Here is a 72,089-nt window from a genome sequence, read left to right as displayed (position 1 = left end):
TTCATATGTCATGTGCATATACACGTTGAGCCTATACCTTGTTATACCTGATTATAGAGCCGCTCAGCTCTATACTTGATAGTCTGTTACTGAGAGTACCGCAACAGCGGGGACATGTATGTCTGACTACTCTGGTGTACTAGATGAGTGTGGTTGCACCCAGAGGTTGATCCGTGCGGTGGCAGCACTCATGTGGCGTCGGTACTGAGCATGACTTTTCAGATGACCCTTTACCAGTCATCATGTTGCATGCATCATATATATACGTTTACTCATGTTTATGTAATGGGCGTTAGCTCTCACGTCCTAGTTGTTATCTTGGACACCCTATTCCACGGGGCAAGTCGCAGGATGGATGGAGCCGGTATTTCGAGGCAGGACTAGGGAGCCGAAGCTTTTCAGGAATATTTTATACAACAGGATTCGATATAGCTATATAATGTTTACTTTTAGTTATTTCGATATGGTTGTATCACTACAGTATTAAGTCTGAACATGTTATACTAAGCTGATATGTAAATTATGGATTATGTTTCCGCTCATTTTACTCTGTTAAGAATTTTTTCTTTCTTAAGTTTAATGCATGTTATTAGTTGCCAGTTAGTAGGTGATTAAATGTAGGGTCACTACATTTTTGGTATCAGAGCATGCATAGATTTTGGGAATTATTACTTGGGATTTAGTTTAGTCTTGAGTAATTATTGCGCATTTGGGATTTTAATGTGCAACTCTTTTCAGATAATGGTTGATGGACGTAACGAGAGTCATGGTAGTATTGGCCAGGGAGGTGGTCATCAGCATTGTCACCATCGCCATCATCATGAGTATCGACATCGTCCTCATGAGGGTAGACGTCGCTACTCTATTAATAAGTTCATGCAAGTAGGACTGAAACCCTTGGTGGGAGGCAAGAATCCTGAACAAGCAAGAGGTTGGATGTCCAAAATCGAGAGTTCTTTTCGAGCTTTTGATTGCACTGAAGAGAAGAAACTGGAAGTTCTAGAATTTGTTCTAGAGGATCGAGCATGCTTATGGTGGGATGCCAAGGCTACTCAAGCACGTACGGAGAGAGGACGGGTGACTTGGGGGGATTTCTTTCAGTAGTTTCAGAAACTATATTTTCCTCCAGCAGTTCGCCAGGCACGATCTAGGGAGTTGCTGACTCTGAGGCAAGGATCAATGACTATTGATCAATATCAGCAACGATTTCTTGATCTACTACCTTTCAGTTCTCATATCAATGACAATGATGCGTCCAATTATGATATCTTTCTGCAAGGCTTGAATCAAGATATCTATTCACAATTTGTTGTCTGTGATGATTCGACATCGTATGAGACTCTGGTTAATCGATGTCGTCAAGTGGAGAACAACAATAGGCTGGCACAGTTGATGATGCCAGGATAGCCTAGTGGATCTCTTGGGCCTAGGGCTCAATCTGTTGTGCAATCTGGACCTATGTTTTCTTCTAATACTATTTCGTCTGGTTTTCGTGGTTCACAAGGTACATTCCGTTTTGGGAAGAAGAAGAAGAAGGAGGAGTTTTGCAGTCACTGTGGTGGGAAGCATCCTGCAGCTTCGTGTTGGAAGGCTACTGGTGCTTGTTATATTTGTGCTGAACAGGGACATCTGCGTAGAGATTGTCCTCAGCGTATGAGTTCTGCTAGTGAAACGGGATCACAGGTTGGATCTCAGGCTTCTACTTTTCCACGTCAGCAGCTAGCACCACAGAGTTCTTCTGGTTACCGTCCACAGACATAGGGGCATGTGTTTGCTCTGTCTCAGGAACAGGCTACTGAGGGAAGAGATTGCATGTTGACAGGTACCTTTTTTGAAAGAGTGGGTGCCCGGTGAGCCAACTTGTGGCTAAGGGCTTTGATGACTCTTTGTATAAACAATCTTTTGTTTAATATAATTTACACTTTTATAATGGCATTTACTTTATCTTTTATCATATTATTATGTTGTGACATACTATAAGATGTTTAGATGAAGACCTTGAATATACTATAGTGTATGTAAGATGTGGTGGCACATGGGGATGGCTATCATGAAACACATCTTATAGTCACTGTATATTCTAAACAGTTCCTAGTCGATTGAGCCATCCGTTAATAAGGATAAGGATCGCTCGAGATTGAGACTAGCATTTGCGATGCCGAGTGCCACGTTTCATTGGTATGGAACATAGAGATGTTCAAAGCATGCAAATGGATATTCATACGATGAATGATCGAACTACCCTATCCAGACTTTCCAAGTGGTTGTCACTTATCGAGTGGATAAAGTCCGTGGTTTTGGTTGTACACCATTAGTCCTTACTACTTGAAACATCATTGAGACTCTATATGCTAGTACTGTACTTTGACTCGTTTACCGACTCTATTGGGGTCATCAGGTGTCGGGATTGGGTGCAGTTATGACACATATAGGAGTCGATGCTTTGTTGTCAAGGATTCACCACATACTTACTAGTATGGATATCCTATGCAATCTGAGAAGATATTAGTGTGACGAATCTATGGCCAGAGTACATGATGTGTTTTAAGAAATGGTTTCTTAGTAGCAAATGCGATGTCACTATTTGATCTTCAAGATGTATTGCATAGTTATCGAATCTCGAACGACTCTCGATTTACCAATGGTTGTTGATTCGATCGGGATATATGGATGAAGGGACCGTACTGTACGCTAACCAAAATCTATTGGTTCTTGCAGGCACTATCAGTGATACCTAGGGAATCATGGGGCGATGTTGCTAGGCGCTCTTACCTTGATTCGATGGGCAAGTCGGAAATTGTTGTTCCGAGTCACAAGGAGTTGTGAGCCCACGACTAGCTATATCCCTGAACCATTGAGGGTCACACAAGTAATGGATTTTTAATTCCCGTTGAGATAGTTAAATTTAAAGAGTTAAATTTAATGAACAAAGAAGTGGGACTTCTTATTTAAGAGTAGAGGAGAAAGATTTCCTAAAATGACATAGGGATGGGCATTTTTGGAAACCACTGAATTCGGATTCAGAAAATTTATCTTGACTTTAAAAGATGCAGAAATGGTTTCTGTGCACATTGATGAAATTGGTTTATCAATCTGAGTCACGATGAATTTTATATTAATTTCTGAACATGCGGGCTTTGCTTGTCAGGCTTGAACTTATGACTAATGGGCCCTAAGCTGTTAGCAGCCCACATTATAAATAAGTTATTGCAGTACAGAAATTACACAACAGAGGTCACAATTTTCGAAAACCCTAGTTTTTCTCTCTAAAGTGGCCGCCCCCCTCCCTCTCTGCTCAGGAAAATCCAGCCTGTGAATTTTGAATTTGCAGTCTGGTTTAACGGATCAAATTCGTTAATTCTCTTCGTAGAAACTTCTGATAGATTTTCTAGTGCAATCTATCAGAGGGATTAAATCTCTGTTCGTAGACCTGATTGAAGAATTGTTCGTCCATCAGTTCCTGGGATATACAACAAGAGCAGAGTAATCTATTAGTGTCCATAATCTCGATTCGAGATTGAAGGTAAAAATTTAATTGTTATTTAATTTTTACATGCACAATTTAATCGTAAAGTTTTGATACCTATTATGGAATCGTTCCATATACAAATTTTAAACTTCCGCTGCACCGGGTATCAATTCTGATTGATCTGATCACCGTTCTCCAACAGTGGTATCAGAGACAGGTTTCTCAGATCAAGCGATTAAATAAATCGATTGTACAAAAAAATTTTAAGCCTCGGTTTTTGAATCAAAATAAATTTTTTTTAAATTTTTTTTTTTTTTCGGGCAAAACACGGGCAGCAATTGGATCGCTGCCCGGGGGGCAGCGATGGTCGCTGCCCAGCGCTGCGACGGGCGCTGCGCAGGGCAGCGCACGGCGCTGCCCATGGGCAGCGACGTGATCGCTTCCCAAGGGGCAGCGACGGGCTGCCCGGCCCGAGCCCCTTTTGGGGCGCGGGCCGCCCGGGATCGTCCCGGGCGGCCCAGGAAAAATTAATTTTTTATTTTAAATTAAAATTTTAATATGTTAAAATTCTATTTTTGGTCCGATCGAAAATTGTTTTTGATTGGTCCACGTGGCGTCGGATCGAATTGTTCGAGTCCGAAAATTTTAAAATTGATTTTTGGATAAATTTGAATTTTTGGAAAATTTATAGATTTTATCCGTTAAATCAGATTTTATGAATTAATTATTTTTGTTACAATTGATGATAAGATATGATCTTATGGAAATATTGAGTAAAATATGATTTTATGTATAAAATTGGATTTTATATGTAAAATATGATTTTATTTGATAGAAAGATAAAATATGATTTTATATGTAAAATAAGATTTTATATATGGAATATGATTTTATCCTTTTAAATTTAATTGTCATTGCATGTTATCCAATAAATTAATTTTGAATTAAATATTATTGGATAAGGATGATCGATTGCCATGACCAATTTTGTAGGTGTATGTTAGAAATTTACATTTGTTTTTATTGTTGTTGGATTTATTAATGGGCCAGGTTTATGGCCCAATATGAATTGTCATATGTTATAAAAGTGGGCCTGGTTTATGGCCCGTTCCCACCCCTTAAAATGTATCCCCTACTTGTCATGGTTATTTATTGTAAATACATTAGACTTAGTGGGAGATGAAGATTTGAAGACGGAGGTGGGCCCAGCAGACAATAAAGACTGAAAAAATGTAAATTGGAAGCTCAATGTAATAGGATTGCATTGCATACCTGCATATTACCTAGGATTGGACTTAGACTCGTGATTGGAAACCACGGGTCGATTAGAAATGGAATCGATCATCCTATATAATATATGATATTATCGTTGTATGCATGTTTTAGACAAAATTGTATGAATCCCGCAAGCATACAAATTTTAAATGATGAGACAAATTTTCAAAATTAAAATCCCTCATTTTAAATATGATTTAAAATTGATATCAAGATAAATAAAGGAAATTTAAATATTATTTAAATGTTCCTACCTTCCATCAACGATCAATGTATGAGATGCTACCCGCGGATACGGTCCGGCTCATATTATTGGGGGGGCCCGTTCGTCGGAAAGCTGTACATTGGATCGACACATGTTGTTAGTTGGGTGGAACTCCCATGGGATCGGCTCATATTATTGGGGGATCCACATGGCGACCGTCCATCACAACTTAATATTGATGGGTCATCTTGACATGTCACAATAAACGGCGTCATATTATTGGACCCTTATTGGACATGAGGTAAAAACGTGGAGGTTGCTTTGAAAGAAATTGGGCTCTACCTTTTGAAAATTATGGTTGGCTGATATTATTCGGGACCATAGTTTGTCAATTGGACTCCATGTTCTCACTAAGGAAAATAGTTTCCCGTTTTCAGTAGAGGGTAGTGAAATCGTTAAAATAGTGGGAGTGAGATTCATAAAATAAATTTCTCCTATTTTATGTCTTAGTAAATTAATTAAACAATCACTGATTATTGTCTGTTTCTTTTCAGTATTTCATTAAGATGAATTCGCGCAATCCACTATTCTCTATCCTCGAACAAAATAAACTGACTGGCGCAAACTATACGGAATGGTTCCGTAAGTTGAAGATTGTCTTGACTTCGGAGAAGATGCTCTACGTGTTGGAAAAATCTCCTCCGAAGGAAGCACCAGCTGATATAAGTCCGGAAGAGTTGGCCAAACTTGATACATGGTGGGACCATAATATCAAGGCCAAATGCTATATGCAAGCCTCGATGTCTGATGAAATCCAGAGGCGATTTGAGGATACCGTGAATGCTGCTGACATTCACGTACAACTCAAGGAACTTTTTGGGGCTCAATCGAGAGCTGAAAGGTTCGCTACTGTAAAAGAGCTAATGACGTGTCGCATGCGTGAAGGGACTTCGGTCCGTGATCATGGGGTACGAGTGATTTGGCTCATACAGAAGTTGGTAACGCTTGATTTGGTGTTGGAGCATGAACTCAACGTGGACTTATTACTTCTCTCTCTTCCTTCTTCGTTTGACGGATTTGTGGTGAATTTCAATATGAACAAGATAGAGGCCTCCCTTGAAGAGATGGTCAATATGCTTGTAACATATGAAGCCACTTTAAAGAAGGATAAACCGGCTTTTTTGGTGGGCTCCTCTTCTTCTGCTAAGAAGGGGCCAAGTACAAAGGGTAAGAAACGTTCTGCCCCACCCAAGAAAACCGGACCCGATAAGAAGAACAAGACAAAGGCTTCAAACATGGAAAAGTCCAAGGATGTTTGTCATCACTGCAAGAAACCCGGTCATTGGAAACGTAACTGCAAGGAATATCTAGAGCAGTTGCGAACTGCTAAGGGTATGTTCTATATTGAAATAAATGTTTCACTTAATACTACTTCTTGGGTATTGGATACCGGATGTGGATCTCACATTTGCAATGATTTGCAGGTGATGACACGAAGTCGCAAGCTTAGAATGGGTGAGACCCAGCTGAGGCTCGAAAATGGTTCTAGAGTTGAAGCTAAAGCTGTAGGAGACGTTTATTTTATTTTGCAGAACGATTTTAAGTTACTTTTGAGAGATGTTTTATTTGTTCCAGATTTGATTAAAAACATTATTTCTGTTTCTATGCTTGATAGAGATGGTTTTTTTTGCAATTTTGTAAATGGGATTTTCAATATTTACAAGAATGAATGTTTGATTGGAAATGGACAACTTGAAAACGATCTATATAACTTAAAATTAAAAGACGTTCCAATAAATTATGTTGATAAACCGGTAACAACGAACAAAAGGAAAATCGATAGTCAAAACACGGCAAACCTTTGGCATGCTAGGCTAGGTCATATTTCCTCAAGGAGGATGAACAAGCTAGTGGGAGATGGCATGTTTGATATGTCTGATATTAACTCTCTATCTACTTGTGAGTCCTGCCTAAAAGGAAAAATGACTAAATCTCCTTTTAAGGGGAAACCTGAGCGTAGTCAGAATCTGTTGGATTTGATCCATACAGATGTTTGTGGTCCATTTAGAATTGGTACTCAATTTGGCCACACCTACTTCATTACCTTTACTGATGATTATTCTAGGTATGGGTATTTATATTTAATGAAATATAAGTCTGAAGCATTTGAAAAGTTCAAAGAATTCAAGGCTGAAGTAGAAAACAAGCTAGGTAAAAGTATTAAAGCACTTTGATCGGATCGAGGTGGAGAATACTTAAGTACCGAGTTTTTGGACTATCTGAAAGAGAATGGGATTCTCTCTCAGTGGACTCCTCCTATGACACCTCAGCTGAATGGTGTATCGGAGCGTCGTAATCAAACTTTGTTGGACATGGTTCGATCCATGATGAGCTTCACTGAGCTTCCACCTTCGTTTTGGGGCTACTCGCTTGAAACAGCGGTATTGTTGTTGAACAAAGTCCACACCAAAGCAATGGATAAAACACCATACGAGTTATGGAATGGCAAAGCTCCTAAGTATTCGTACTTGAGGATTTGGGGATGTCCTGCTTACGTGAAGCAGACAGTGGGAGATAAGTTGGATAGTCGATCCACCTTATGTTATTTTGTAGGGTATCCGAAGAATTCAATCGGATATTATTTCTATCATCCTACTGAAACAAAAGTGTTTGTTTCAAGAAATGCCACCTTCTTGGAGAAAGAGTTCTTATTGGATAAGAAAGGCGAGATGATGGAACTCGAAGAAATTCGAGAAGAACCCGAAATAAAAAATAATGATCCTACACCTCAGGAACCAATGATGGACACGCCTATACCTAGAAGATCCGAGAGGACTTCTAGACCTCCTATTCGATATGGTCTTCTTCTTGAAGGGGATCAAGATGAACCCGACATTGGATGTGATCCAAGAAACTTCAAGGAAGTAATTTCTGATGCGGATTCAAATTTATGGCTTGAAGCTATGCAATTGGAAATAGATTCGATGCATACAAATCAAGTTTGGTCTTTAGTAGATCCTCCCGATGGAATTGTTCCAATAGGGTGTAAATGGATCTACAAGAGAAAGCTTGGGCCTGATGGTAAGGTATTGACCTACAAGGCACGATTGGTGGCGAAAGGTTATACTCAAAGACAAGGATTTGACTATGATGAAACCTTTTCACCAGTTGCAATGTTCAAGTCCATAAGAATCCTTATTGCCATAGCTGCTTGGTATGACTATGAGATATGACAAATGGATGTGAAGACTGCATTTCTTAATGGAAACATTAAGGAAGAGATCTATATGACGCAGCCTGAGGGATACACATCCATGGGAAGCGAGCATAAGGTATGCAAGCTTCAGAGATCGATCTATGGTCTCAAACAAGCATCAAGAAGTTGGAACCAGAAATTTGATGAAACAATAAAGGATTTTGGTTTCATCAAGAACCCGGAGGAACCATGCGTGTACAAGAAAGTAGTTAAGGATGCTGTGACATTCTTTGTACTTTATGTTGATGACATCCTACTCATTTGGAATGATGTAGGGATGTTGCAGTCAACAAAGATATGATTATCAGGTAGATTCTCGATGAAGGATTTAGGTGAGGCATCCTATATTCTAGGGATACAGATCTATAGAGATAGATCTAAGAGAATGATAGGACTCACTCAAGCAGCCTACATCGACACCATATTGAAAAGGTTTTCAATGGATGGGTCCAAGAGAGGACATCTACCTATGTGTCATGGAGTTTCTCTATCCAAGTCTATGTGTCCCAAGACTGATGAAGAGATAGAGAAAATGACACATGTACCATATGCGTCAGCCATAGGTAGTATCATATATGGGATGATATCTACCAGACCGGATGTAGCATTTGCTCTGAGTGTCACGAGCAGATATCAAGCTAATCCCGGTCAAATGCATTGGAAGGTCGTGAAGGACATTCTTAAGTACTTACGAAGGACTAAGAATATATTCATGGTATATGGAGGAAGAGAACTGAAATTGGAAGGCTATACCGACTCTAGCTTCCAAAGTGACGTGGATGACTCGAAGTCAACCTCTGGATTTGTGTTCATGCTCAATGGCAGTGCTGTCTCTTGGAAGAGTTCCAAGCAGGACACCACAGCGGATTCCACCACTGAGGCAGAATACATTGCGGCATCAGCTGCTGCTAAAGAGGCCGTTTGGATGAGGAATTTCGTCCAAGAGTTGGGCGTTATTCCTGAAGTTGTTGGTCCAGTCCCGATGTATTGTGACAACACGGGTGCCGTTGCTCAGGCAAAGGAACCAAGGTCTCATCAAAGATCCAAACACGTACTGAGGAAATACCACATCATCCGGGAGATCGTGGAAAGAGGAGACATCACTGTCGAGAGAGTGGCCTCTGCAGACAATATCGTTGATCCACTTAATAAGCCCTTGCCAGGACCGTTATTTGACAAACATCGCGAAGCAATGGGACTGGGTAGTATGACTAGTTGGCTTTAGGGCAAGTGGGAGATTGAAAGAGTGGGTGCCCGGTGATCCAACTTGTGGCTAAGAGCTTTGATGACTCTTTGTATAAACAATCTTTTGTTTAATATAATTTACACTTTTATAATGGCATTTACTTTATCTTTTATCATATTATTATGTTGTGACATACTATAAGATGTTTAGATGAAGACCTTGAATATACTATAGTGTATGTAAGATGTGGTGGCACATGGGGATGGCTGTCATGAAACACATCTTATAGTCACTGTATATTCTAAACAGTTCCTAGTCGATTGAGCCGTCCGTTAATAAGGATAAGGATCGCTCGAGATTGAGACTAGCATTTGCGATGCCGAGTACCACGTTTCATTGGTATGGAACATAGAGATGTTCAAAGCATGCAAATGGATATTCATACGATGAATGATCGAACTACCCTATCCAGACTTTCCAAGTGGTTATCACTTATCGAGTGGATAAAGTCCGTGGTTTTGGTTGTACACCATTAGTCCTTACTACTTGAAACATCATTGAGACTCTATATGCTAGTACTATACTTTGACTCGTTTACCGACTCTATTGGGGTCATCAGGTGTCGGGATTGGGTGCAGTTATGACACATATAGGAGTCGATGCTTTGTTGTCAAGGATTCACCACATACTTACTAGTGTGGATATCCTATGCAATCTGAGGAGATATTAGTGTGACGAATCTCTGGCCAGAGTACATGATGTGTTTTATGAAATGGTTTCTTAGTAGCACATGCGATGTCACTATTTGATCTTCAAGATGTATTGCATAGTTATCGAATCTCGAACGACTCTCGATTTACCAATGGTTGTTGATTCGATCGGGATATATGGATGAAGGGACCGTACTGTATGCTAACCAAAATCTATTGGTTCTTGCAGGCACTATCAGTGATACCTAGGGAATCATGGGGCGATGTTGCTAGGCGCTCTTACCTTGATTCGATGGGCAAGTCAGAAATTGTTGTTCCGAGTCACAAGGAGTTGTGAGCCCACGGCTAGCTGTATCCCTGAACCATTGAGGGTCACACAAGTAATGGATTTTTAATTCCTGTTGAGATAGTTAAATTTAAAGAGTTAAATTTAATGAACAAAGAAGTGAGACTTCTTATTTAAGAGTAGAGGAGTAAGATTTCCTAAAATGACATAGGGATGGACATTTTTGGAAACCACTGAATTCGGATTCAGAAAATTTATCTTGACTTTAAAAGATGCAGAAATGGTTTCTGTGCACATTTGTGAAATTGGTTTATCAATCTGAGTCACGATGAATTTTATATTAATTTCTGAACATGCGGGCTTTGCTTGTCAAGCTTGAACTTATGACTAATGGGCCCTAAGCTGTTAGCAGCCCACATTATAAATAAGTTATTGCAGTACATAAATTACACAACAGAGGTCACAATTTTCGAAAACCCTAGTTTTTCTCTCTAAAGTGGTTGCCCCCCTCCCTCTCTGCTCAGGAAAATCCAGCCTGTGAATTTTGAATTTGCAGTCTAGTTTAACGGATCAAATTTGTTAATTCTCTTCATAGAAACTTCTGATAGATTTTCTAGTGCAATCTATCAGAGGGATTAAATCTCTGTTCGTGGACCTGATTGAATAATTGTTCGTCCATCAGTTCCTGGGATATACAACAAGAGCAGAGTAATCTGTTGGTGTCCATAATCTCGATTCGAGATTGGAGGTAAAAATTTAATTGTTATTTAATTTTTACATGCACAATTTAATCGTAAAGTTTTGATACCTATTATGGAATCGTTCCATATAAAAATTTTAAACTTCCACTGCACCGGGTATCAATTCTGATTGATCTGATCACCGTTCTCCAACATTTTTGTTATGTGGTATTCCTAAACTTGTTTTAATTGACACTAGAGCATCGCATTCTTTTATTTCTAGTCGTTTTGTTAAGAACCATAGATTGTTATTTGTATCATTAGACCTGGATTTAGTTGTATCTACTCCGCTGGAGCAGGAGTTAGTAACTAAGAGTTTAGTGATGGGTTGTTTTCTAGAGTTTGAGGGCCATGTGTTATTGGCTAATTTGATGATCTTAGCTATGAAAGATTTTGAATTTATTTTGGGAATAGATATGCTGACTTTGTATCACGCTACTGTGGATTTTTATCAGCGTTTGGTATAGTTTCATTCGGATGAGGGTGATAGATGGTACTTCTATGGTGAGGGAGCATGGCCTCCGATGCCACTTGTATTGTCTCTAAAGGCATGTCATGTATTAGTGTCAGGTGGGGAGGGCTACATCATTTATTCAGTTGATATGTCCACGAGTAGTCTGGGTATTGATCAGTTATCAGTTGTCGGCGAGTTTCCTGATGTATTCCCTGATGAGATTCCTGGTTTTTCTCCGGTTCATGAGGTTGAATTTGGTATTGATCTGGAGCCGTCATAGATGAGGGAATTAAAACAGTAGTTGCATGATCTGCTTGATAAGGGATATATTCATCCTAGTGTTTCTCCGTGGGGAGCACCTGTTTTGTTCGTCAAGAAGAATGATGGATCGATGCGATTATGTATTGATTACAGACAGCTGAATCATGTCACCATCAAGAATAAGTATCCTTTGTCGCAAATTGATGATCTGTTTGATCAATTACAGGGTAATTCTATCTACTCCAAAATAGATATGTGGTCTGGATACCACCAGATGAGGGTACGAGACTCAGATATTTCTAAGACTGCTTTTAGGACCAGATACGGGCATTACGAATTTCTGGTAATGCCATTCGGTTTGACTAATGCACCAACAATATTTATGAATCTGATGAATCAATTGTTTCAAGAATATCTGGATAGATTTGTCATCGTCTTCATTGATGATATTTTTGTCTATTCTCATGACAAGAATGAACATGCACAACATCTGAGGATTGTATTGCAAACGTTACGAGAGAAGCAGTTGTATGAAAAATTAAGCAAATGTGAGTTTTGGCTTGATCGGGTAGTATTTCTCGGTCATGTGATTTCTAGTGAGGGAATATCTGTTGATCCAATTGAGATAGAGGCAGTGCTGAACTGATCTTTTCCAACGACGGTTGCTGGGATTCGAAGTTTTTTGGGTCTAGCGGGTTATTACCTTCAGTTCATCGAGAATTTTGCACAGTTGGTCAGGCCTTTGACTCAGCTTATACAGAAAGATGTTGCCTTAATTTGGTCCTCGGATTGTGAGGAATCATTTCACGAGCTGCATAGACGTCTTACTACTGCACTTGTGCTAGCTCTACCTTCTGGATCAGGAGGTTATGAGCCTATTTGGCTGAGCTTATAAACTCTCCAAAACAGCTTATAAGCTGTTTTGAGGCTTATGAGCTTCAAAAATTTGTTTGGCAAAAAAAATTTAAAACAACTTATAAGCTGTCAAAATAAGCTGTTTGACAGCTTATAAGCTGTTTTTAAAAAAGTACCTGGGAGGGTACTTTTTTCAAAAAGACCTTATTTTAATAATTTTGTTCTCCAAAATATCCCTAGTTATTTTTATTAATTCCTTTTTTATCCTGCACAAATTTTTACGACCTAACAATCTCTATACGCCTCTTCCTTTCCCAGCCCCCTCTGCGATCTTCTCTTCCCAGCGCTGAAGTCTTCGGTACTCCAGTCCAGTTCTTCTCTCCCGGCGCACAAATTCTCCCACTCAGTTAGTGTAACGCCCCGTTTTTATCTTAAATGAGTTTATTTGAGTTAATCGGAGATTTCAGAGTTCAAGAGCCGACTTAATTTTGATCAGGGTCCTTTTTGCAAATTTTGGATTTTTCAGGGACTAAAACGCAATTATCGGTTTTAATAGATATTTATAAGGCTTTTGGACCCATTCTCTTCTCCATCACCTCCATTGCATCGCCTCCCTCCATTGAAGACGATTCTTTGAGCCTCCAAGCTTTCAAAATCCAGTCCGAGCTCGATCCGGCCGTTGGAATTTATTTCTGAAGGCAGATTATCGATCACTGCAGTGATAGCTCTGTTATATTGTAAGTTCTTATACGATCAGATACATTCTAGTTTGTGGATGTTGTTAGAATCGTTTGAGATTCGAGTATGTTGTTTTTGACAGAGTTCTGATCATTTATTATCTGTCGGTTTTGAATTAGAGCGACATTCGGAATTGTTATGATTTTTTGAAGCTATTTTCGAAAATCATGGTTTTGAGATTTGTTGGGTTTGTCTTGTTGTTGTTGTATTAGCATTGAATTGAGTTGATATCGGTATTGAACTGCTGTCTGCATTGCCGGTTTGTTCAGTTATAGCCGTTATGCCGTCGGTTTGAGTTTTGGAGTTTCGAACCGTTTTGAGTTATGTACTTGGCTTGTAAGTTGATCGCGGTTATTGATCAATCATCTCTTGTATTCGTACAGATTCGTTGAAGTTGTCGAGCCCTGTGATAGCAGCATTTGATCGTCGAGAGTTGGACGAAGAACGATAAAGAGATTTTCATGAATCGTTGATTGTTGTTTAGGTTGAATAGTTGTTGATACAATCTTTTGTTGTAACTTTCCAGAAGTTGGAACTACTGCCTTGAAAGGTAAAAGCAGTCATCGTAGCGGGATAGCATACTCGAGACAGCTTAGTTCTTGAGTTTCCCTTTTTAAATCACATACTTGTTTGTACACTTGTTCTAGCATGAAGAACTTGTGTCTTGTTGATTTCTTGGACTTTTGTTATATGGCTTATGTTTATGCTTCTGTTATGCATTCATCTTGAGCCAATCTTGCTTTCAGGCGGCAGAACTGCCCTTTTTGTTTAGACATTTGGGAACAATGATTGAGTGGCCTGGGTCGTAGTCGTTTCTCCTGGTTCTAGCATACTCATTATAGTTGCTCAAAGTCTAGAGGAGTGGGATAAGTGGCACCACCTCGATTGGGAGAGTCGGTGAGTCGTTACGTGATATCATCCTCGGAAACCCAAAAGCACAGCAGAAATCCTTCGTTTATCAGATTTGATATCCCGATTTAAAGACATGCATTTCATTACGTTATTAATTTTGTTGTTGTCTTGAAAGCATGTTTATTGTTGTATTACTTGATATGTTGCTTTTACTCGGATTATCATTCTCACCGGTTTATCCGGCTATTGCTTTGTTTTGTATGTGTACTTGGCAACAGGAAGGGAAGGATCAAGTCAGCATAGACCTGGTTAGCGTCAAGAGCAAGAGATAGAAGTGAGACTCATTTAGAATTCGAATCAGCATGTCAATCTAGTTATGTTTTGCGAACATGTTTAGTCATTCGAACTTCTCGTATTTGTTTTGTAAGAAAGAATCGATGTAGGTACTACCGAATTGTATGTTTCTCTTCCCTAAACCTTTCTTGTATTGTTATTGGCTTGTCAAATACTTTTAATGCAAGTGTTTAGGTTTTGTTGAGTTTATTTCGGTGCCATAATATTTCTAGGTAAGAGAACGGCGCGGGAGCGCGGCCTCTTTACGAGGAAAGGACGCGGCGCTCTTCCTTAGAGCACGGGCGCATTGGTTTTTTTGCGAAGCATTGGCGCGGGAGCGCTGGTTTTAGCGAAGCTTCGGCGCGGGCGCGCTGACTTCAGCGCGGGCGCGCGAGCCTTCTTTAAAAAAAAAATCATTGGTTGCTTCTAATCTTGGTTTCTCGTTTACTTATCGGTTGTTTTGTCCGAGATTAGTTGATTAGAAACGAGGTCTCACATTAAGTGGTATCAGAAAGATAAGGTTCTTGGTTGAACTAGAGTGAGCGGGGTAGATCGAGTCTGCGTGTATTGGCTCCTCGCATGTGTTTGAATTATTTTAGTTGTATAATTAATTCCGTGCGAGCATGCTTTATTATTGAGAATTATTTGAATTACATGGTTATGTGATTTACTTTTATAAAGCATGATCTACTTGAGATATAACTGCTTATGTTATTGACTGGTATCCGGTTTTCTGAGCGGTTGTAAGGGCACTGATTGTATCGATTGAGATATCTCGTGTCCTAACCTTTGATTATTAGATGGGTCCTCGTCGAGTGATAAACAGAAACACACCGCCAGTTATCCCTGCAACGGAGCAAGCTAGCGCTGAAGTTGATCAGTTGGATACTTCAGCAACGCCTATGGAAACCTTGCTGAAGAGGTTTCAGTCTTTCAATCCGCCGTTGTTGTTAGGTTCAGAAAATCCAGTTGACTGTGAAAGTTGGTTGGATGATATTGATCAGCTGTTTGATTCCATTGATTACACAGATGACCGCAGAATCAGGTTAATCATTCATCAGCTATGTGGGGTTGCTAAGAGCTGGTGGATCATGACAAAGAAAGCAATAGAGAATAGAGGTACGGAAGTTACTTGGACTCTTTTTAAATCTGAATTCTATAAGCGGTTTTTCCCTATCTCGTACCGTAAGGACAAGGGAGCAAAATTTGCCAATTTGAGACAAGGGAATCTGAACATCAAAGAGTACGTTGCCAAGTTTGATAGTCTGTTGCGTTTTGCACCACTAATTGCCAGAGATGAAGAATCTAAGGCCGACCACTTCATAAATGGCTTGAATCCTGACATCTTCACTTTGGTGAACACTGCTAGGCCAGACAACTTTGCGGACGCCAGGAATCACGCAAAGGGAGCAGAAGCAGGCTTGTGGAGGCAAAGAGGTAATCAGGTAGCACCTCAGCAGCAGAGGCAGTATCAGAATCAACCATCTCAGTATCAGAATCCGCCACCTCAACATCAGAACCAGCAGCAAAGGTATGAAGGTGGAAACATTTGGGGAAACAGAAAGGATCAGTACAAAGCAAGAGGTAAACAGTTGAAGAGGCAGGGGAACAGTTCTTCTAGTTCCAGTGGTTCCAAGAAATTCGGTTCAAGACAGAGTTCTGGATCTTCAGCCATGTACTGCAGCAAGTGTGGGGGAAGACACTCACCGGATCAGTGTGTGGGAGTATTTGGTAATTGTAACACTTGTCCACAACCGGGACACTTCTCTAAGGTGTGCCCTCAGCGTAACAGAGATAGAGCTCAGAGTGTAAGTTCATCTCGACCTGTAGCTCAACCCGAGAGGCAGTCTTCTGCAGTGCACTCCTTCCAACCCCAGCCACAGAACAGACAGGGAGGTAACTCTAGTGCGAACTAGCCACCGAGACAGTAGGCACGAGTCTTTGCTTTGAAAGAGGATCAGGCTCAGGCAGCACTTGACGATGTTATAGCAGGTAACTGTTCAATTTTCGGTTATTCTGCTCATGTTTTGATAGATACAGGTGCTTCCCATTCCTTTATCTCTGAGAAATTTGTGTTATTGCATGTCTTGCCTACTGAGTTGTTCCCTACTATAGTAGCTGTTACTTCACCGTTGGGTGGAGGAATTGTTTTTGTCAAACTAGTCAGGAACTGTGAACTTTGTTTTGAGGGGAATTTGTTAGAATTCGACTGTATTGTTCTTGGACTGTCAGATTTTGATTGTATTGTTGGTATAGATGCTTTGACCAAGTACATGGCAACAGTTGATTGTTTTCTGAAGGTTGTCAGGTTCAGACCTGAAATGGCAGACGAGTGGAAATTCTTTGGTAAGGGTTCTCGATCTAGAATTCCTTTGATTTCAGTGTTATCTATGACTCGTTTGTTACAGAGAGGTGCAGAAGGATTTTTGGTTTATGCAGTTGATGTACTGAAATCTAGCCCAGCTTTGGCAGATTTACCAGTGGTTAGAGATTTTGCTGATGTGTTTCCGGAATATGTTCCTGGATTGCCACCTATTCGAGAAATCGAATTCAACATTGACTTAGTGCCAGGTACTCAACCTATTTCTAAAGCTCCTTATCGTATGACACTTATTGAATTGAGAGAGTTGAAGGAGCAGCTTGAGGATTTGATTACCAAGGGATACATCAGACCTAGTGTATCGCCTTGGGGTGCTCCTGTGCTTTTTGTTCGGAACAAGGATGGTTCTATGCAGCTCTGTATCGACTACCGCCAATTGAATCAGGCTACAGTTAAGAACAGGTATCCTTTACCCCGAATAGATGACCTTTTTGATCAGCAGCAGGGTTCTTCTTTCTACTCTAAGATTGATCTGAGGTCAGGTTATCACCAGTTGAGAGTGCGAGAGGAAGACGTTCCTAAGACCGCATTCAGGACGAGGTATGGTCACTTTGAGTTTATAGTCATGCCGTTCGGTTTGACTAATGCTCCCGCAGTTTTTATGGGTTTGATGAACCGCATCTTTCAGCGTTATTTAGATGAGTTCGTCATTATCTTTATCGATGATATTCTTATCTACTCGAAGAACCGTACTGACCATGCAGAGCACTTGAGGACCGTACTGCAGATTTTGCGAGTTGAGCAGTTGTTTGCCAAGCTGTCTAAGTGTGAATTCTGGTTAGATCGAGTTGTCTTTCTCGGTCATATTATTTCTGAAGATGGGATTTCTGTCGATCCCAGCAAGATTGAAGCGGTTATGAATTGGCCTAGACCTACATCAGTACCTGAGATCCAAAGCTTCATGGGTTTAGCTGGCTATTACCATTGTTTCATCGAGGGTTTCTCATCTATTGCCAAGCCAATTACCCGGCTAACTTAGAAGAATGCGCCTTTTGTTTGGACTCCAGATTGTGAGGCTAGCTTTGTTGATCTGAAGAGAAGTCTGATCAGTGCTCCAATTCTTTCTATTCCGAAGGGTACTGGAGGTTTCACAGTCTTTTGTGATGCTTCTAACTGAGGCTTGGGTAGTGTTCTTATGCAGCATAAGCATGTGATAGCATATGCATCGAGATAGCTGAAACCGCACGAGACCCGTTATCCGGTTCACGATCTTGAACTAGCTGCGATCGTCTTTGCACTGAAGATCTGGCGTCACTATCTTTATGGTGAGTCTTTCGAGATCTTTTCTGACCATAAGAGCCTCAAGTACTTATTTTCGCAGGCAGAGCTGAATATGAGACAGAGAAGATGGTTAGATCTGTTGAAAGATTTTGACTGCGAAATCAAGTATTATCCCGGGAAGTCAAATGCAGTTGCAGATGCCTTGAGCCGAAAGCTTTGTTCTTTATCTCTTTCTACTATTGGTGTTTCTCAGTTGATCAATGATTGTTGCACTTCTGGTTTAGAGTTTGAAACAGATAGGGAGACTATCAGAGTGTTTGCTATTAAAGTCTAGCCGGAGTTGTTTGTTGCGATCAGAGAAGCACAGAAGTCTGAGCCGAGCATTTAGGTTTCAGTAGAGAAAGTCAGATCTGGGCATCAGTATTAATTCCAGATTAGAGATGACGTCTTGTTTGTGAATAACCATCTTGTTGTGCCAGATATTGCGGAGTTGAGACAGCGTATTCTCCGAGAGGCTCATTGCAGTCGGTTCAGTATTCATCCTGGAGGTCGTAAGATGTACAACGATCTGAAGAGTCAGTTCTGGTGGAAGAGAATGAAGAGCGACGTAGCGAAGTTTGTATCTCGGTGTTTGAACTGCCAGCAAGTAAAAGCAGAGCGGAAGCGACCAGGAGGTCTTTTGCACAGCCTATCTGTTCCTGAATGGAAATGGGATCACATTTCTATGGATTTCGTCACGAAGCTACCACGATCCATTCGAGGATGCGATGCTATTTGGGTAGTGATTGACCGATTGACGAAGTTTGCTTGTTTTATTCCATACAAGATAACGTATCATCATGATCAGATGGCTGAGTTGTATGTTAGCAATGTTGTGAGATTGCATGGTGTGCCGAAGTCGATCGTTTCAGACAGAGATCCTAGATTCACTTCGCACTTCTGGCACAGTCTTCAGGGGGCACTTGGTACTCGATTGCATCTGAGTACAGCTTATCATCCTCAGACCGATGGACAGTCAGAGCGGACTATCCAGACGTTAGAGGATATGCTGCGAGCGGTAGTGCTAGACTTTGGCACTAGTTGGCAAGATTCTTTGCCTCTTGTTGAGTTTTCTTACAACAACAGCTTCCAAGAGAGTATCGGTATGGCGCCTTTTGAGGCTTTGTATGGTAAGAAGTGCCGATCTCCGTTTTTTTGGGATGATTTTTCCGAGTCACCAGATTTGGGACCGGAGATGCTTAGAGATATGGCAGAGCAAGTTAAGATCATTCAAACCAGAATAAAGTCAGCACAAGATAGGCAGGCGAAGTATGCAAATGTCAGGCATAGACCTCTGAATTTTGATCAGGGAGACCGAGTCTTTCTAAAGATTCACCTTTCAGAGGCACTTTCAGATTCGGTAAGAGAGGGAAGTTATCTCCGAGATTCATCGGGCCGTACGAGATTCTCGAGAAGATAGGCGATCTTGCCTACAGACTTGCACTTCCTCCGTCTTTATCTGGTATTCACGACGTTTTTCACATCTCTATGCTGCGAAAGTATCATCCAGGTCCTTCTCATATTCTTCATCCTGACGAAGACGAGACTCTGAGTTACTTTGAGCGATCGATTCAGATCCTTGATCGGAAAGAGAAGCAACTCAGAACCAAGTTGATTTCGTTGGTGAAAGTGCAGTGGAGCCGTCACAACATCGAGGAAGCGACTTGGGAGACAGAATCTGATATGAGACAGCGATTTCCGGAGTTGTTCGGAAGACGTGAGTTCTTCTTACTGTCTTTAGTTCTTTATTCTATCTTATGAGTTGTGGTTCTCGTTGATTTCGAGGACGAAATCTCTTCTTAGTGCGGGAGAATTGTAACGCCCCGTTTTTATCTTAAATGAGTTTATTTGAGTTAATCGGAGATTTCAAAGTTCAAGAGCCGACTTGATTTTGATCAGGGTCCTTTTTGAAATTTTTTTATTTTTCAGGGACTAAAACGCAATTATCGGTTTTAATAGATATTTATAAGACTTTTGGACCCATTCTATTCTCCATCACCTCCATTGCATCGCCTCCCTCCATTGAAGACGATTCTTTGAGCCTCCAAGCTTTCAGAATCCAGTCTGAGCTCAATCCGGCCGTTGGAATTTATTTCTAAAGGAAGATTATCGATCACTGCAGTGAGAGCTCTGTTATATTGTAAGTTCTTCTACGATCAGATACATTCTAGTTTTTGGATGTTGTTAGAATCGTTTGAGATTCGAGTATGTTGTTCTTGACAGAGTTCTGATCATTTATTATCTGTCGGTTTTGAATTAGAGCGACGTTCGGAATTGTTATGATTTTTGGAAGCTATTTTCGAAAATCATGGTTTTGAGATTTGTTGGGTTTGTCTTGTTGTTGTTGTATTAGCATTGAATTAAGTTGATATCGGTATTGAACTGCTATCTACGTTGCCGGTTTGTTCAGTTATAGCCGTTATGCCGTCGGTTTGAGTTTTGGAGTTTCGAACCGTTTTGAGTTATGAACTTGGCTTGTAAGTTGATTGTGGTTATTGATCAATCATCTCTTGTATTCGTACAAATTCGTTGAAGTTTTCGAGCCCTGTGTTAACAGCATTTGATCATCGAGAGTTGGACGAAGAACGGTAAAGAGATTTCCATGAATCATTGATTGTTGTTTTGGTTGTATAGTTGTTGATACAATCTTTTATTGTAGCTTTCCAGAAGTTGGAACTACTGCCTTGAAAGGTAAAAGCAGTCATCGTAGCGGGATAGCATACTCGAGATAGCTTAGTTCTTGAGTTTTCCTTTTTAAATCACATACTTGTTTGTACACTTGTTCTAGCATGAAGAACTTGTGTCATGTTGATTTCTTGGACTTTTGTTATGTGGCTTATGTTTATGTTTCTGTTATGCATTCATCTTGAGCCAATATTGCTTTCAGCGGGCAGAACCGCCCTTTTTGTTTAGACGTTTGGGAACTATGATTGATTGGCCTGGGTCGTAGTCGTTTCGCCTGGTGCTAGCATACTCATTATAGTTTCTCAAAGTCTAGAGGAGTGGGATACGTGGCACCACCTCGATTGGGAGAGTCGGTGAGTCGTTACGTGATCTCATCCTCGGGATCCCAAAAGCACAGCAGCAATCCTTCGTTTATCAGATTTGATATCCCGATTTAAAGACATGCATTTCATTACGTTGTTATTGATTTTGTTTTTGTCTTGAAAGCATGTTTATTGTTGTATTACTTGATATGTTGCTTTTACTGGGATTATCATTCTCACCGGTTTATCCAGCTGTTGCTTTGTTTTGTATGTGTACTTGGCAACAGGAAGGGCAGGATCAAGTCAGCATAGACCTTTTTAGCGTCAAGAGCAAGAGATAGAAGTAAGACTCGTTTAGAAGTCGAATCAGCATGTCAATCTAGTTATGTTTTGCGAACATGTTTAGTCATTCGAACTTCTCGTATTTGTTTTGTAAGCAAGAATCGATGTAGGTACTAACGAATTGTATGTTTCTTTTCCCTAAACCTTTCTTGTATTTTTATTGGCTTGTCAAATACTTTTAATGCAAGTGTTTAGGTTTTGTTGAGTTTATTTCGGTGCCATAATATTTCTGGGCAAGAGAATGGCGCGGGCGCGCGGCCACTTTGCGAGGAAAGGCGCAGGCGCTCTTCCTTAGAGCGCGGGCACGCTGGTTTTTTTGCGAAGCATTGGCGCGGGAGCGCTGGTCTTAAAAAAGCTTCGGCGCGGGCGCGCTGACTTCAGCGCGGGCGCGCGAGCCTTCTTTAAAAAAAAAATCATTGGTTGCTTCTAATCTTGGTTTCTCGTTTCCTTATCGGTTGTTTTGTCCGAGATTAGTTGATTAGAAACGAGGTCTCACAGTTAGATTCTCTTTTTTGTTCGTCTGATTTCTCTGTTTTTCCTTATTTTCTAGACGCAGTTGCAAAAAAAAAATCGCGACACTTGACAGAGCGATTGGATCAAATTATTGTCGAGTTTCTGTGCTATTTTTGTTGTTTGGGTGTCACTTTTAGTTTATTTGATGTACTAGTATTATGTTATTGGGGTGTGCTTTGTGAGGCTACATCTTGAGGTTTAAATCATTGGTGAATTTTTAGTTAAAAATCTAGTGATGTTTTATCTGAGGACTGATTAAAGGGTGTGAATCTTAACTGAGTTTCTGAAATTAATTTGAAATTTTGTAGGGTGTAAAAGGAGGAACTGTGTTAAAGTAGGGGGAAAAGATTGTTTTTTTTCCTTCTTTTAATGGGACTTTTGGTTTGTTCTAGGATGTTTCTTTTGTTTCCTGATAATGTGTAACGAGTTTTAGGATCTTACATCCAGTCTCGATGAATAACACGGGATTTTTGTCTGATTTGTGTCACTTTTTGTGTCATACCTCGAAGAATTTATTGGATGTGGATTGGAGATATGAATTTTTTTTCTTATGAGATTTAGGGTCAAAGCTAGTATAAGTTTCATCCTCATGGTCTTTATCATATAGAAATTTGTAGAATAAGTTATAAGCTTAGTTTGTGTTTGGATGGTTGTATTTTGTTTAGATGAAGATATTTGATTCAAGAAAAGATTTTTAAATGACATATATTAATCCGTTTGGAATCCATGACATGACACTTACTAATACAAGATATTAAGTTAGATCGATGATGAATTTGAAATTAACCTATGTATATCTATCCAAACAAACAAGTGATTCCCAAACACATCGCCTTTTAATTCATGCCAAATTCTGTTTTGATTTTCTGATGGTAGGAAGTAGAGACATCGACGGTTGTAAAGAAAGATTGTTAACATTACTAACCTTGCAATAACATCCACATAGCAAATCTGATCTCTGTGCTATGTCATACGAATGCTTCCTAGCTAAGTACTTTAATGTGTGTTGCAAGCTGCTTGCTAACTCCGGTCAACATGGTTTCGATTTTTGCTGTGAAATTTTCCTTATTTTGGCCTAATTTTTTGTGCATTGGAATCGTCTGTTATGTACTAGTATATGTTTATGTCTCAAATTTATGGTTTTCAATTTGTGGCCAGAGTATTTATAAATATGTTAGTATGTCAGAAAGTCAAGAACTCGTATAAATCAGTGCCTAGAATATTAAATAATTAAGTATTTTTTTTCTTCGCTTGTGACTATTTTAGAAGCTTAATATTGATATTAATAAATATGGTGCATGTGGTGATGCAATTATACGTGAAGATATGATATTAATAAATATTTTTTTAGTCTAGTACCAAATCTTCATGCAGTAATAATATTTAAATTTTATTCATGCATTAATACTTCTTGTCAATTTAATATTCATACTCATATTTTATGACTAATAAAAATTATATGTTTAATTTGATTCATAATATTGTCTTGAAGTCATATGTTTATGTTAAAAATATGAAATCAGTATCTTATTTAAGTTTTTGGTTTGCAAATATAGTTTGGAAATGGAAAATCAAGACGATACAAATAAAGGAGTCATGTCAAATCTAACTTTGAGTAAGAATACAAGTAAAAATTCAAATAAAACAAATCAACAAAATGAAGGGCATTCATCTGCAAGGTGGAGTACATTTATGTCCTTGAAATTTGTTGATTTTTGTGAAGAAGAAATTTTATTGGGAAATCGGCCAAATAGTCACTTTAATACAAACGGCTGGAAAAATTTAGTGAGAAAGTTCAATGAAGCAACTGGAAAAAACTACGTGTACAAACAGCTTCGAAACCATTGGGATTCTATGAAAAAATATTGGTTATTGTTCAAGAAGCTTATGCACATGGAAACTGGAATTGGTTGGAATCCTACTAATAATTCTCTTGATGCATCCAATGAATGGTGGGAGAGAAAACTTAAGGTAATGTTTCTATCTTTATTTATATAAAATTGTTTATTCATTCATTGATTCTTAGCTTGATAATAATATACTTTATTATTGCAGGAAAATAAAGATTATGTCAAATTTAGAAACAAAGACTTATCAATCATTTGGTTTCGATACGATCGATTATTTTTTGATGTTGCTGCAACGGGAGAAAGGACAAGAGCACCAAGTCAAAGAAATGTGCATTGTGTTGATGACAATGAAGAGATTACGAAGGAAAATGACAGTGTTCCTGAGTTTGAAGATCATGTCGAAATCAATGATGTTGAGAATAATGAGGATAGAGGATTAGAGAATGACGTAAGTTTTGGAATCAAAGAAACAAGTAATATGGGTAATGACATTGTGTTTCCATCTTTGTCTTCTTTCAAAAGAAAATTTAATGGAGATAATGGTAAAGAAAGGAAGAAAATTTCTGGAGCAGCATCACTGAAGGAAGATATTCACTCTCTTTTGAAGTATCTGGAAAATAAGATCATCTCAACCTCTATACCTTCAACGGAGAAAGACATTGAATCTGCAATGGTGATATTAAATAATATTCCTGGAGTAGAGAATAAAACCGATCTTTGGTGTTATGCTTGCAATTTGTTGAGCAAAAAAGAAATGCGGGCGATTTTTCTAAATCAACTTGATAACGATTGTCGTTTGGCCTGGCTAAAGTATAACCATGACATGAGCAAGAAAACTTATTGACTTTGATTGTGGTTTGTACCCGTGTGATCTAAGGCATTCAGTAGTTGAAGTTGATGATTTGTTTTCTAGTTTTGCGACTTTATTAGTGGTTTTGCTACATATTTAATCTTCTTTTTTTATTATTTTTTGACTGAGAAACATAATATAATATTTTATTGAAGTTAATCATTTTTTTTGTTTTCATATCTCATACATATTTTCTTCTATGATTTCTATAGTTTAATGGAGCCTTGGGATGTTCGACACTATGCTTTAAATGTTTCAAATACATTTTGTGAGGATGCACAAATTGAAGATAAAGATGGAATCCACGACGATCTAGAACGGTTGATTATATGCAAAATAACAGCACTTATCATTTTAACATATTTCGAGACTTATATTGATAAAGTTCCATTTCGTACATCTGAGCGAACGGGTAATAAATTCATAGAAGAAATATTAAATGGGCATGGAATATGGAGTTATCAAGCCTTTCGTCTGACAAAACATGTATTCTTGGATTTATGTCATGAGTTGACCCAAAAGTATGATCTGATCCCTACTAGGGGAATGTCTATCTATGAGGAAGTAGGGATTTTTTTGATGACTTGTGCTCATGGTACAGATAATAGGTTACTGCAAGAGATATTTAATCATTCATGTGAAACCATTTCAAGACATTTTCATCGAGTTCTCAAGGTTGTTGGGAAGCTAGCTGAAGATATAATTAAACCTCATCTTGAGTATAATGGTGGCAAAGGATACCACATGCCTCAACATCAATGATACAAGCCATTTTTTGACGTATGTTATATATATATTTTTGAAGATCATAAACTCCACATATTCATGTATTAAACATATTTAATATTCCTAATATACTGAAGTGTTTGTTTTTATATAATTTATAGGATTGCATCGGGGCAATTGATGGCACACATGTTAAGGCACGATTACCACAAGGAAAAACAATCCCATACTTTGGACGCAAAGGTTTTTCCACACAAAATATTCTAGCAGTTGTAGATTTTAATATGTGTTTTACATTTGTCTGGGCTGGATGGGAAGGAGCTGCTCATGATAGTAGAATATTTGGAAAAGATATTCGTAGACCGGAACTTAATTTTCCTCTCCCTAAAGGTAAAAAATATTACTTGGTTGATGCTGGATATCCTCATATGCCAGGATATATGGGTCCGTATAAAGGTGAAAATATAAGGTATCATCTTGAAGATTTTCGCCGAGCTAGGAACTTGCAACTACGTGCACCAAGAAATTTGAAGGAGAAATTCAACTTCTATCACTCTTCTTGTAGAAATTGCATTGAACGTACATTTGGAGTTTGGAAAGCAAGATGGAATATTTTGGCTGATATGCCTTATTATCATATTGATACGAAAAGAGAAATTGTGCTAGCAACAATGGCCATTCACAATTATATAAGAAAGAAAAATATTTCAGATGAGGCATTCCGAATTGCTGAATATGAAAATTATCAACCATCCACGGAACATAATATATCTACTACAAACTCTACGATAGAGAATGAAGATATTCCTGGCAATACATATTGGATGGCAGTGTGTGATTCTATTGCTATGGAAATTTCAAGAAGTTGACGATAATTTTAATGATACATTTTTTAATGTTTTTAATTAGTTGGTCATGTCTTTGATATTGTCACTTGGTTGTTTTCATTAATTTAAATATATATTCAATTATTTATTGGTTTATCACTTTGCTTGTTATTGAAATCAGGTTTATGTTCTAATTTTTCTTTTTTTTTTCTTATGATTTCTTTTAAAAATTGTCCAATGAATTATTTAGTATTATTTAACTACGATTTTTTTTAAAAAAAAAAATTATTAATGATGCATTACAATTTTCATTTTTTCTAAATTTAAATATATATATATATATATGTATTTTTTAAATATGAATATAAAATAGATTTAAATATTATATATAAGTTTAACATTTATTTATAAAATAGCAAAACTACTTCATTTGTTTATATATATAACTATTCATACTACATTAATAGTATTATACCCTTTTGGTAATTTTGTTACTAAAAAGATCTTAAATTACCAAACACATCAACATCTTTAAGTTGTTTAAAATAAGTTTATCTAAACACTTTAACAGCTTATTTTGAAAATAAGACCTAACAGCTTATAAGCTCTTAAAACAGCTTATAAGCTCTAGGAGCTTATAAGCTGTTTTTAAAAAGCTTAGCCAAACACCCTCTATGTTGTCTACACTGATGCCTCTGGTCAGGGGTTAGGATGTGTTCTGACACAGCATGGACATGTTATTGCCTATGCTTCTAGGGGAATTTTCCAGTGCATGATCTCGAGTTAGCCGCCATTGTATTTGCACTCAAGATCGGGAAACATTATCTTTATGGCGAGAAATTTGAGATATTCACGGATCACAAGAGTTTGAAGTATTTATTCACTCAAGCGGAGTTGAATATGCGATAGAGACGCTGGATGGACTTACTGAAAGATTATGACTGCGAGATCAAGTATCATCCAGGTTCTGCTAATCTTTCTGCCAATGCCTTGAGTAGGCAGGTGTGACTTTCTACAATTCAGACTTGTGAATTATCTCATATGATTCAAGAATGTTGTTCATTGAGTTTTACACTCAAGCACAAGAAAGAAAGAAATGAGATTCGTTTGTATACTATATTATCTGAGCCGGATTTGTATTCTCGTATTAGAGACGCTCAGATATCTGATGTTAAGACTCAGCGTTTAACACGTCTAGCCAATGGAGTTAATACATCTGGATTCTATTATCAGTCAGATGGTTTATTATGTTTATCGAATCAAGTGGTTGTACCTGATGTTGCGGAGCTCGGGAATGATATTATTTCTCAAGCTCACAGGAGTCGATTGTCAGTTCATCTTGGAAGTATGTAAATGTATAAGGACTTGCAAACTAGATTCTGGTGGAAGGGGATGAAGCGGAGTGTGTATCAATTTTTTTCTCGATGTTTGGTTTTTCAACAGGTCAAGGCTGAAAACCGACGAACAGGTGGATTATTACAAGAATCTTGAGATTGCCGAATGGAAGTGGGAGCACGTGACTATGGATTTTGTCACCCACTTGCCTATGACTTCACGTCAGTGTGATGCTATCTGGGTCGTTGTTGACCATTTGACAAAATCAGCATATTTCATTCCTTATAACCGGGAGTATTCTTATGATCGCATGACACGCTTATATATCCAGGAGATAGTACGATTACATGGGATTCCAGTGAGCATAGTCAGTGATAGAGACCTGAAGCTTACCTCACGTTTCTGGGGTAGTTTTCAACAGGCGTTGGGTACCACTCTGAGTTTGAGCACTACATATCATCCAGAGACTGATGGTCAGTCAGAGCGAACGATCCGTACGCTGGAGGATATGTTACGTTCTTTTGTTATGGATTTTGGTTTATCTTGGCAGGATCAATTACCTTTGATCGAGTTTGCCTACAATAACAGTTATCATCGTAGTATTGATATGGCACCTTTAGAGGCATTATATGGTCGAATATGTCGTACTCCGTTATTCTGGGATGAAGTAGGAGAGCGACAAGTTGAAGGTCCCAAGTTGGTAAAACTGATTGTTGATAAGGTAGATTTGATCAAAATGAGAATTAAAGCTGCTCAAGATCGGCAAGCCAGTTATGCCAATATTCACCGCAGGACAATTCAGTTTGAGCATGGTGAATATGTGTTCTTACGAATGTCGCCTTTCAGGAAGGTGATTAGGTTCGATGTGAAAGGCAAGTTATCACCTCGTTTCATTGGGCCTTTCCAGATACTGGAGAAGATCGGAGATGTTGCATATTGTTTGGCATTACCGCCATATCTTTCCAGTATACATGGTGTTTTTAATGTGTCGTTACTTCGACAGTACATAGCTGATGAATATCATATTATCCAGCCTACTGATGTTCAGCTAGAGTCAGATATGTCGTATGTTGAACGACCACTCCGTATCCTAGACAGAAAGGCAAAAGTTCTTCGGAATAAGACTATATCACTTGTGATGGTACAGTGGCACCGCCGATGCGTTGAAGAAGCAACTTGGGAAACAGAGAGCCGTATCGAGCAGAATATCTTGAGTTGTTTTCTTTGTACTTTTTATTACCATGTAAAGATGTAATTGCAGTGGATGTAATAAAACATGGTTTGATGTTTCATATTGTTATCTTGATTTGTATTTAGATTTTATTTCGCGGACAAAATATCTAAAGGTGGGGAGAATGTAGTAACTCAGAACCCATTTAAGATAATAATATGTTAATCATGATTTAGAGTTAGTAATTAACCAATTTCTGGGTTTAATTGGTCTTTAGAATTAAGAATTGGGATTCCTTTGTTTTGGCCAGTTCGGACGGTCCGAAGAAGACTTCGGACGATCCGAACTTAGCAAGCCAGGGCCTCCGAAGAAGGGCATGTTGACTTCGGAGTTAAGGCAAATTCAGACGGTTCGAACCAGGATCGGACGGCCCGAACTCCCATGTGCCAAGCAGGCAGGATTACTCAGCCATGGATTTTGACAAGTGTCGGATTTAGGACACTTCGGATGGCCCGAAGTGGCAATCGGAAGGTCCGAACTCAAAGTGTCTCGCATGTAGGCAGTGAGCTGGATCGGACGACCCGAACCCAAGTTTGGAGGGTCCGAACTTGACCGGAAATTTTCCTATAAATAGGGCTCATTCGGATTCATTTTGAAATACGAATTCTGAGTTTCCTTTTTCAGTTTTATAATTGTGAAATATATACTTAAGGGCCATATCGGTTATAATAGAGGTTCTGGAATAACCAAGGCGTGGTTATAGTCATCCGGGACTAGCGACTCCAAAGGGCTTACTACGGACGAAGGTATGGTCCGGGGATTTATTTAAGTTTTGGGAGTACTTATTAGCTTAGTTAAGGCTTATAGAACTTGTGTAGTGATACGGATAACTTTTGAATATAGGGTTGGAACCTAGGATTCTACTAGACTTGAACTAGCCTAGAGGTACGTACACATTGACTGAGATTGTCAGCGAGTTTACATGTTTATATGTTGCATTTATTTGACATTATTATATGACATGATATATGATTTACCGCTTTCCATATTCATATGTCATGTGCATATACACGTTGAGCCTATACCTTGTTATACCTGATTATAGAGCAGCTCAGCTCTATACTTGATAGTCTATCACTGAGAGTACCGCGACGGCGGGGACATGTATGTCTGACTACTCTGGTGTACTAGAAAAGTGTGGTTTCACCCAGAGGTTGATCTGTGCGGTGGCAGCACTCATGTGGCACCGGTACTGAGCATGACTTTTTAGATGACCCTTTACCAGTCATCCTGTTGCATGCATCATATATATATGTTTACTCATGTTTATGTACTGGGCGTTAGCGCTCACGTCCTAGTTGTTATCTTGGACACCCTATTCCATGGGGTAGGTCGCTAGATGGATGGAGCCGGTAGTTCGAGGCAGGACTAGGGAGCCGAAGCTTTTCAAAAATATTTTATATAGCAGGATTCAATATAGCTGTATAATGTTTACTTTAAGTTATTTCGATATGGTTGTATCACTACACTATTAAACCTGGACATGTTTTACTAAGCTGATATGTAAATTATGGATTATGTTTACGCACATTACTCTGTTAAGAATTTTTGTTTTATTAAGTTTAATGCATCCTATTAGTTGCTAGTTTGTAGGTAATTCAATGCAGGGCCACTACAGCTTTCTTTCTTGCTTCATTCTAATTCAAGTTCAACAATATACGTTTTTACTCATCATAATTGATTTCAGTTGAAACCGGCCCTCGCATATAATATATTATTTGTACCCAACAAATGGATAGATAAGCACAACATCATTGTGAAAAAATACGATGATCAGAGACTGAGAAAGTTTTTAGAGAAAAATAAAATCCGGGGTTATCTATTATTTTTACAGATAATAATACAAGCTAGCTAACTCGGTGGGGAAAACAGTTCAAGGCCATGATTCTAGTATCCATGCATTCATTCATTTATGTCATCTTCTTTTTCCTTGTTTCGCATTGATTGTTGTGTTTTATTTGCATATTTTAATGTCATTTTATTGTTGTTTTGCATGCATTCATGAGTTTTAATTAAGTATTTTGTTCTTATTTCATGCATCCTGTCTAGATAACATGCTCCAGAGTTTGTTGTGTAGGAAATAACATTTTGTGGAAAAATTTTCTTTGAACCATGCTCGCTCGAGCTGCTGTTCTTTACAGCTCGAGCGAGAGAGAAAGTGAATAAAAGACAGAAGATGTTCCGCTCGATCTACAGCTTTTCACCGATCGAGCGGAAGAAAGAAAAGACGCGGGACAGAAGTAGGTTCGCTCGATCGGTAACTTTCAACCGATCGAGCGAGACGCAATTTTTGGGAAATTTTATCTGATAAAAGAAACTTGTTTTTGGAGGATTTTTGTCTTTATTTAATATTATTATTCCGATTTTTAGGTATCTTGTAATCAGACATATACGGTTGAACACAAAGAATACTTGGCGGCTAGGTTTTCTTCTTAATTTTCTTATCTTTCTTCTTTTCTTTTGGAATTTTCTTTAGATATTTCATGAATATTTGTGGCTAAGTTCTAGTACTTGGTTGAGGAAAACTAAACACTTTGATGTTTTATTTATCTCGTGATATTTTATTTGCATTGTTTAATTTTTATTTGAGTATCAAAAGTTGTTTGGGATTTATTTTATGCTTGTGTGATTAATTATTGGCTTGATCACCCTATAATTTTCTCATACAAACTACAGCTAAATTAAAAATCAAATCCGTAATTGTTTGATCCCACTAATTTGTGAAACTACTATGATTAATATTTTCCACTTGTGAATTTATTAATTTTTAGGAACAATAATTGACTAGATTAAATACATCCGCTTGTGTTTGTGTTGTCTAGATTCATCAGTCTCACTAGTTTGAAAGCTACTTTAGATTTAAATCTTGATCGCTTGTATCTTGGTTGATTTATTGGTAAGGGTTAATTTAGAATGCTTGTGTCTAATTAACTAAAATTAAGGCGAGATAGGAATTAAGTTTTCAATGATGAATATTCGAATGTTAATTAATTATTTTTAGAAAATCGATGATCAAGTGAATAACTTCAAGGGTATAGTCGACCGATATCAAGGCTTGTCTTTCATTGATTTTTTTTGCTAAATTTTAATTTTGCATGCTAGTTGGTAAAACATATTTTAATTTGCTTTAAATTTTTAGTAGTTAATTTCAAAAAAATCTCAAAAACCAATTATTTATTTATTTTTAGTATTTTTAGAAACACAATTAAATTCACTTTCCTCGTGGGAACGATCCTTACTCTCACTACTACATTTTATTTATCGGAGTTGAGTTGGGTAATTTGGATGCGATACGACTAATCGTTATCAAATTTTGGCGCCGTTGCCGGGGAACGATGTTTAATTTATTTGTGTTCTAGTTATTTTATCTTATCTTATTTTGTTTCTTTTCTTTCCTTCTAGTACTTCTTCAGTCGTTAATGCTTTCAGGTGGATCTTCTGAAGAAGAATTTTCTTACGATCCTGAAATAGACAGAACTTTTCACCGACGGCAAAGAGAAGCACGAAGAATACTAGAAGAGGACGAACGTCAAGATGAAAATCTTAGAGAAGAGATGGCTGAAAACGCGAATCTGAGACTGAGACAACTTGGCACTCCTGACCTAAATCATCAGCCTTTATGCATTACCATTCCGACTCTAGAAGCTAATGCTACGTTTGAGTTAAAATATGGGATAATAAACTTGTTGCCTTCTTTTCATGGTCTTGCAGGTGATGATCCCCATAAGCATCTTATGGAGTTTCACGTAGTATATATGCACAAGCATGAAACCATACGGAGTGACGGAGGAAAAAATGCAGTTGAGATCCTTTCCTTTTTCCTTGAAGAATGCTGCAAAGGATTGGCTATACTATCTACCTCCTGGATCCATCACAACCAGGAAGGAAATAAAGAGAATCTTTCTGGAGAAATACTTCCCAGCTTCAAGAGCAGCGAATATGAGAAAGGAAATCTACGACATCAAGCAACATGTGGGGGAGTCACTTCATGAATATTGAGAGCGGTTCAAAAAGCTTTGTGCTAGCTGTTCGCAACATCAAATAAGTGAAAACCTTTTAATTCAATATTTCTATGAAGGGTTGTTACCTCATGACAAGAGCATGGTGGATGTGGCCAGTAGAGGAGTTTTTGTGGAAAAAACTCCACGAGAGGCAAGGAACTTAATCGAGAACATGACTGCTAATTCTCAGAAATTTGCCACCAACAAAAGTGATCCTGCACCTAGAAGGAATAATGAGGTAAATGTTTCTTCCCTTTAGCAACAATTGATTGAACTTATGTCTTTTGTGCGTCAAATGGCTGTAGAAAATTGATAGACTGCAAAAGCATGTGGGATCTGCACTGCAGTGGGACATGAAACTGATATGTGTCCTACTCTCCAAGAGGAATCGGTCGAAAAAGTAAATGGTACTGGAGGATTTCCTGGACCACCACAACGGAAGTATGATCCTTATTCCAATACGTACAATCCAGTTGGAAGGATCACCCTAATCTTATATACGAAAACCCTCCAGTGAATCAACCTGGGCCTCATGCATAATCGAATAATCAAGCTTACAGGCCACCGTATCCTCAACAATAGTAGCGTCCTCAAATTTCAGCGCCTGGTGAGTTTCTAGAAAATATAGTTAAGGATCTTGCAACTAATACTCTGAATTTTCAACAGGAAACTCGAGCAAGTATCCAAAACTTGAACACCCAAGTGGGACAGCTCACAACTACAATCAACAAGCAGGAAGTGCAACATTCCAACATTTTACCATCTCAAATGGTCTCTAACCCTAAGCAGAATGCTAGTGCAATCACTCTAAGGAATGGGAAGGAGATGAAGGTCAAGTAAAAGGTAGTTGATGCTTCGTCAAAGAAGGAACAAAATGAAGAGCTGAATATGGATGACAAAGAACCAACTCAAGGAGACACGCAAAAAGGTATGTTTCCTCCTCTCTCTGTGTATAAACCTGTAGTCCTTTTTCCGTTAGCACTTAAAGAATCTAGGAAAGACGATGGAATCAAATAACTCTACGACACTTTTTGTGGATTCAAGGTAAACATTCCATTGTTATATTCTATCAAGCAGGTACCTTGTTATGCTAAGTTTATGAAGGAATTGTGCACTGCGAAGAGGAACAAACGTTGAAAGGGTGTCAAAAGGTGGAGTTGGGAGAGAATTTGTCTGCTGTGATACAAAGAAAATTACCTGCAAAATGTAAGGATCCAGGTATGTTTTCTATTCCACGTACGATAGGGAATGTTAGACTGGAAAATGCCATGTTAGACTTAGGAACATAAATTAATGTCATGTCATATTCTATTTATGCATCCTTGAAACTTGGTCTTTGAATAAAACTGGAATTGTTATACAATTAGCTGATCGGTCTAATGCATATCCTAGGGGAGTAGTAGAAGATGTATTGATGCAAGTAAATAATTTGGTATTCCCTGCTGATTTTTATGTGCATGACATAGAAAATGGCGATCATAATAGTCCTATTTTTTTAGGAAGACCATTTTTTTAAAACGTCGATGACTAAAATTGATGTTCACAGTGGCACACTTACTATGAAATTTGTTGGTAAGGTTGTTAAATTTAATATCTATGATGCCATGAAATTTCCTTCTAGTGAGGACTGTGTATATTCTGTTGATATTTGTGGATTACTTGGCACAAGAGTGTTTTAAGCTTGCAGGAAAAGATGACCTAGATGTGGCTATTATAGCACTCATTCAAGAAGAAAACGAGAAAGTTTACTTCAAGGAGGGATTGAAAGAAATTGTGTTCACTTTGAACCAAGCACCTGAGTTGTCTCAGTCGGGTAACCTTTCGTATGTTTCTTTACCAATCTCTAATACTTGGCGTATTCCATCTGTTTTGCAGACACCTGTAATTGATTTGAAAATTTTACCCAAGCATCTCAAATATGTTTTTCTAGGAGAAGGAAAAACATTACCAGTCATCATCTCAAGCATCTTTGAAGACGACCAAGAAGAACAACTCATACAGGTTTTGAAAGAGCATAAGACTACTATATGATGGACTATTGCAGATATCAAGGGAATCATCCCTTCCACAAGCATGCACATGATATTGATGGAAGAAGGAGCTAACCCCACACGTCTGCCGCAAAGGAAATTGAATCCACCTATGATGGAGGTGGTAAAGTAAGAAATCCTCATACTTCTTAAAGTTGGAGTGATTTATCCGATCTCCGACAGCAAGTGGGTTAGCCCTAGTCAAGTAGTTCCCAAGAAAACGGGAATATCAGTGGTGAAGAACAAGAATGACAAATTGGTTCCCACCCAAATTCAAAATGGGTGGAGAGTTTGTATAGACTTGTAGTGACCCGCACCGTGATCACCTACTAATCAAAAAGTTAAGCATGCATTTAACTTAAATAAATAAATCATCAAAAATAACAGCGGAAAATCATAAATAAATTCCCAATTAAAATAATTATGATACAACCATATCGAATATTCAAATGTATTAACCCAAATATATCAGCAACAAAAATACAGAAAAATATCTCTGCTGGCCATCAGTTACCTAAGCTCTCCTATAACCACCTGCCTCATCCAGCCGCAGACCTGCCCCATGGAATAGGGTGTCCAAATACAACAAAGCACAAGACGTGAGCATGAAAAGCTCACTACGAGAGTTTGAGTATACGGTATTATATGTGCATGTATGAAAGTGAACTGGGTACCAAGACACGAGGTCAAGAATATCTGATCAAGAACAAACTTGGGCCCTGGTATGTGCCATTTTGAGTCATCGCTACAAAAGGTGGCCGACATACCCTGAAGACCTGATGGTATCTGTCGTCAGCCCGCTGATGACGATGGCCCCAGAACTTGGGCACTGCTTTGCGGCAACCCTGGGGCACCTCACCAACCTCTGGACCAATCCTAGGAATTCTGGAGAGACCTCAAAACACCTAGGAAAACTCAGAGATCGAGAGAGAATTTCTGATTTTGGTGTGAAAAAGTGAAACTCGAAGGGCTTATTTATAGGCGGAGTTCGGACGGCCCGAATTGGGTTCGGATGGTCCGAACTGCCACTTGTCCAATTTGCTTAGACATCTGGACTCTGTTGAGTTCGAATGGTCCAAACTGGGTTTGGAAGGTCCGAATTGGTCTGCACGCTCCAAACTACTTTGGTCCTTCCGAACTCGTTTGGCTGTTTTTGGACTGTTTGAGACTCCCGGGACCCTTCCAACTATTTTTGGACGTTCCGTATATGATTTTTCACGCATTTTTACCAAATAATGACTCCTTAAATATTTTTTGACACTTTTAAAATTACATGTCATTTTATAACATGTTTATTATCTTCTAAAATAGAACTGGACTACTACAAGACTATAGAAAATTGAATGCTGGAACCCGAAAGGATAATTTCCCTTTACCTTTTATTGATCAGATGCTTGAAAGATTAGCTTTTAATTCTTACTATTGTTTTATTGATGGATATCCTAGATATTTTCAGATTGCAATCGCACCGGAGGACCAGGAAAAGACAACGTTCACCTGCCCGTTTAGCACCATTGCTTATCGACATATGCCCTTTGGACTCTGTAATGCACCAGACACATTTTAGCGGTGTATGGTTAGCATATTCTCTGATTTTATTGAGAACATATTAGAGGGTTTTATGGATGATTTCACAGTCTATGGTGATTCATTTGAAAAGTGCTTGTCTAACCTTGCTCTTGTCCTCAAACGATGTGTGGAAACGAACCTTGTTTTGAATTCTGAAAAATGTCATTTTATGGTTGAACAAGGTATCGTTTTGGGTCATGTGGTCTCTTCTAAGGGTATTGAGGTAGATAAAGATAAAATTCATACAATTCAATCTTTACCTTATCCCACTTGTATGCGTGAAGTGTGTTCTTTTCTTGGACATGCAGGATTTTACAGGAGGTATATTTGGGATTTTGCAAAAATCGTATCACCCATTTGCAAGTTGTTGCAAAAATACGTCACTTTTGAGTTTGATGAGTCATTCAAAACTTCTTTTGACAAATTTACAAACTCATTGACTTCTGCACCTATCATCCAACCACCTGATTTGAGTAAACCATTTGAAATCATGTGTGATGCCAGCAACTATGCGGTTGGAGCGATATTAGGATAACGAGTTGGGAAATCATCGCATTCCATATACTATACCTTGCGCATTCTAAAAGATGCCCAACGAAATTATTCCACCACTGAGAAGGAGCTTTTTAGATGTATTTTTTTCTTTAGAAAAATTCCAATCTTATTTACTTGGTGCTAAAGTTATTTTTTATTCTGATCATGCAGTTCTTCGTTTTCTGATGGCGAAGAAAGAGGCCAAGCCAAGGTTAATAAGATGGATACTTCTCCTAAGAGAATTTGATTTAGAGATCAAGGATAAGAGAGGAACAGAGAATATATTGGCTGATCACTTGAGCCGTTTGGTCCACATTGATGAGGAACTGTGTTTGCAAGAAGAATTTCCTAACGAGCAACTAATTTCCATGAGCACAACATTACCCTGGTACACACATATTGTCAATTATTTAGTTACTAATGGTTTTTCCTCTGAATTTTCTAAAGCGCAAAAAGATAAAGTCAAAAGTGATGCTAAGTACTATGTGTTGTATGACCCGTACTTGTTGAAACATTGCGCTGATCAAGCCATAAGAAGATGTGTACCCAAAAATGAGGTGATCCCTATCCTCATGTTTTGTCATTCGTACGCTTGTGGCGAGCACTTGGAGCAAAAAGGACTGCGAGGAAAATACTGGACTGTGGATTCTTCTGGCCATCTCTTTTTCCAGATGCGTATTTTTTTTGTAAATCGTGCGCTCAATGTCAAAAGACAGGTAATATATCCCAAGGAAAGGAGATGCCTCAGCACCCCATTTTAGTTTGCAAAATTTTTGACGTATGGGGCATCGACTTCATGAGACCTTTTCCTAGTTCTTTTGGATTTATTTACATATTACTCATTGAGGACTATGTCTCAAAGTGGGTGGAAGCAAAGGCCACCCATATTGACGATTTAAAAGTGTTGCAGATTTTATCAAGCATAATATTTTCTCTAGGTTTGGGATTCCACGAGCCATCATAAGTGATAGAGGAACTCATTTTTGCAACCGGACTATGGCTAGTTTCTTGAAAAATTACCATGTGACTCACAAGGTTATGCTAAAGTTTCAAATAGAGAAATCAAATCGATCCTAGAGAAAACAGTAAATCCGACGAGGAAAGAGTGGAGCTTGAGAATGGATGATGCTCTGTGGGCTTACAGAGCCGCATACAAGACGCCGATTGGCATGTCACCATACCGACTGACTTTTGGGAAACCATGCCATCTGCCAGTGGAATTGGAGCACAAATCTTATTGGGCTATCAAGACTTTCAATATGCAGATGGATGAGAGTGGAGAACATCGGAAGCTGCAATTGCAAGATCTGAATAAATACGCAATGATGCCTATGCCAGTTCAAAGATTTACATGGAGAAGACAAAAGATTTCCATGATACAATTATTTCTAGACGGGAATTCGAAGTTGGTCAGAAAGTCCTTCTCTATCATTCAAGACTAAGATTATTCCCAGGTAAGTTGGGTTCAAGATGAATTGGTCCTTTTGGTTTTACTATTGTCTTTCCCCATGGTGCAGTTGAAATTAAAAGCTTGGAAACATCAAAAATATTCAAAGTGAATGGACACAAACTGAAGCATTACTATGATGGAGTCCAAGAAAACTAAGGGAAGAAGGTGCATGAACTGGAACTAGAGGATCCAACACACATTGCTTAACCCGAAGCATACAGTCGAGCTATAGACTGTCAATTTAGTGCTGACTGGGAGGCAACCTAGTTCTTTTTCCTTTCCTTTAAGTTCATTTAGTTTCATTCCGTTTATTTTCATGAGATGTCATAATTTGAGTTGATTTTGCTTAATTCTCGAAAAAATTCTCAAATTAAAAGTTTCGCTTCGATCGGTAACGTTCCACGGATCGAGCGAAAGGTTTTCTGACTTTCAATTTTTCTTATTCTCGCTCGATCAATAACTTTACATGGATCAAGCGAGATATTTTCTGGATACTACGGGAAAATCATATTTCTCCTCGCTCGAGCGAGAAATTTTCTCTGCCCGAGCGAGACATTTTCTGACTCGCACTAAAACTTGGCCCGCTCGATCGATAACATTACACCGATCGAGCAAGAATAAATCTGGGCCCGATTTAATATATTTACTTTCTTCTTCTCCCTCACTTTCCTTCTCTCCCTCGTCTGAAATCCCTAACCCCTAAAACTCGAATTCTTTTATTTTCACGCATAATCTTCTTCAACCGCAGGGCATCTCAGGTTTACTTGGCCTCCGTTCTCCACCATCTTCTCCACCGCACAACCAGCCGCCGGTCACCACCATGAGCATGAACCACTAGCTGCCTCTGTTCCCCCGAAAACCAGCTGTGGGCTTCGCCTCTCTGTTTTGGATTTCCATACGAGCAGCACCTCTTGTTCTTGCACATAGTTCGGCCGCTTCCCTTGCTTCAAACACCAATTTCCGACCATCGTTCTCTTCAGCTGCTCTTTCCTTTGTGCACGCCATTCTACACTCCTCTTCTATGGCACCAAAACGAGTTCGTCTCACTAGGGAATCTTTTTCCCAACATGTCGCGGCACTCGTCTCCTCAATGGGTCTAGCCGGAAAGTTTGTAAATCAAGCGGCACGTGAAAGGTAAGATTTAGCTAAAATTAATCGTTCACCAATTTCCAAATGCAGAATTGAACTTACCTATCGAGATAGCAGAGTTGCAATTAAGATAGGACACCGAGGTTGGCGTACATTTTGTAAGCAGCCGAAAGAGGCCATTATTCCTTTAGTGCGTGAGTTTTACGCAAATGCGGCGGAAAGAGAGGATGGTAAGGCCTACGTTAGAGGCAAATTGGTTTCTTTTAATGAAAAGGCGATCAATGCACTCTTTGAGATCCCAAACGTGGATGAAAGTCTTTATCAAAGTCTCAAAGAGGACCCCGACTTTCACGAAATATTATCCCAATTGTGCTATGATGGTGCTTCTTGGCATCATTTGGTTGAATTCCAATTTTTTTCAGGAGCGTAATTTACAAGTGAACCCGGCCACCTGGTATGTCTTTTTCACTAAGAGGTTGATGGAGATATTACATAACAGTGACATTACTACAGATCGTGCCTTGATTCTTTATGATCTTGACTTGGATTGGCTGATTAATGTGGGCCGCGTGATACACAGTGAGATCAAATGATCCGTTTATTCTACATCATTGGGTCTTTTCTTTTCAACGATTGTTTCAGAACTATGTATACAAGCTGGGGTCTAAACTCGAGGCGATGAGAAATGTTTGCAACCAATGCGAGCTGTGGATAAAGCTGTAGATGCTAAGAAAGCAAAAAGGGCTAAAGATTTTCAGCCAGGTGGTCGAGCTTCATCTAGCATAGCTCCCCCTCGCACTCGCAACCTTCTCACCCCTCCACGACTGATTCAGTCCGGGAATTGACTGCCTTCGCCCATCACCAAAATGAGTTCATGGCTGCCACGATAGCGAATCTTCAAGCCATGGACGCTATTATTCGAGGCATGTCTACACACCTTGGCCTCGATCCTGTCACTTTACCGCCTGCTTTGCCATACCCGCCACCTTTCCAGTTCCAATTCGCCAATCTTGTGATTCCACCAAAGGTCGAAGAAGGCGACCAAGCCAATGCTTAAACTAGGGGATTTTTGTTTTGGATACGCATATCATTGTCATTTTGTTATTTGTGTTACTGTTTTTGTTTTTGTGTCTCTGAAGCATTGAGAGCAATTCTTTAGATAAGTGTGGAGGGGGGGTAGGGTAATTTTTTATGCATGTATTTTTGGTCTTCTATGCATTCACATTTTTTGGTTTCATTGCATTTACCTCATGTTCGTTTCATGTCATTGTGTTAGTGTTTGTTCTGTCAGCATGAGTAGGATGGAGATTGATAGCCGATGATGTTATGATGATGTTACGAAGTGGTTATGAAGTTGAAAAATTAAAATTTTTGTGAAAAATTTCTACTCTTGATTGGATATGAGAAACTTTAGGTCGAGTGCTAAATATTTTTAAGCACACATGTTAAACCAGTTGAATGTAGCAATATATTAGATGATGTTGATGAATGTTGGACCATTGCACAGAAATATGTGTTTGTAGAACTTAATAGTGTTTTTGAATCCTGATGATCTTTTTGACATGACATATACAATCTTGGGCGCAATTGTTAAATATGTTTTATGAAAATTTTAGGAAAGATGAACTTAACTCCATCCAGGTTATGAGCAAGAGATTGAAATCCTAATCATCTTGTTCTTGACTAAGTATGCGGATTAAATGGGGTTAAAATTTTAAAATAACAATTTCATCAGAGCCTGGAAAGTGATTGAAATTCTATTCACTGTTCCATGGCTAAGTTAGCGGGTTCAATGGGATTGTAGCTCCATTGGGGCTATAGACGAGGGGATTGAAATTCGAATCCTATCTTAGTTATAGCTAACACTACAACAAAAATGGTCATCAAAAAATGTTGAAAAACAGCGCGTTTTACAAAAAGCGTTGTAAAAAAAATATTTATTTTTTTAATTTACAAAAACACAACACTTTTTATCAACAACGCTTTTTAAAAAGCGTTGTTGATGAGCATTTTTTTTAATCTACTGCAACGCTTTGTATTTTTTTTGACATCGCAACGCTTTGAATTTAACAGCGTAAAGCGAGAGAAATAAATCTAAACCAAAATCTATCCGGCTCATTTCACTAATTAACTCAAAAAGTCCATCGAACCCTAGCCACGCACGATTGAAGATTTCGCCTTGCACATTTCATCTCTTCATGGAAACAAAAATCTCTCAAGCGAAATATTATTCAGGTAATTACGCTATCAATCTATGAAAAAGTTCCTGGGAGTGGGTGTAAACTTTCTGGCCCGCATGGATCGACAAAATCTCTAAACAGAGTGATCCAACAAAGACCCCAAGAAAATTCATCCAAATCTCACCTTTACGATTATTAGCAGAATTGTCACGCCCCGAAAACGGGCCTAGTTGACATTGGCGTTGTTAACAATTTAACATTGAAACAACAAGCCTCGTAGTACAAATCTTCCCAAAACCAGTCTATTTCATAAAACAGAATTGTCTTTACAATACGAAACATGAATGCGGAAGCGATAATATAAAGGAAACTAGCTTAATGACAATTCTAGAGGTCTTCTTTTCTTTAAACTTCATCATCAGCCCCAAAACATGTCTTGCTCAGCCTCATCTAGTTGATCTTTATTCTTATTTAGGGAGGGAAGTAAGGGGTGAGCGTTTTAGGAAACACTCAGCAAGTGGGGGATGTTCATAAACGAGAATATCGAAACATTGATATAACATAAGTTCGAAAGTGACATGTTGCAAAATATGTCACAACAGGAATTGAAACATTAGACCAACAGAATTCGAAACAGTTCGAGGAATCATATCAAGAAAATCATAAGGTCAACATATGGAAAGCACTGAAACTTCATTTCATTATTCATGGTTTGCTTTTGTGTCCCCTATATATTACTCCTCTAAGGGGCGAGACCATTTTTTTGGTTTTATACCCACCGAAGGAAGCCATATAACGGTTTTATACCCACCGTGTAAGGGCCATATAACGGTTTTATACCCACCGTGTAGGGGCCGGGCCATATAACGGTTTTATACCCACCGTGTAAGGGCCATATAACGGTTTTATACCCACCGTGTAAGGGTCATATAACATATCATATATTCTTTCCACTTCAAAGTCAAATTATAACAGTGTCGTTTCAAAAACCTCAAAGTATAACGAATCATTCAAAAGAAACATATATAGTTCAAAGGACACGGAACAAATGCAATACGATCAAATGAAACGAAACTCTTAAAAACAAGAATCTGATACTTATCAAAGACACGAAATAATTGGTGTACAATCGGATTTTCAGAAACAAGACCATCATCATTTGAAAAGCATAAATAGAAGCCCACTTATGAAGAATTATAAGTGTACAAACATTATATCAAGAAATATACATACAAAGGTATACTTTCACAACATACGAGATAAAAGAAAAGGATAACAAACGAAGCATAGAACGAAAAATTGCTTCAGAAACATAAGTCCACTTACCTGAATCCTATGAGAATGTGAGTGAATGTTATGGACAGAATTTCTACTTCAAGCCTGGTAGTGCTTTCGTGAAACTTTGGCTCGATTAGGAAAATACTTTAGACAACACTCTTTGTTTGACTACTTGCACAAAATAACTCTACTAAATCGCAACTCTTTCTCTTGCTCGAATCTTGAAGGTGTGGAGTGTTTTGATGTGTCATTTTCCCTCAAGGTTGAGGTGCTTATATAGTGGTCTTTGAGCATTTGAAGGGACACACATTTATAGCCAATTAAGTGGTCATAAACATCCTTAATCATGGTTATAATGACTCTTTATGATGGGGGTTACATGGCTGAATAATTGGTGTCATTAACCTTGGATTTATGGTCCATTAATAGCCTCATAATGACTAATCATAATGATGAATGTGGGGGTTACTAATGGTCTTCATTCCTATAAGCCTTCAAAGTCGAATTGATTTGGCTTTAGTAGTGCAATTATTCAGATGAAGTGGTCATGCATGCATGTGGAATTTCTAGGTCTTCACATCCACCCCACCATATTGGAAGTTTCATCCTCGAAACTTGATTTGTCCTTAACAGTCCATTTTCTTGAACTATTGCTCCAATAATTTGTAGGGTCACCAAGTTACTATACCAGATAACTATCACTACAATTAAATGTACCCTAGGGAGAATTATGTTATTATTTCCCAATATCAGTCTATGTTTTTAAATTCTTGTTGATGTGAGTAGATCTAAATGAAAACTCAATCCTAATTAATCAAAACATAAGCGGTTAAGTCGATTATTGGGATGGTACATGTGATGTCATTGCTTGCGTCATTAGTCTTTTCTTGCGTTAAGGCAAACACACGAGCGTTGGGTTTGTTTTCCGTTGGCTTGTTTGGAATAGCACCTATGTTTGATCTTGTCCTCTCTACACGTTTAAGTTCGGGATAATCAGTAATACGGTGCCCCATCTTTCCACAGTTGAAACATGCACCGGAATTCTTATGACATTCCCCGGTGTGTTGGAAGTTACAGAGGGGGCATGGCTTAACAGTTGTGTGAATAGACAATGAACCTTGAGATAGGTCCTTGGACTGATTCAGCCTTTTAAATTTTTGTCCAGTTTGGTTTTCCTGGCCAATGAGGGGTCTCTTGTTCTTTTGCTCGTCTTCACGCCGTTGGATATCAGTTTAAGCTCTAATAGCTGCTCCCATTAGATCAAAAAAGCTTGTAGGCTGATAGACTGCCAATGCTGATTGAATTTGACTGCTCAGACCTTTCTTGAAACGATGAATTTTCAGTGTCTCGTCCGTCATGATGGTGGGGACATAAGTTCCAAGAGAGTTGAACTTAGATGTATATTCCATTACGGACATCTCTGGAGTTTGAACAAAGTTCTCAAACTCGCTTAATTTTTGCAGTTTGATCTCTGGAGGGAAATATTTATTTAAAAAAGCTCCTCGAAATTGTTGCCATGTAATGGGTCCAGCTGCCGTCATAGTTGGTGAAACGGTCTCCCACCATTTCCTCGCTTTATCCTCCAAGAATGGTGTTACAACATCTACTTTGTGTTCTTCTGGAATCTCAAGTAGCCGGAGTTGGGTCTCAACATTCTTGAACCAATTCTGACCAACTTCTGGGTCAGGGTTTCCATCAAAGGTTGGCACCTGGTTCTTTATAAGGGACTCATAGTGAAACTTTGTCCCATTTGGAGCATGTGGTGGCGGTGGTGGTGGTTGATTCATTCCCATTCCTTGGAGCGTTGTTGCCACTATTGTTGCTATGGCCATCAAATCCGCGTGGTTCAGATTAAATCATGGGGGTGGTGGTGTATTTCCCTCTTCTCCATTATTTTGGTTGGTGCGAGCATTACGATTGTTTCTCGGAATTCGTCCAGCCATTTCCTACAAAGCCTTATGTTTTTAAGATTCTTTATTTGACTAGAAAAATTAGATTTCAATTTTATTAATAGAAATAAGAAGGGAAGATTTGAGTACAATCAAATCAAGCGAAGCAATAAGCAGAAAAAAAAATTCAAAGAAACTAAACAGAACGTCGATGACATCTTAATCTATAACTTCTCCATCTCCTACTGCCTCCACTGGCTCTTCATTTTCTACTACAACTTGAGCATTCACTAATTGCTGCAAGTGCTCGATTTGGCCTTGCTGATTGACGACTTCAGCAGCCATGATTTGGCAATTATACTCCAACTGATGCACATGTTTTTCCGTTGATTGTTTGTATGCATCAAATTCTTGTTGTAGTTGATCTCTTAATTGTTTTGCGACCTTATAATGGTCACACCATGCTTCAGCAGTTGTCGACATTTGGCGTCCATACTTTTGTGCCTCGTGCAATTCCTCCTTGTAGTCCTTGAGTTGCTTCTCCGCAAATTTTTTTATCAAAAGCAAGTTGGTTTACTTCCCTTTGAAGATGATCATTAGCTTCCTTCAACTCTCTTTTGTCATGAAGTAAACTCGTAACGGTACTCTTAAGTTGATCATTTTCGAACTCGAGATCTCTAAATGTGTTGGCTTGGTTTGACATTTTCGAAAGTGAGCTTGAGGGATTGGATGGGGCTTGCTCGAAATTTTGAGTAAAATTGTTGCTTAGTGTGTTTTCTTTCATCTATAGATGTGATTTATATAGGTGTCTAAGGGGGACTAATATGGTACGATAATAATATTGATTTGAATGGCCTTGATTCATGCCTAAATTGAGTTCAAATCTTCCTTGGAGTATGGCCATAATCATCTCCCAGTTCTTGATTAAATTTGATCAAGGATCATGGAAATATAATATTCCATTTTCGAATTTGCTTACTATAATTCGAAAATATGGTATAAAGAGGTTCAAAATTGGAAATCCTGGTCTTTCAAATCAAGAAAAATGAAAATGGATTGGAATGATCATTTAATTGGGTTGTTCCAACTATATTTACGAGATATTATCAACAATCAACTCTAGGATTGATTGACACAATACATAGTTATTTTTTTTTCAGGAAATTTTAAAAAAATTGAGAAAAATCGGAATATATATATGGATGGAAAGCTTGAGTCGTGAGGACTACATAAGAGTTGTGGAATTGAATTCCTAGTTTTTCCTAGGGAAGTTATGACTCTTAAAATTGTAAGAACTCGATCACAGAAAACTAAATGAATGAATCTCGCATTTTTTGCGAGGGAGTTTGAGTTCATCCGATTATAAACCTGGAACCTGGCTCTGATACCACTTAAATGTCACGCCCCGAAAACGGGCCTAGTTGACATCGGCGTTGTTAACAATTTAACATTGAAACAACAAGCCTCGTAGTACAAATCTTCTCAAAACCAGTCTATTTCATAAAACAGAATTGTCTTTACAATACGAAACATGAATGCGGAAGCGATAATATACAGGAAACTAGCTTAAAGAAAATTCTAGATGTCTTCTTTTCTTTAAACTTCATCACCAGCCCCAAAACATGTCTTGTCCAGCCTCATCTAGTTGATCTTCATTCTTATCTGGGGAGGGAAGTAAGGGGTGAGCGTTTTGGGAAACACTCAGCAAGTGGGGGATGTTCATAAACGAGAATATCGAAACATTGATATAACATAAGTTCGAAAGTGACATGTTGCAAAATATGTCACAACAGGAATTGAAACATTAGACCAATAGAATTTGAAACAGTTCGAGGAATCATATCAAGAAAATCATAAGGTCAACTTATGGAAAGCACTGAAACTTCATTTCATTATTCATGGTTGCTTTTCTGTCCCCTATATGTAACCTCCTCTAAGGGGCGAGGCCACTGTTTTGGTTTTATACCCACCGAAGGGGGCCATACAACGGTTTTATACCCACCGTGTAAGGGCCATATAACGGTTTTATACCCAACGTGTAGGGGCCGGGCCATATAATGGTTTTATACCCACCGTGTAAGGGCCATATAACATATCATATATTCTTTCCAATTCAAAGTCAAATCATAACAGTGCCGTTTCAAAAACCTCAAAGTATAGCGAATCATTAAAAAGAAACATATATAGTTCAAAGGACACGGAACAAATGCAATACGATCAAATGAAACGAAACTCTTAAAAACATGAATCTGATACTTATCAAAGACACGAAATAATTGGTGTACGATCGGATTTTCAGAAACAAGATCATCATCATTTGAAAAGCATAAATAGAAGCCCACTTATGAAGAATTATAAGTGTACAAACATTATATCAAGAAATATACATACAAAGGTATACTTTCACAAAATACGAGATAAAAGAAAAGGATAACAAACGAAGCATAGAACGAAAAATTTCTTCAGAAACATAAGTCCACTTTCCTGAATCCTATGAGAATGTGAGTGAATGTTATGGACAGAATTTTTACTTCAAGCCTGGTAGTGCTTCCGTGAAACTTTGGCTCGATTAGGAAAATACTTCAGACAACACTCTTTGTTCGACTACTTGCACAAAATAGCTCTGCTAAATTGCAACTCTTTCTCTTTCTCGAATCTTGAAGGTGTTGAGTGTTTTGGTGTGTCATTTTCCCTCAAGGTTGAGGTGCTTATATAGTGGTCTTTGGGCATTTTAAGGGACACGCATTTATAGCCAATTAAGTAGTCATAAACGTTCTTAATCATGGTTATAATGACTCTTTATGATGGGGGGTTACATGGCTGAATAATTGGTGTCATTTACCTTGTCTTTATGGTCCATTAATAGCCTCATAATGACTAATCATAATGGTGAATGTGGGGGTTACTAATGGTCTTCATTCCTATAAGCCTTCAAAGTCGAATTGATTTGGATTTAGTAGTGCAATTATTCAGATGAAGTGGTCATGCATGCATGTGGAATTTCTAGGTCTTCACAAGAATCCCAGTTGCTCAATTTCCATTTCGAGTTTAATTCACAGCTCTTTTGTTGCGTTTGGTTATTCTGTAAGTTTTGTTTAAAATATTTTTTTTTCCTTATCTTTCTTCATTTTGATGATTTAATGTGGTGGATTGTTGATTTTGTTTCTTTGATTAGGCAGCTGTTTTTGGTTCAAGCAACGAAATATGGTGTTCTGGGTTTTTGGGTACGGGTCATTGGTGTGGAACCTAGGATTTGAGTATGAAGAAAAGGTGATTGGGTTCATTAGAGACTTCAGGCGTGTATTTGATTTGGGTATGCTTTCTTTTTTGTTTTATGGAATTTTCGAGTTTTCTATTTACTTGTTTTGTTAAATTGTGAAATTTTTTAGCTAACCAAGCCCCTTGATTTATATATTAGTTTCTTGAATTTTACTTCGATAAATTGTTCAGGACAATTCAAAGAATTACCACTGTTTTATTGTTTATTACATTTATTTTTGTGGATTTTAGCCTGCATTGATCACAGAGGTACGCCGGAGCTTTCTGGTTTATGGATGGAAGAGTTTGCCTTGCCCATTTTTGGTAAGCATCGCCTCCGAGATCTGTCATGCATTTTCCATGTACTTTGTTTTGATCTGCTTGCTTTGCATTTTTTTAACTGTTTCTTCATGGGTTTTGATTATTTAGGGGTTTTCAGGTTGTAAAATATCAAAAGCGTGATGTTGGGTGTTTTCAGGTGGAGGGACGCATCCCGTGCCTCGTTTACTAAGGTACTCTCCTCTTTTTTTGCTTTGATTATGTGAGCTTCTTCTCCAACGAGTATCAACACCCATTTTCGATAGATTTTTAGTGTTCTAGGTTGGAATTAAAATTTAAGAAAGTATCTTAGCTGAATTTATGTTCTTCTGCTAGTTTGAATCACGATCCGGTGAGTGTGGCTGTTGTTCTGTTTCAGCCTTCTTTATCTTTGAGTTTGGGCATTACAAGCTCGATTCCAGTTCTTACGTACAGGTTTAGGCGTTTAGCTACTCCAAGGATTGAGATCTGTATGTTCTGGGTGATTTCTAGGAGAATGATGTCATAACTCTTGCTATCATCGTCATACCTCAATGCCCCCGTAGGGTAAATATATACATGTAGAAATCAACAAGTTATAATGGGTGGAAGTTGAGTGGGTTGTTTGTTTGATTGCAGGCAAAAGTAGGGGAATAAAAAAAGAAGAAAGAATAGGACTGGGTGTTGTGGGATTGCGAGTGTGAAGAAGCAAAATCAGTGGGTAAAGATATGGATGAAGATCTGTACAAGATTTCACCTAAACTATTCGTGCTCACCACACAAGGGTGATCATTCTTTTGATAATTATTCCCCACAATTTAATAAACTGATTCTCTTGTTTTTTAATTTGAAGACCTAGTAATTTGTAGTTAGGAGAAAGCAGTCCTGAAGAAGCTGCAAATGGATCCAATCCTTCCAGGAGTCAGCTTTGAAGGTCGAATCTGCTGTTTTGATTGAGCTGCAAGAATTTTGTATGCTAAACTGATAATTCCAATTATTTCAGCCTGATCAGAGTCAAAGAAATTTTGAATTTTTCGGGAGTGAACCACAGTCATTGAGGTATATAGCTAAGTTACAAATGCTTAATATTGATCCTGTGAGTTGATTTCTCGTGCTTATGGTCATTTTTTTTAATGAATAAATAAATTTCATAGATAAAAAGTAAAGTGCAAGTACACTAGAAATATTGTGGGGACCTCGGGTGCTAATCTCATCTTAAGGGGAAATTAATGAATAAGCATTATTAATTAGACAATAATAATTCAAGCTGAATATACTTAACTAGTACATTTGGTGACGCAAAATCACGTTGCAGAAATGACCAAATTTTTTTTTTTATAGAACAGCCCCCCACACGGACCTTGGTCCGGAATATGCACGGACCATGGCACGGAGTCCGTGCATCTTTTGGACATGGGTCCGTGCCCAAGGCTAAAATCAAAAATAAAGAGGTTGCCAAAACAGTAGGCTACATGGACCTTGGCACGGGGAATGCACGGGGTCCGTGTCTTCATTATTCTAAACACATTCTGAAATTGTAGGGTACACAGACCCTTACCCAAAATATTCACGGGGTCCGTGCTCTACACTCAAAATTCAACAATGAAGCTTTTCAAATCTGAAAAATGATACAATCTATATATAAGCTTTTCAACATGATTCTATATATTTGACATGCATTAAAAAACCAATCTACATATCTGTAATACATGAATTCTCAAGTATAAATCAATACTCGACAACAACATATACAAAGGTTCTTGTTATTCTAACATGTTTACCAAATTTATAAACTACATGTCATCTACTTAAATCCCGAGTCACCACATCTAATCTTTCAATCTCGTGCTATTCAAGCCACATCTGACTTGCTTATGCCCCAACCTGATGCAATGCACACATACAAACAAAGAAACATCCGGATAACTCCGTTGAGAATAAATCTCAGTATGAACGACATGCATATACCTCATATAAGCATAATAAATTTGTATGCTATAATTTAAATCTCAAACATGTAAGAACATGTCAATCATAGAAGCCTAATCGAATATTCATTCATATAACATAACTACTCAGTTATAGCAATATCAAATCAATCATATAAATACATTCATATCATGAATGGCATATAATCACATGCTAGCATTTATAAACGCATATTCGAAACCATAGAAATCTCTAGGTTAATGCATAAATGCAATGCATGTTTCAAGGAATAGGCTATGAAATATGAAACCAATAAATATTTGTTCTTGAGATCCCGGGGAAATAAAATCTTTAACCGACCACCAAATTACCCAATCGAGGTGGCGTTAAATATCTCAATTCCCCAGACTTTGGTGCAACTATATTGAGTCTTCTAGCTCTGAAAGTAAATCTACATTCCGTGTCACTCAACTATAGCCCTCCAAACATCATTTTGCAATCTAGGCCAATCAGCCCTCTATGCTTTTTGAGGTAGGGCTCAAGATGAATGCAACATAATCTTGATGCATTAAATCATACAAATACTGATAAACATCTTGAACACACAATTCAATTATCATTCATAACAACAATAGCAAGTAAATCACATAAGCGCACTTAAACAGATAAGTATATGATTTTAGGAAACTCGATAACCAAAACGATCTCGAGTTGTTCTTCCCATAATATCTAATGTATAGTCATACCTTTTGTCTGATTCATGTATCTGAACTCGTGCCAGTTTTGATCAATCACAAGTTATCAAACTTTTGCTTTTCACAATCTGCTCAAAATCATCAAGATTGTTCAACCTATACTTGATTCAAACTTTGATTCAATTTCAACCAACTCGAGCTCGCCGAATCGAACTCGATCTCTTGAAATTCAAATTTCAAAAGGTAGCACTTGGAGCCATGATCGCAAATATACGATCAATCGAAAATTCTACCGGGCAGATCAAAAGATATCAAAGCTTAAAAGGTTGAAATATGGCTTGGGAAACCTTGCTGGTTCTTCTTCCTTTTAATTCTGATACACACGTTGGAATCATATCATTAAAGTGGGAGAAGAGATATATATTAATATATTTGCAGTTTAGTCCCTGAACTCATCATTAATTGTAAATAAATCCTTGGACAAGAGATTTAATTCAATTTCAATCCTAAATAATTTAAGAATATGAGAATTTAATTTTAAACTCTAAATATTATCAAATTAAATATTCGCGAATTAAAATTAAATACTTTCGTACCTTATCGCATTTTAGTCCTTGAACTTCTCAATATTTGCAATTCGGTCCTTTCTCGGATTTCATCCTCAAATTAAATTATTCTTAATATCAAACTCATAATATAAATATTAAATCCCATAAATATCAATTCAAATAATTTAAATATTTTAATTTATGAATCCCAAAATTAAAATCTTAATATCCGTAAATCCTTAAATTAAATATTTTCGACCCGAAATTAAAATTTTAATTTCTTAAATTCTTCAAATTAATATTTTCTCATTTTCGGAATTTAAATCTCGAATCCCGTAATTAAGTTCTTAATATTTTTTGAGCCTTACAATTCCTCCCCTCTAAGGAATGATTTCGTCTTCGAAATCGTATTCGATCTTACTGCTGAATCTCGTAAGATGTATAGCGGACTGAAGTAATACTTACTTCATTTCTGTAAGCTTTAGATATCTATTTTGATATCTTCTCTTATTCTTTTATCTGATCGCTTCTTGAATCATAGCTAATCCATTGTGTTGTAATCACTGAGTCAACTTATATATGAGCTACTCTTTCTCTTGATCAAAATCTGCGTTGGCTATTCCGCTGATCTCAAAATCTTATCGGCTTCTGTTTTATCTGATTGAATTCACAGAAAAGATTCTAGCTGATATTCTTCAGCTTCTGAATGTGGATCACATGTCATATATCTAACAATTCTAGATTTAGTATTAAACAATAAGCTAGATTGATTACTCACAAGGATCCATAATTGATTCACTTCTAAAATCTCATTCTGAATTGGATGATGCTTTGGAAATAAATTTCTTGCTAATCATTCTGTTCACTCATCAAAACCTGTATCTGTTATTCTTCTGCTAACTCTGTTGATTCTGCTTTATTCTTGTTATGTTCGGATTAATCTTCACATTCTCTGTCTTTTCTCGAATCATATATCTGATTTGATAGCTGATACTTTTGAAATTTCGTCTCAATATAAAGACAAGTCTGCTTTTCTTATCATCAAACAATCAAAACGTGTTGTTATATCTTTCAGATAGGTGTCACAGGAATTATAGTAATCAAGTGGCATAAATTCAATCAACTAGTACCGAATCTAGTATTATAGTTCTGAGTATATCCTCGAAAATCGGGATAGTCACATCTGACAGTCCATGACTCGAAGGATGGTATGATGACATCTCATACAACCAAACACTCATAACATCTGACAATAAGTGCCATAATCTAGAAAATACATCTACAGTCTCTATCTTGACAATAGATTTCAATAATTCCTGTAATCTTATCATCTTGCTAACTGCTTAACAGTTATCTTTGTATGTATGTACCATATTTAATACAGCATATTCTTGAATATGTCAAAATATACTACTATCTGAATCGTAAAATCATGACGATTTCAGTAGTTTCGAACTAAAATTCTTTCGGATAGTTGATCTTCTTGCAACTCTTACGTAACTAAACTGTTACATAAACCATCTGTTTTCTTATTTTTTTTTTCGTCTACGGAAAATTTAGTGTTGGAGATTTCAATTCTGTCGTATCTGCTTTCATTTTCTTTCACCAACACTTATTTCCATGTAATTCATATATTTTATAACAACGGAATGGATATAAAATCCATTGTAATATGCCTCTTTCAGAATCTGATACTCCATTTCTAGATTATCTGGCACAAGCCAACGATTGTTCATCGCAAAATTCATCTACTCTGATCTGCTTTCTTGTCTTATAGTTGAATCTGGCATTCTCAATCTACGTTTAATTGCTTGATCTCATATCAATGTTGCTTTCATCTTTCTAAACCAATCTGGCTTAGCTGGGATTGCAACAATTCTACTTGTGTGAGTATCTATCTAGAAACTCAAGTACAAACAATACAGATCTGTACTCAATCGATCAAGCATTCACCTAATTCTTCTTTCTATGTCCCAATTACTATCAAATCATGCAATCAACCCATAAATCTTGATGGTACTCTATATCCAAATTTCTATCATTTACAAGCCAAAATTTCAAAATACACTAAATATGTACATTAAATGATCAAAAATTCTCGAATCTCGACTCAAAGGAACTTTCTCAATTCCAGATCATCCAAAATTACATATTCTGAATGACAAAATCTGCTAAGTGATACCAACTCACTTGCATCATAAAACTCAAGAAGAATGAATCAAATCAGACTCTAGCAAAGAAATAAGAGTCAATCAAGATCGATCGATGTTGAATAACAAAAACCTCATAATCGATATCAAGAGATTCAAGAATCATGATTTCTATAATGTAATAGCTTTAGAAAAATTGAAGAGAAAGCTCAACTGTAACTGATATTTCTTATTCTCTATTGATATGAGTTTACCTATTAATTCCCTCTTGACAATAGTCGAATATTATCTTTTCAAAATAACTTGTTGTCATAGAATTAATAATCACTTCGGTACTAGGATAATTCTTTGTTAATCCATATTCTGCTGTTTATGGAGTTCTTCAGTTCAAGTAGTGTTCTTCTATACGAGTTGTCATAAGACCTTCGTACTAGACACCACTCTATATAGAACTTCATTCATGTCGTAAAAAGGTATCTGAATAATTTTTGTATAGTCTAACCACTTACAGATCTATCAATTCTAGGTTAGTTCTATAATGATCTAGTATCTCTACTAGAATTCTTCCGACACTCTTATACATTAATCTTGATATAACCAATACCGAATAAAAGGAATCCTATTTTCTGAAACTCATATCATAAATCTCTAGTCATTTCTATTGCTGATCATTGCACAGATACAATCGATTATTAACTGATACTCAGTTATTGCATTAATATTTATAATGCATGCTAGCTTAGTACCCTAACCTGTTAATGATTGAATTCAATCTTATTTCCTCAAATTTGTATTTTATCTTTTCTAAATACTCTTATAAATGCATTCCATCTACTCAAAGGCAAACTCTCAGCAAATACAATTAATAAAGGCTCAACAGATAAAGATTGTAGCATAACAAATCACTATTCTATGAATGTATGCAACCCAATCAATATATAAGCAGATTAATTAGATTACTCAATTACCTGCAATCTCATTATCTGGTGCAGCTTGAGTCTAATCTTCTGTATTTGCTTATTGCCTATGAGATTATCTGCCATTCAAATTTCCTCTTGATTTGTTTCAGCTAGGGAAGCTAGTCATATATTTCTGCATCTGCTGGCTTTTAGGCTGAATCGATCTTTGATGTTGTGGTCACTATCTCTTGCTTCATAGCTATATTGCTATGTCATATGTAGTGATGGTGATGATCATAGTTTTCTCATCTACAAAGGTGTGAATCATATTTCCACTCTGCCTCGTACAATCGGTTCGTGGTTTCGTTATGTTGTCACTGGCTTCAATCAACTCATTCAAGTTGGTATGCTTCTGTTCTGCAAATTCTACTTTTCTATCTTCTCTATCATATACAGAAAGAAACAATTCTGTTTACTTACCTGCTAAACCATTTTAGTACCTTTGTTCTTCAGCTATTTTTTTCCAATTCACCAACTTCTTGCTAAGGCATGGAGTTGATATATAATCAGGCTGGTTCTATGTTCATCTGAATATTCTTCACTTGAACAACTGATCCAACTCTTCAACTCAACCCATTTCTAGCCATCCTACATTCTTTATCTTTCTGAGTTGGTGATTAATAGCTCTGGAGTTGTTCATCTAACATCCTACTTAGTGCAATCAGTGTATCTATCGGTCCAAAACTTACCATAACACTGCTCTGTTTTATCTGGGGTTCTCATTTTGTCTGCAAAATCCGTCTTATTCAATAACAGAAGCAATATGTAATGAAGAGATTATAAAATACTATTCAGTATGACATACATATAATCTCATGCTTCTGACTAGAACACATGCTTGCAAGTCTCATGTTTTTCAAATAATACATGCTTGCAACGAATTCACTTAGTCAGATAAATTCAATATATCATGCATGCATATCAGCATATAAGCATGTAATTCTCTTATCAGTAAAGAAAGCAGTGTCCAATAATTAATCATATTCGCATAAAATTCTTCAAATCAAGTAAAAAGCATAATCATGCAATACACTAAATGCATGCGACTCAATCTACCCCGCTCAACTTTTTTTTAGTCCAACACTTTACGCTCTGATATCACCTGTTGTGGGGACCTCGTGTGCTAATCTCATCTTAAGGGGTAATTAATGAATAAGCATCATTAATTAGACAATAATAATTCAAGCTGAATAACTTAACCAGAACATTTGGCGACGCAAAACTATACATTTGGCGACGCAAAATCACGTTGCAGAAAGAACCAATTTTTTTTATAGAACAGCCCACCACACAGGCCTTGGTCTGGACCATGCACGAACCATGGCACGGGGTCCGTGCATCTTCTGGACACAGGTTCGTGCCCAAGGCTAAAATCAACAATAAAGAGGTTTCCGAAACAGTAGGCTACACGGACCTTTGGCACGGGGAATGCATGGGGTCCGTGTCTTCATTATTCTAAACAAATTCTAAAATAGTAGGTTACATAGACCCTTACCCAAAATATGCACGGGGTCCATGCCCTGCACTCAAAATTCAACAATGAAGCTTTTGAAATCTGAAAAATGATACAATCTACATATAATCTTATCAACATGATTCTATATACTTGAATGCATTTAAACATCAATCTACATATTTGTAATACATGAATTCTCAAGTATAAATCAATACTCGACAACAATATATACAAAGGTGCTTGTTGTTCTAACATGTTTACCAAATTTATAAACTACATGTCATCTGCTTAAAACCCAAGTCACCACGTCTAATCTTTCAATCTCGTGCTATCCAAGTCACATCTGACTTGCTTATGACCCAACCTGATGCAATGCACACATACAAACAAAGCAACAATCGGATAACTCCGGTGAGAATAAATCTCAGTATGAACGACATGCATATACCTCATATAAGCATAATAAATCTGTATGCTATAATTTAAATCTCAAACATGTAAGAACATGTCAATAATAGAAGCATAATTGAATCTTCATTCATATAATATAACTATTCAGTTACAGCAATATCAAATCAATCATATAAATACATTCATATCTTGAATGACATATAATCACATGCTAGCATTTATAAACGCATATTCAAAACCTTATAAATCTCTATGTTAATGCATAAATGCAATGCATGTTTCAAGGAATAGGCTATTAAATATGATACCAATAAATCTTAGTTCTTGGGATCCCGGGGAAATAAAATCTTTAACCAACCACCAACTTACCCAATCCAGGTGGCGTTAAATATCTTAATTCCCTTGACTTTGGTGCAACCATAGTGAGTCTTCTAGCTCTGGAAGTAAATCTACATTCCATGCCACTCAACTATAGCCCTCCAAACGTCATTTCGCAATCTAGGCCAATCAGCCCTCTATGTTTTTTTAGGTAGGGCTCAAGATGAATGCAACATAATCTTGATGCATTAAATCATACAAATACTGATAAACATCTTGAACACACTATTCAATTATCATTCATAGCAAAAATAGCAAGTAAATCACATAAGCGCACTTAAACAGATAATTATGTGATTTTAGGAAACTCAATAATCAAAACGATCTCGAGTTGTTCTTCCCATAATATCTACTGTCTATTCATACCTTTTGTCTAATTCAAGTATCTGAACTCGTGCCATTCTTGATCAATCACAAGTTATCAAACTTTTGCTTTTCACAATCTGCTCAATATCATCAAGATTGTTCAACCTCTACTTGATTCAAACTTTGATTCAATTTCAACCAACTCGAGCTCGCCGACTCGAACTCGATCTCTTGCAATTCAAATGTCAAAATGTAGCTCTCGGAGCCGTGATCGCAAATATACGATTAATCGAAAATTCTACCGGGCGGATCAAAAAGATATCAAAGCTTAAAAGGTTGAAATATGGCTTGGGAAACGTTGCTTGTTCTTCTTCCTTTTCATTCTGATAACACACGTTGGAATCATATCATTCAAGTGGGAGAAGAGATATATATTATTATATTTGCAGTTTAGTCCCTGAAGTCTTTTGTAATTGCAAATCAGTCCCCGGACAAGCGATTTAATTCAATTTAAATCCTAAATAATTTAAGAATATTAGTACTTGAACTTCTCAATATTTCCGGACCTTATCGCATTTTAGTCCTTGAACTTCTCAATATTTGCAACTCGGTCCTTGCTCGGATTTCATCTTCAAATTAAATTCTTCTTAATATCGAACTCATAATGTAAATCTTAAATCCCATATATAATCAATTCAAATAATTTGAATCTTTTAATTTTAGAATCCCGAAATTAAAATCATAATATCCGTAAATCCTTAAATTAAATATTTTCGACCCAAAATTAAATTTCTAATTTCTTAAATTATTCAAATTAATATTTTCTCATATTCAAAATTTAAATCTCAAATCCCGTAATTAAGTTCTTAATATTTTTCGGACCTTACAAATATCTAAGGCAAAAAACAATCTCAAGTTAATATATCAAAATCTGTAGCATTCGGGTACGAGAAACGTAAGCACTTACCAACTAGAACCTCAATTTTCCTAAACAAAGGCTCCATAGAAGGGGTGTTGTGGGGACCTCGGGTTGCTAATCTCATCTTAGGGCAAATAATGATTAATAACACAATTAATCAAGTATTAAAATAAATACTCAAACAAAATAAAAAAAAAATTTAAAAACCTGCACCTCGCTCGATCGGTTAAATCCTAACGATCGAGCGAGAAGAAAATCTTTCTTCTCGGGTCTGAGCATATATTGGTCTCGCTCGATCGGTCAAATCCTACCGATCGAGCGAGCTCAAAAACTACAATTCTCTGTTTTGCATTTTAAGGCCTCGCTCGATCGGTCAAATCTTGTCGATCGAGCGGCCTCTCTGCCCAGAAAATCTGCATAACTGTTTTGCTGTCAAAGCTGAATTCCAATCCCATAATTCATGCAAGATCAACTCAAAACATGATTTATTAGTTCCAAATCAAGCACATAAACATAAACAACCTCTCAAGCATCTATACATGCATTTGTTACATCAAACAAATCACTAAATAACGATAGACGACATAAACTATCTCATGTTTCATACATGCATTCCAAAACCAACAAGTTCTAAAGTTTGATGCTTCTAGATTTCAAGACTTCATCTACAACCCGAGTCCTCACTTGCTAGACTCTCTCTCCCAGCTGTCAATGACGTCGATGACCAGCTTCTGCCCCATCTGTTGTCATGCACACATACAAAACAAGACACTAGCCGGATAAACTACGGTGAGAAAACAATCTCAGTATAACCAACATATAGAAAGCGTTAAATAAATCATGAACGACTCTATTCAAACTCGACTCAACAAATAGAGTAGTTAACGCTTCTATTGATCGATCGAGAATTGATTCATATATCTTCATTGCCATCAAGATTCGTAACCGATCTTGATATGGATATCCATCTATCGTAGCCATTCTGGGCTAGAAAATAAGGTTAACAGCAACCTTGGCATAGAATCAATTAATTATAGCATCATATCGACTCAAATTCAAAGATCCACTACCTAGGATGGATCGACAACATCAAAATCAAATCAAAACATAAACACGTATGTGGTTTTTAGCGGGACAACTCAATAAGAATCGATCTTGAGTTTCAAAAGCCCTGACTCTCGATGTCGTCATTATACCTTCGTATATCTCGGTTCTGAATTCTTCAATCTGAAATATAACAATCAAAATACTCATATCAAACTTCATTCAAGCTTATTATATCAGAAACGAATCAAAACCATCAATAGATCGTCAATCAATCTCATTTCAAACCTCAACTTCTTCTTATTCGATTCAACTCGGCGTCTTGTATCGTTAGCCTTCCAACTTAACTGAAACTGAAGAATAAAAATGCTATAACATTCATAACAACTACATAAAGACTTCAGCTCAAACAAAGGCTATCAAAACATGATTCGACGGCGTAGCGATTGAAAATTGGTAATCGACAAAATATCGACATCAATTCTATCTTCAAAACCATTCATACGTGCATCTTACTCAGTAAACAACATCTAAATCTTCATACCAACCATTATACATATCAAATAAAAGCTGGAATTCATGGTTGGGTACAAATAACATAAGCTATTCAATCTGGTTTCGAATATACGAGCAATAGAATCTCAAGAACATAATCAAACCATAAAATCTGATCTATGTTCATAAACTGATTTCAAAACCTCACAAAAACGGCATAACACTTACACGAGATCGAAGCCCTCATTGTAAGGATTCCAGAACAATTTACGAAATCGAAATCGGATATCCGGAGCAAAAGTTATGAGGATTCAAAGATCAAATCAAATGAAAAAGATAGGCTCTCGGCTTTGCTCTGTTCCAAGTTCTAAATAAACATATGATATACACGTATACATGCTGATTACTCAAATAACATTTGATAACTTCAAACAAAATTGTAGTTTAGTCCCTTAAACTTCACTATTTACAATTCGGTCCCCGGCCCTTATTTAAATTAAATTTCAATCCTAAATAATTTAAGAATATTAGAATTTAAATCAAAACTCTAAATATTCCCAAATTAAATATACTCGGATTAAAATTAAATTATCTCGGATTATATTAAATAATCTTGGATTAAATAAAATAATCCCGGGCCTTACATTTCTCCCCCACTAAGACATGAGTTCGTCCTCGAACTCATAAGCAGTATAGATATGTAGTCTGTATACTCATAAGAATAAAGAGTAACAGAAAATTGAATAAGAACTCACATCAGTTGAATAGATAAGAAAATCCCTGTCTCATGTCATCTTCAACTTCCTACGTCGCTTCTTCAACTCCATGTCTACTCCATTGAATCTTCACCAATGGAATGGTCTTTGTTCGAAGTTGCTTTGTCTTCCTATCGAGAATCTGAATAGGTTGCTCGAAGTAGCTAAGAGTGTCATCCAACTCAGTTTCATCAGAACGAATCACATGAGATGCATCAGATATATACTTCCTTAACATCGATACATGAAAGACATCATGTATTCCAGATAAAGACATAGGAAGAGCGAGTCGATAAGCTAGATTGCCTATTTTCTCGAGAATCTCATATGGCCCAATATATCGTGGAGATAACTTTCCTCGTTTGCCAAATCGGACTATGCCCCTGAACGGTGAAATATTCAGAAACACTCTATCTCCCTGATCAAAAGATAATGGTCGTCGTCATATATTCACATATCTTGTTTGTCTATGCTGCGCTGTTCTCATTTTTTGCTGTATCAGCTTCACTTTCTCTGTCATCTGTCTAATCAAATCTGGACCTAATTCAGGTACCTCAGAAACATCAACCCAATACAGTGGCGATCGGCACTTCTTCCCATATAACGCTTCAAATGGAGCCATCTAGATACTCGTCTGATAACTATTGTTATAAGAAAATTCCACGAGTGGTATAAAATCTTTCCATGTAATACAAAAATCAAGTACTACAGCTCTCAGCATATCCTCAAGCGTTTGAATAGTTCGTTCAGATTGACCGTCTGTTTGAGGATGGTAAGTAGTACTTAAATGTAAGCGCGTACCTAGAGCTTCCTGTAGGCTATGCCAAAAGTGCGAAGTGAATCTCGGATCTCGGTCATAAACTATTGACTTTGGCACACCGTGTAGTCTTACCACTTCTCGAATATAGAGATCTGCCATTTGATCATGACGATAAGTCATTCGGTAAGGAATAAAGCACGCAAATTTTGTCAATCTGTCGATGATCACCCCAAACAGCATCGCATCCTTCAGATGATCGTGGCAATTTTTTCACAAAGTCCATGGAAATGTGGTCCCATTTTCATTCAGGAATCGATAAACTCTGTAATACGACACCTGGTTTCTTTCTTTCAGCCTTCACCTGTTGACAATTCAGACATTTGGATACAAATTCAGTCACGTCAGACTTCATTTGTTTCCACCAGTACTGATTCTTCAAGTCGTTGTACATCTTTCTGCCTCCAGGGTGAACACTGAAGCGACTACAATGGGATTCTTTCAAAATATTCTATCTTAAGTCTGCAATATTGGGAACAACTATTCGGTTATTCACATACAAGATATCATCGTCACTAACCTTGTACTCAGACTGATGTCCTGATCGAATCATTTCAATTGATTTCCGTACATTCTGATCGGCTTTCTGCGCTTCTTTGATACGAATCAGCAATTCTGGCTCAGCACTGATTGCATATACTCTCATCGGCCTTCTATCTGTCTCAAATACATATCCAGAAATACAACAATCCTCAATCAAATTAGATACACCTACCGTAGACAAGGATAGAGCACACACCTTTCTACTCAGGGCATCCGCTGCTGCATTAGATTTCCCTGGATAATATTTGATTTCACAATCAAAATCCTTCAATAAATCAATCCATCGTCGTTGTCTCATATTCAATTCGGATTGTGAGAACAGATAATTCAGACTTTTGTGATCAGAAAATATTTCAAACTTCTCGCCGTATAAGTAATGTCTCCAGATCTTCAATGCAAAGACAATTGCAGCCAATTCAAGATCATGAATTGGATACCTGACTTCATGTGGTTTCAGTTGTCGAGAAGCATAAGCTACAACATGTCCTTTCTGCATTAAAATACATCCCAAACCCTGGTGAGAAGCATCACAATATACAACAAAATCACCAGTACCTGTAGGGCTTTTCAAAACCAGCGTTGTAGTCAATCTCTTCTTTAGTTCGATAAAACTCCTTTCACACGCCTCAGACCAAATAAATGGTGCATTCTTCTGTGTAAGCTGTGTAATAGGCTTTGCTATCGATGAAAAATCCCGAATGAATCGACGGTAATTACTAGCTAAGCCCATAAAACTTCGAATTTCTGTCACAGATGTTGGTCTCTGCCAACTAATCACAGCTTCAACCTTACTTGGATCAACTGAAATTCCATCTCCTGAAATTATATGACCAAGAAAAACAACTCTCTGCAACCAAAATTCACATTTGGATAACTTGGCATACAATTTATCTTCTCTTAATGTTCTCAGTACAATTCGGAGATGATCAGCATGTTCACACAGATTCTTAGAGTATATCAAAATATCATCGATAAAGATAATCACAAATTCGTCTAAATATCTTTGAAATACTCCATTCATCAATCCCATAAAAACTGTTGGTGCATTCGTTAGACCAAAAGGAATGACTATGAATTCATAATGGCCATACCTGGTTCTAAATGCAGTCTTAGGAATGTCCTCGTCTCTAACCCTCAACTGATTATAACCGGATCGTAGATCAATCTTCGAATATACTGACGATCCCTGCAATTGATCAAATAAATCATCGATACGAGGTAAAGGATAAGGATTCTTTACAATTGCTTTGTTCAATTGCCGGTAGTCAACACATAATCTCATCGATCCGTCCTTCTTTCTTACAAATAATACTGGAGCACCCCATGGGGATACACTCGGTCTGATATATCCTTTGGACAACAAATCTTCAAGTTGATCTTTCAGTTCTTTCAGTTCAATCAGTGCCATTCGGTACGGTGCTTTCGATATCGGCTGTGTACCTAGCATCAATTCAATACCGAAGTCTACCTCTCTGAATGGTGGCAATCCCGGAATCTCGTCAGGGAATACATCGACAAACTCATTTACCACTGGCAGATCAGTCAATTTCGGACTAGTCTTCAGTACATCAACTTCATAGATCATAAATCCCTCTGCTCCCTTCTGTAACAAATCAGTCATAGCAATAACAGATATCAAAGGAATTTTAGATCTAGCACCCTTACCATAAAATTTCCATTCGTCAGCCATCACTGGTCTGAACCTCACTATCTTCTGAAAACAGTCAACTGTTGCTCTGTACTTGGTTAACATATCAATACCGATTATACAGTCAAAATCAGACAAACCAAGAACGATACAGTCAAGCTCAACTTCATTACCTTTGTACTGTAGTACACAGTTTCTAACAGACTTCACTGATACTATACTTTTTCCCAACGGTGAAGATATAGACACTACACTAGTTAATGACTCAACAGGCAATGAATACAATGTAACAAAAACAAAGGTATGCGACGCACCAGTATCAAATAAGACATAGGCAGGATAACCATAAAGAGAATAGTTACCTGCAATCACATCGTCTGGTGCCGCTTGTGCTTGATCCTCTGTCAATGCAAACACTTGTGCTTGTTGCCTCGGAGGTTGATTCACCGTCTGACCTCCTCCTCTACTTTGTGCTGTAGTCTGTGGTTGGAAAGAGTGTACTGAAGTTACTTTTCTATCAGACTGAGCTACTGGTCTAGACGATCCAGTACCCTGAGCACCTTCAGAACCTCGTTGTGGACAGACTCTCGCAAAGTGTCCCATCTTGTTGCAAATATGACAACTTCCAAATACACCTCAGCATTGTTCATTGGTATGTCGACCACCACACTTGGTGCAATAAACATCTGACCTCTGTCCAGCTCTAGACTGTCGGGAACTACTTGAACTAGAAGAGCTACTACCACCTGATCTCTTGAACTGTTTACTCTTGCCCTTAAAGAAACTCTTCTTTCCACTACTTCTACCTCCAGCTTCAAATCGAGGTGGCTGTGGAATCTGTGGTTGTTCTTGTGGTTGCTTCATAGGTTGGGGAACAAATTGAGCTCCTCTTTGTTTCAGTATGCCTGCTTCTGCACCCTTTGCACGATTCAGAGCATCAGTAAAGGTACTTGGTATTCCCGAATTTACAAGAGTAAACACGTCAGGATTCAAGCCATTTATAAATTGATATGCTTGAGCTTCGTCACTGGCATCAACATGTGGAGCAAACTTCATCAAACTCGTAAATTTTGCAACATAATCTTCGATATTCATTTGGCTTTGTTGCAAACTTGCGAATTCCGCTCCCTTGTCCTTCCGATAAGACACAAGAAAGAAACGCTGATAGAAAGCAGTTTTAAATACAACCCAAGTAATAACAGTACCTCGGTTTTCAAATGCTTTCTTTGTCGCTACCCACCAATTCTTCGCAAGGCCATGTAAATGATGGATTACCAATCTCACACGTCGTTCATCTGCATAATCAAGTGACTCAAATAACTGCTCTATATCCTCCAGCCAGTTCTCACAGTCAACAGAGTTCTCAGTCCCTTGTAGTGTCGGTGGTTTGAAGGACTGAAATCGCTTCAAAAGCTTCTCCATCGGATTGGCATCACCAAACAGATCAACAGAAGTACTAATCTTTCCATGTTCAGTTGCTGTCACTGGGACCTGTGCAGCATTTGTCTTTTCTGGTTCATTCACTGCCAATGTCTGTCTACCTCTCGGTGCTGGTCGGGGAGGCATATCTGATAAACAAATAGATTAGTGCACAGTTCATCATATCATAACACATTTCTGTTTCAGTTCCTCCACTAATTAGCACAATTATACCTTCTCAAGAGATCGAGTTCTGATTCATACTCATTCAATACATGCTATTACTTCAATCAGATAATCAGATAGCATGTAATTCAAAACATTGCACGGCATATTCTTCGCAAATTATCACAACATCATGTGACAATTTAACATCTGTAATCAATGAATCATATACCATACAAGTATGAAAGCAATAAATAAATCAGAATAGATGACTCGATCTACCCCGCTCATCTATTCTCAGTCCAAGAAACTTATGGCTCTGATACAACCTGTTGTGAGGACCTCGGGTTGCTAATCTCATCTTAGGGCAAATAATGATTAATAACACAATTAATCAAGTATTCAAATAAATACTCAAACCAAATAAAATATTTTTTTTAAAAAAAAAACCTGCACCTCGCTCGATCGGTTAAATCCTACAGATCGAGCGAGAAGAAAATCTTTCTTCTCGGGTCTGAGCATATATTGGTCTCGATCGATCGGTCAAATCCTACTGATCGAGCGAGCTCAAAAACTACAATTCTCTGTTTTTCATTTTAAGGCCTCGCTCAATCGATCAAATCTTGCCGATCGAGCGGCCTCTCTGCCCAAAAAATCTACATAACTGTTTTGCTGTCAAAGCTGAATTCCAATCCCATAATTCATGCAAGATCAACTCAAAACATGATTTATTAGTTCCAAATCAAGCACATAAACATAAACAACCTCTCAAGCATCTATACATGCATTTGTTACATCAAATAAATCACTAAATAAAAATAGACGACATAAACTATCTCAAGTTTCATACATGCATTCCAAAACCAACAAGTTCTAAGGTTTGATGCTTCTAGATCTCAAGACTTCATCTACAACTCGAGTCCTCACTTGCTAGACTCTCTCTCCCAGCTGTCAATGACGTCGATGACCAGCTTCTGCCCCATCTGTTGTCATGCACACATACAAAACAAGATAACAGCCGGATAAACTCCGATGAGAAAACAATCTCAGTATAACCAACATATAGAAAGCGTTAAATAAATCATAAACGTCTCTATTCAAACTCGACTCAAAAATTAGAATAGTTAACGCTTCTATAGATCGATCGAGAATTGATTTATATATCTTCATTTCCATCAAGATTCGTAACCGAACTTGATATGGATATCCATCTATCGTAGCCATTCTGGGCTAGAAAATAAGGTTAACAGCAACCTTGACATAGAATCAATTCATTATAGCATCATATCAACTCAAATTCAAAGATCCACTACCTGGGATGGATCGACAAAATCAAAATCAAATCAAAACATAAACACGTATGTGGTTTTTAGCGGGACAACTCAAGAAGAATAGATCTTGAGTTTCAAAAGCCCTGACTCTCAATGTCGTCATTATACCTTCGTATATCTCGGTTCTGAATTCTTCAATCTAAAATATAACAATCAAAATACTCATATCAAACTTCATTCAAGCTTATTATATCAGAAACGAATCAAAACCATCAATAGATCGTCAATCAATCTCATTTCAAACCTCAACTTCTTCTTATTCGATTCAACTCGGCGTCTTGTATCGTTAGCCTTCCAACTTAACTGAAACTGAAGAATAAAAATGTTATAACATTCATAACAAATAGATAAAGACTTCAGCTCAAACATAGGCTATCAAAACAGCTTCAAAACACGATTCGACGGCGTAGCGATTGAAAATCGGTGACCGACAAAATTTCGACATCAATTCTATCTTCAAAACCATTCATACGTGCATCTAACTCAATAAACAACATCTAAATCTTCATACCAACCATTATACATATCAAATATAAGATGAAATTCATGGTTGGGTACAAATAACATAAGCTATTCAATCCGGTTTTGAATATACGAGCAATAGAATCTCAAGAACATAATCAAACCATAAAATCTGATCTCTGTTCATAAACTTATTTCGAAACCTCACAAAAATGACATAACACTTACACAAGATCGAAGCCCTCATCGTAAGGATTCCAGAACAATTTACGGAATCAAAATCGGATATCCGGAGCAAAATTTATGAGGATTCAAAGATCAAATCAGATGAAAAAGATAGGCTCTCGGCTTTGCTCTGTTCCAAGTGCTGAATAAACATGTGAGATACACGTATACATGTTGATTACTCAAATAACATCTGATAACTTCAAACAAAATTACAGTTTAGTCCCTCAAACTTCACTATTTGCAATTCGGTCTTCGGCCCTTATTTTAATTCAATTTCAATCCTAAATAATTTAAGAATATTAGAATTTAAATCAAAACTCTAAATATTCCCAAATTAAATATAATCGAATTAAAATTAAATTATCTCAGATTATATTAAATAATCCTGGATTAAATAAAATAATCTCGGGCCTTACAGGTGCTACCATCAAACATTTTACCAATGTTTGCATACCACACGATATAAACTATACGTGACATGCCTTGAATCATTTCATTGTGCTCATTATTGTGGTTAAAAAGGATTGTGCTTGGTTTTTTTTAATTAGAAATTTAGGTTGTTGATGATTTTGAAGACAGATTTACAGGGTGTTATAGATTTTTAGATGTTACTGAGATGAAAATTGACCTTTTTTCTTGTAGTTCTCCCATTTTGTGGAACCCCTTTTCTAGATATTACAAGGTTTTGCCCGATGATGTTGTTGAGCGGCAAAATGACGGGGATTCTTACTGCAAGGTTGCGTATGGGTTTGCTATGATTCGGCAAATTATGTTTATAAGATTGTCATAGTTGGGGAAGTGAGGAGCTCGATGTCCCTTGTGTTGATCTATTCTAAAGCTAAGATATACAACACTAAATCGAATTTTTTTCTTATATTGATGCCTAATTGCTTTGAGATTTTTGGTTAGTTTCTATTTGAGCAGCTTCCCAACTCTGCGCATATTTTTCCATTTTTCGTGGACTTTTGAAGATCATTTGTTGTACTGTAGCATTTTCTACTTTTGGAGATTTTGTTGTTCAATATGCCTTGTCAGAACTTTTCATGCTCTCGTTATAATCACATCTGGGTTAGTATAAGATTGCTTTGTGATACCGTAAATCTAAAAGATGTACTCCCTCAGACGCATATATAATATCTTTTTTGGATTTTCACACAGATTAAGAAAAATGTATTGGGAAAGCAAATTTTATATAAATTTTCTATTTTATCTTTATTTAATGTATTAAAAAATGATTGCACAATTTTTAAAATGTAGTTAATAGGGGTATATTAGTAAAGAAGTATAAAAAAATATTGCTAAATATGGTATTTGACTATATATTTGAGACAAATAAAAAAGGAAACATGGACAATGTAATTGGGACGGAGGGAGTATTTGTTAGACTGATAGCGCGCCTAACAATTAATACTTTTAATTAAACTCTTCATTTTTTGGATTTTGCGGGTAAATTATTTTCTCACATTTCTTGAGTCCTATTTAGTTGCAACCCTCTGAAGTGGTGTATGACGTAACCTTTTCTCTCTACTTTTTCTCCATATCTTCTCTAATGTGATGACTTGGTGGAGAATTTTGACTGATCTGATCATATATGTGATTAAATAGGCATGGGACTGAACATTTATTTCTGCCCGACGAGAAGCGTGTGTACCTCTGTTTTAAATGTAATCTGATTTTATTATAGGTGAACTGATTTTTTATTGTCTATAAGTTGTGTAAGGGGATAGTTGTTTCAGTTTTTTCCTATGTCAATGAGGTAACAGAGTTATTGTTCTCACTTGTTCTCGCGACTGTTGAATATTCTTCATTTAGTTAACGCTGCTCAAATGTATTTGTATGATATATTTGGTTGTTACTTCTTTTTTGAACAATTAATTTTTTTTTTGTCCAGATTTGCAGTTATCAACTATAATCCGTGAATATGTTGCCCTGAGATCCATATGCATTGTTTCTAATTTCTTGAATCAAATCAATTCTTGTAATTTGATTAGAGTGGTTAGTTTTCTCTATTTCTAACTTCTTGAATCTCTTTGTTGTTGAGGATATACCTTCCACGCTAAGTTAGTTCATATTCTACTTTATTATTATTATTTTTTGTTTGACACATATTCTAATTTATTTGATATTTCATAACTTGAGTTGCATTAATCCTTCGTGGATGAAAGTTTGCACTGCCTCTTGTGTATGTATTATTTGAAGTTAGATAATGTTTTTGAGTTTAACTCAAATATGTTGTATCCAATTGTTTCCTGTGATTTTTTTGGTCCAAAGTAATACATTTGTTCATTTGCTGATACTACTCTTGTTACATAAAGCAAATAAAAAAGATAATCTATTTGATTGGATCCTAGTTGCTCATTTCTTTGGATCCAGAACCACAAAAATTTTCGAAGGATGATTATGAAGAGAACATGCAAGTGAACAATCTAACTGCATCCCTGCTTTCAATATTGCTTTTGCCTTTCCTCATTAGAGGCTCACCAAACTGCATTATTAAATTTTTATCCAAAGCTTTGCTTAAATTTTTGTGCTAACTAATGAGTGGACTATCTACATGGAAGTATAGTTTATTTCCTTATGTCTTATGCTATATTTACCATGGAATTTAGTTGTATTGATCGGAAGAGAAGTGATTTAGGTCTAGGAAGCTTCCGAAGAGAATACTTACAGACTGCTGTGCTGTTAATGAGGTAAATATGTGTTTAAATGGATCTTTTGATAATTCCAATCGCTTACTGATAATTTTGTAATTCGTATTTTATTTGATAATTCCAATCGCTTAGTGATAATTTCGTCATTCGTAGTTCATGTTCTTTTACTGATAAATATGTGTTTAAGTTTACTTTTCATTTTAATCTATTCATATTTGTTTTGTGTTTTTTTATTTTTAATAATTTACATTATGGAGATACAAATTAAAGGAAAAGAGATTGTTGCAGGTTTTATGAAAGCTCAGGATGCTAACATATTCTGAAGTGAGGAATCAAAGTTTTTCAAGATTAATGCATATTTTTTTCCTAGTGTTCATTAATTTAGAATTCGATTATTTTTTTTATTTGAATGATATATTATTTCGGAAGATTTTAATATTATTTTATAAATTTTTAAATTTTGAGTGATTTAAATATTGAAAATTTGTTATTTATTTTTTTTTATTTTTTGTTTAAAAAAAGACAACGCTTTTTTATGTGTTGTCTTTACCAGAAACGAAAACGCTTTTTATGAAACGACAACACTTTTTATGCGTTGTCTTTACCAGAAACGACAACGTTTTTTAAGCGTTGTCTTTTTAAAAAACGACAACGTTTTTTACGCGTTGTCTTTTTCAGAAACGACAACGCTTTTTATGCGTCGCCTTTGCCCAAAACGACAACGCTTTTTCCGCATTGTCTTTGAGCGTGGCCTTTTACATCACTGCCTACAACAACGCTTTTTCGGTGACATTAACAACGCGGAAAAAGCGTTGTCTTTCACCTTTTTTCTTGTAGTGTAAGTTAGCGGGTAGTAATTGGGGCTTAAAAAATATCGGGTGCAAAATCTGAAGGTGTGTAATTATATCTCAAGAGAGTTGTGTTGTGTTTAAAGGTTGTTGAGAGGAAGAGGCTCTTGATGGTGATACTCACACTGATGTGTCATAGGTCGACGAACAGTCTTAAAACTATGTCTTTTGAAGTTGCATGTAGCTGGAATAACATGACACACACGCACGTTCACACTTGACTGGTAGTGTATCATGAAAAATCAAGAGTAGTCGTAAATCCATTTTTTTATGTTAGAACTTCTTTGAGGCTATGCTGTTTATGATTCGTCCTTGCTTATGTTTTTGTTTGTCTATTGTTTTTGCATATCTTGCTCGAGGGCAAGCAAGGTTTAAGTATGAGAAAATTTGATAGCTGTGTTTTATTTGCGTATTTTGATGTTATTTTAATGTTGTTTTGCATGCATGCATATGTTTTAATTAATTAAGTATTTTGTTCATATTTCATGCATCATGTCTACATAACATGCTCCCGGGTTTGTTGTGTAGGAAATGACATTTTGTGGAAAAAGTTGCTCAGAACCATGCTCGCTCGATATGTTGTTCTTTACATCTTGAGCGAGAGATCAGAAGGTGAATGAAAGACAGAAGATGTTCCGCTCAATCAGCAGATTTTCACCGATTGAGCGGAATGAAGAAAATATGTGGGACTGAAGTTGGTTCGCTCGATCGGTAACTTTAAACCGATCGAGCGAGACGCAATTTTCGGGAACTGTTATCTGAAAAAGGAAACTTGTTTTTGGAGGATTATAGTCTTTATTTAAGATTATTATTCCGATTTTTAGGTATCTTGTAATCAGACTTAGACGGTTGAACACAAAGAACGCTTGGTGGATAAATTTTTTTCTTATTTTTCTTATCTTTCTTCTTTTCTTTTGGAATTTTTTTTAGTGATTTCATGAATATTTGTGGCTAAGTTCTAGTACTTGGTTGAGGAAGACAAAACCCTTTAAAGTTTTATTTATCTCGTGAGATCTGATTTTCATTGTTTAATTTTTATTTGAGTATCAAAAGTTGTTTGAGATTTATTTTATGCTTGTGTGATTAATTATTGGCTTGATCACCCTATAATTTTCTCATACAAACTACAGCTAAATTAGAAATCAAATCTGTAATTGTTTGATCCCTCTAATTTGTGAAGCTACTATGATTAATATTTTTCGCTTGTGAATTTATTAATTTGTAGGAACAATAATTGACTAAATTAAATACATCCGCTTGTGTATGCGTTGTCTAGATTTATCAGTCTCACTAGTTCGAAAGCTACTTTAGATTTAAATCTTGATCGCTTGTATCTTGATTGATTTATTGGTAAGAGTTAATTTAGAACGCTAGTGTCTAATTAACTAAAATTAAGGTAAGATAGGAATTAATTTTTCAATAATGAATATTCAAAT

The 72,089-nt window shown here is 37.2% G+C and overlaps 1 protein-coding gene and 1 long non-coding RNA gene across 2 annotated transcripts; one reads left to right on the top strand and one right to left on the bottom strand.

Moving 5' to 3' along the window:
* Nucleotides 1-44,284: 44,284 nt before the first annotated feature.
* LOC140889546 (uncharacterized) lies at nucleotides 44,285-44,884 on the bottom strand. Its single transcript, XM_073297261.1, has one exon. The coding sequence runs from the start codon at nucleotides 44,882-44,884 to the stop codon at nucleotides 44,285-44,287; it is 600 nt and encodes a 199-aa protein (XP_073153362.1).
* Nucleotides 44,885-47,942: 3,058 nt separating this feature from the next.
* LOC140886837 (uncharacterized) lies at nucleotides 47,943-48,481 on the top strand. Its single transcript, XR_012151708.1, has 3 exons — nucleotides 47,943-48,025; nucleotides 48,121-48,254; nucleotides 48,452-48,481. It is a non-coding gene; the product is annotated as an uncharacterized lncRNA (long non-coding RNA).
* Nucleotides 48,482-72,089: the final 23,608 nt, after the last annotated feature.

This window comes from Henckelia pumila, chromosome 3 (genome assembly GCF_033568475.1).
Source record: "Henckelia pumila isolate YLH828 chromosome 3, ASM3356847v2, whole genome shotgun sequence".
In the NCBI taxonomy this organism is placed as follows: domain Eukaryota; kingdom Viridiplantae; phylum Streptophyta; class Magnoliopsida; order Lamiales; family Gesneriaceae; genus Henckelia; species Henckelia pumila.
This window is presented reverse-complemented; position numbering and strand designations above follow the sequence as displayed.

Coding starts and splice junctions, on each gene's coding strand:
- LOC140889546 (XM_073297261.1), bottom strand. CDS start 44,884: ATGGCCATAGCAACAATAGTGGCAACAACGCTCCAAGGAATGGGAATG.